This window comes from Ambystoma mexicanum, chromosome 11 (genome assembly GCF_040938575.1).
Source record: "Ambystoma mexicanum isolate Mex_15411 chromosome 11, UKY_AmexF1_1, whole genome shotgun sequence".
In the NCBI taxonomy this organism is placed as follows: domain Eukaryota; kingdom Metazoa; phylum Chordata; class Amphibia; order Caudata; family Ambystomatidae; genus Ambystoma; species Ambystoma mexicanum.
Genome location: NC_090934.1, coordinates 447023942 through 447096030, shown reverse-complemented (window position 1 = coordinate 447096030; position 72089 = coordinate 447023942). Strand labels below are relative to the sequence as shown.

The 72089-nt window shown below is 45.4% G+C and overlaps 1 protein-coding gene across 1 annotated transcript; it reads right to left on the bottom strand.

The window, feature by feature from the left end:
• Positions 1-16851: 16851 nt before the first annotated feature.
• LOC138504723 (embryonic protein UVS.2-like) lies at positions 16852-61346 on the bottom strand. The gene is made up of 13 exons (XM_069625260.1): positions 61191-61346; positions 56627-56651; positions 56474-56536; positions 49480-49620; positions 49235-49352; positions 47576-47751; positions 45552-45633; positions 43748-43875; positions 42207-42322; positions 23845-24070; positions 21722-21840; positions 18506-18731; positions 16852-17126 (listed from the first exon to the last, which is right to left on the bottom strand). Exons 1-13 carry the CDS (start codon positions 61275-61277, stop codon positions 17116-17118), a joined length of 1518 nt encoding a protein of 505 aa, XP_069481361.1. The 5' UTR covers positions 61278-61346; the 3' UTR covers positions 16852-17115.
• Positions 61347-72089: the final 10743 nt, after the last annotated feature.

Here is a 72089-nt window from a genome sequence, read left to right as displayed (position 1 = left end):
CACCTGCTGGTAATCATGTGCTATTAATCCACTGCTCAAGTGCAGTTTCCCATTCATCCATCATATTCAATGTGTAAATGTTCCGATACTTTTGTAATGGCCTAAGCAAGCTTTCACTAATGAAGCTTTTTCTTGAGATTAACAAACATTGGAGAGAACTGATGCATTGTACAAGGATCTTTGGGAGTCCCTTCACTATCATCTTGCTCGTTCTCAGGTAGGATAGTGATGTTTTGACCTAAGTGTTCTTAAAATGAATCTCCATTTGATCAGGATGTTTTTCAATCAAGTGACAGGTTTGATTAAAACTGCCATAGTTGACCCTTCTTTTTAATTAGATTGGCCAAAGGATTTGAGTCTAGAGGACCGGGTTCATGCAATCTATTAAATATGAAAGCCTCTGAAGCATGTATTTCCCCAGTAAAAATTGTGTACACTTTGGAGCCACGGCTATCATCAGATGTGTGTATCTACGTTGACCTATTTAGATTTCCGCTTCAATTACCCCATCCATTGGTATTTCCTATCAATCAAAATGATGTACTTCCCAAAGGACAGTGCAATGTTTCTCCCCTCTTTTTTGGTTCAGGGTTTCACATACTTCTCAAGATATCAAGGTAGCCTTACACAGTGGGCCTCATTACGACCCCGGCGCTAAACCATGATGCTATTAGCACCATGGTCCATGCCGGGTCCGCCATGGTGAATGGCGGAATTACCGCCCCATCCCAAGGTTGGCGGGGCAGTAATTCCCCATTCACCATGGGCCCTTCCCCATTCCCATTTTTTGCCCATAGGGCTCAATGGGAATGGGGAAGGCGGTAAGTACGGTGCCGCAAATTGCGGGCCCGTACTTAGCACCAAGGTCCCTTTGCGGGTTGAATTTTAATGCCTCCAAAAAGCAGGCGTTAAAATTGACAACCCGCAAAGGGACTTCGTAATCAGGCGTGAAGGGGTTAACGGCGCCGCCACCTTTTGCGGCGCCGTTAACCCCTTAACGCCAGGGTCGTAATGAGGCCCAGTGTCTCTATGAGATCCAGTAAGTCTCAGTGTCCTTGATCTTGAATAAGTGTGAAAAAACATCTTTTTTTATTTATTTCAGTTTATAACAAACTTTTTAAAAACAATTCGACATCAGTTCATCTAATTAAACTACCACAGTTGTTACTTAGTTAGCAGCTTTATGTCTCCAAGTTCATTTTTTGTTTCCAATACTTATGATCCATATACATTACTTATTCATATCACTCTCATGTGAATCCACGAGCATCAAATTCATTTCATATAAAAAGTTCACCAGAGCATATGCTACTTGGATTTGCAAACATCATCCGCATTTCTTCTCCACTAAGTGTTTAATTTTGCACTACCACATTACCTAAATGTATTGATCTTATTGATTTTAAACCTGGACAATACAAGGTTAGGTGCTTCAGTGTCTCAAGATGTGATTTACAAAAACAACATGTCAAGTTCACATCTTTGTTTCTAAATCTCCTTTTTAGGCTCACTTTCGTGTCAAACAAGTTCAGGCGCAACTTTAACATGATTTTTTGATGTTTGTTGCTTGGAGATTTCACTATATATGGAGGCAAAATGTTCCTTCCTTTTTCTTCTTTTGCTGCGTCTTCCATCAGTTTGTAGCGGTTTCTATCCGGTATTGTTGCACACCAGTCCAAATCCCATAGTTTTTTTTCACCAGATTAGGATTTGTTTTCAGAGTTTCGCAGTCTGTTAATAAATCTTTTAGATGGTTGACACATGCCTTAGCCCACTTCGCAGGAGTTGAGTCGGGATTCCCATTAGCTAGATCGGCAAGAATATGAAACTGTGGTGGACGATTATAAATGATGGTCTTTCTATATATAGAGAGCATATTCCAGAGAACTCTTGCATTTAGCGATATCAAACCTTGTTCGTACCGCACGCATGCGGCAGGTAGTCCTTTTCGTAGTTAATATGCGGCTCCAATAAATATTTTCTAAACTCTGCCATAGCGTATAAGGTGCACCCAGCGCACATTCTGCTCCATAGATTAAGGTTGGAACCGTTTTCTGGTTGTGGTGGGCAATTATGGGTTGTAAGGAAAATTTGTGGTATTTTCTGTTTAGGATAGCACCTTGGCACGCCAGTTGTTTGCATTTTTGCTTTGTGTTTTCCGCCCAGGGGTTGTTATTCAGGTTACTATTTAGCCACATGCCAAGGTACTTAACCTTGTTTACACGTTTCAACGGTTCTGTTTTCAGCCTTCATATTGGATCTGTGGTTTTTCGGCATCTTTTTGCTTTTGTAAAACCTTGCAACACCAGAATTTCCGATTTTGCTGGATTTATTTTTAGCTGGTTTTCAGAGACATATTTTTCTAGGGCTACTAGTTTTCTTCTGAGCCCAATCGGCATCATGTCCAGCAGGACTATGTCGTCTGCATAAAGTATCCAATCTAGCGTTTCCCCATAGATTTTTGGAGGGAATGAACTAACAGTGTTTAGTGTTTCTCCGATGTCAAGTAAGAATAAACAGAATAGGGTAGCCGCTAACGGGCATCCCTGTTTGACACTGTGATTAGTCGTTATCGGTGCACTCAAGGTTCCCAGATTGCCTAGTCTAATTTTTATTTGTGTGTCTGTATGAAGTGCTTTCATGGGCCCTAGAAGTTTTTTCTGGACATCGCCATTTCGTTAGTTTGGCCAATAGTAATTTGCGATTGACTGTGTCAAATGCAGGTCCACAAAAGCTAGGTAGACTTTCTTATTTTGTCTTATAGCTTCCATTTTCAAGAAGTTTAAGATGATTAAATTTAGACCGCAGCCTACCCCTTTTGCAAACCCTGATTGTCTTGGGTCAAATCTCATATCTTCTTGAGTCCACTTTAGGAGGTGTTTCTGTAGTTGTGTTGCAAATATTTTGCCCAGCACATCAAGGAGGGTGATCGGACGATAGTTCTTGGGTTCCGTCGTATGCCCTTCTTAAAAATAGGCACAACGATAGCGCTTTTCCATGGGATCTTTCTATGACGTAATATTGACTCAACCAAGACATGGCAAAAATCCGTCCAGAAATTCAGATGTTGTTTCAGAAGATGATTTGTAAGCTTGTCTGGTCCGGGTGCTCTATAGGAGCTCAGTCGCATGATATTATGTCGCCCTTCTCAGTATTAATTGCCCACTCATATTCAGGTAAAGTTTGGTCAATGATGTTTGGGCCTTTAGTTGTAAATGTATTTGTACAGTGGGCAACCCAATTATTTTTGGGCACCATGTTAGTTATTAACGCCCCTTGTCGTGTCGTCATTTCATTTAAGTATTTCCTGAAGGCAGTTGTGTTTCTCTTGGCAAGTGTTTCCATCATGAGCTCCGCATCACGTTGCAGCATAATAGATCTATGGCTAATTATCCAGTTATTATAACACTGCTTTTCTTGTTTGGTCAATCTTTTGCATTCTTCTAATGGGCGATTTTTGGCTATTCTGACAACTTTGTTCAGTTCTTTTTTCTTTCTGGCTACTACGGCATCTCAGAAATGAGTTTTTTTAAAGTCAGGTTTACCTCTCCTCATATCAATTTCTCGGTATGCTTCCAAGAGTGTGGTATATTCAATCCAATCTTCCTCTTTCTCTTTTTCTAAAGATTTCAGAAGGGAGAATCATGTTGAATCATTTATCTTAAGACGATTACAACCCGGTTCCACCTCCAAGTGCTCTGACCTCATGATTTTTCCATTTTCTCTCTTTCTCTGGGATCTTTTGATGTCGATTTTAAGCATTCAGTGGTCACTTTGGGGTATCTCTATTATTTGCATCCTGTCAATCTGGACTGAAACTTTTTCCGATGCAAACAGATAGTCAATTGTTGACGATTGATCTTTTCTATGCCACGTCGGTTGCGATGGGATATCACCTGGGATTTTCCCATTTAACATCTTCAAGTTTCAGAATTGCATTTCACACATCCAGGCTTCAACAGCTCGATATCTGAATTTTGATTTTAAATCTTGTTTCATGATCTTATTCTTTTGTTGACAATTGATATTGAGGATTCCGCAAATTATTATATTCACATCCTCATTTTTTTTGTAGTTATCTGATATCACCTTTGAAATTTGACTTGTAAGCTTTCCCCAACTCATTGCCTCATGCTGCCAGTATATATTTATTATTACTAGGATTTTACCTATGTTACACATATAAGATGGTAGGAGAATGGAAACGATTTGCAGATAAGGTGATAAGTTTTCATCATATATTATACAAGCCCCACTCGCTACTTTTACAAGCATGAGAAGTCCTGCCATTGGTCGACCTTTCAACCCCTTTGAGGCTGGATTAAATGCAGTTTTGTATTCAACTGCAATTGGTAGTTTCATGAGCCACGTTTCTTGTAAACACAGGATATTTAAACTTCGTAGGGTTGTTGGTTCAGCATTAAAGAGGTGGGCATGTCCTCTTGTGTTCCAGGATCCGATGTAAACATGTTCCTTATGTTGTGATAGTTGGCATTAGCTCTTATTATAACAGTTTAGGGACTTAGCTACCCAATCCCAGTTTTCTTCATCATCATCATCGACAGTAGCATTCTCATCTGTTCGGTTAGTCTTCGTTATAGTCATTTGAATCTTACTATTACCTTTAGGTTCATTCATTTCGTCCTCATCGCTCTTCTGTTTGTGGATTGAAGAAGAGCTCAGCTTCTCAGAAGAGCTCAGCTGCTCAATTGAGAGTCTCTCCCACTCGTTCTTCTCAGCCGTACTACGACTAGATGATGTGTCACCATGAAGTGATGTTGAGGACTCGTTCCTCTCGGTAATTTTTGTGAGATTGAATCCCAATGAGATGATAAAGGGAGATGTTTCTAATAGCAGATTGCAAATGATTTTGGAGGGAATGTGTAGAACTACATAATCATGTGTGCATTCATCCTCAAATTCAACTGTTTGGATGTCATCAGAGGTCACCATCCTCAGCTGTGGAATATGATGAAGCAATCTCAATATGTTTTTCCTCTTCATTATCAGGCCATCCTTCTCTTTGACCAGCCGTTCCAAAAGAAGCATATGATGTGCTACGCTTTTTGTATTTCATGGTTGACATGCTTCACGTCTTTTGTTAATCGTATTGGAGATCTGCAGTGTCTTTAATTCCCCTTGATTATGTTTGGCTAGCTCAAAGGAGACCTTATTAGATCTCAAGGAACTTTTGACAGTTCTTTGTGAAGCTTGTTCGAATGATCTTTTTGTTGGGTCAATGTCAACATTCAGGTCAGTTTTTTGGGGCTTTAGTGTATTTGCAGCTTTGTTTGCGCTCTTCTCTCATCCAGGGTTTGACATTTTTGGGGAAATGTCTCTATTTGTGCAGGTTCCGTTCCCTCGCTAGTCTGGCGGTCTTCATCTTCTATGAAGACAACTCTTCTGTTGCTTTGTTCAGATTGCGTTGCGCACTTAGGTAGTCCAGGTCTCTTCGTCTGATTGTTTTGAGAAGTTTTTTATCAGTCTGAACTGGTAGGCACTCCATGACATCTGCGTTGTTTTGGTGATCGCTTTCCTCGTATGTTGATAAGTTCATAAGGTCAGCAGAAGTACTTGCTTTGGACGGAGTAGTATCACTATCGTCTGTTTTTTATCCAGATTTATCAGTTTTGTTCTCTTTTTCATCACATATATTACTTAGCATCGCCATTGCTTGAAAGGTTTTGATGTTCCTCAAAAATTATCTGGAGTATTTTTGTGTGGCAGATTTCTTTTTGTCATGTTTTTCGTTTTCTTAACCGTGGAATTTTTCACCACAGATCTTTGTTTGCTTCTTTGCGACTCAGATGAAATATCGAGTAAATTTCACTTTCAGTTGGTGCAATTTCAACTGGTGTTTTAATTAGTGCAGGGGGCATGGCATGAGTCTCAGAGATGTCTTTGTACATTCCCGTATCATCTGGATTTCCAACTAAACCATCTGCGTTTGCTGAGGTGGAGGGCAAACACTCCATTAGATCAGTCTCAACATGTCCGATTCTTTGTTCTTTTTGAGGGGAAGAACACAGCGTAAGGTTTTTGTGACCAACACCCAGTCTGGGTCTACCATCCTTGACTGCAGACAGTAATTTTGAGGCACTCAATTCCTGATCTTTAGGCACGTTTAGGGACTATTTTGTTAAGAAGCTTCATTTCATCTCTTATTTTACATTGACAAGTGTCCAAGGTGATATTAAGGGCATCATCATCAGTTCTTGGATGTTCATTTTCTCTTAAGTCAATAATCACTTGTTTGGGATGTGGCACCACCCCCTTTCCATGGGATTTTGTGGTTTCCACAGGTGCCGTTTGAGAATTGGTCATCTTACCGTCGCCAAGTGCTAAAGCTTCAGCTAGCAGGCGTTTGTCGGCAGCGCTACTTTTGATTAATTCCATCATTACTTTTTGTACCCGCTTCGCTTCTACTGGTTTCGTTTGTCAACACTTGTTTGTTTATGGCAAGTTCTTATTCAACCATTATCATTCTTGTATTAATTAAAGCAATCAGTGTGTTCTGGTCTTTCAGACTCTCATTTATTTGTTCATAGAGTTTGGTGAAAGGTGACAACAAAATTGTTAGTGCTGCCATTATCAGTGGATTTAAGTCCTTGGTCAACTGCACAGTAAGATTTCTAACCAACTCTTCATGTTTGGATACAGGCATGCTCTTCGTAGCTACTGGTGTGTAGCTCGTCTTTTTTTATTATTATTTGTGTATCTCACGTGCGACGAGTCTGAAGTTGAGCCATCCGATGATGAGTCAGAGCCGCTTATTTCATTTACATTGGTCGCTTTCGTTTGTATTTGTGGTTTATGCCTTTTCTGTGAGTGGGTGATATGACGTTCATTTGTGGGTGACATCATAGGTGACTGTCCTTGGCTTGGTCCCAAATTTTCTATAGATGACAGCTGCTGTTCTTCATGGGAATCCACTGGCTGATCCAGTTTGCACTGTGCTTTTGTTTTAGTGATTTTGTCCACTTGACAGATGGACTCATGTACGTTTTGTTTCCCAATTTTAAAGTGAAGTGCAATGAGATCACCCAGAATTTTGTCCGCAATCACAATCGAATTGCTCTTCTTCTTCGAGTTGCTGAGTTTCGCTTACATAGATATTCATGCTTGAGGTTAGTGTGCACACACCTGCTTGCTCTGACGGTATAGCTAGCACATCCATTTTGCTACCACAGTTGAATGAATTTGCAGTGTGAGAGCACTGTATTATAAACTAATCCTCTCGTATGTTTGTTTGAGTATTTTTTTCTCTAAGTGTAGTAGAGAGTCAAATTTATAATCGCATGGAATGGGGCCCTTCGAAGTTGCCTCGCACTTTTTCACTGCAACTGACATGTGTACAGAGCCAGCTGAAATCCGGGCTAATGTTTGTAGTGACTACACTCCCTGAGGTTCCATATTGCCATGCACATTAGAGGTGCTCTCTCTGTCGGTCAAATACGTATTGTTCACTGTAAGCAGCGCTTTGCTATTATGGTTTGCTGTGTTTACCTGCGTTTCACTTGTTACACTGTGCGCAGACTCACATTCATTTTCAGCAGCGGCAAACACCGGACTGTTAGGATGATTTGACAAACAGTCCAGGGAAACGTCATTTAAAGTGGAGGCAGAAGTAAAGGTTAATGTTTTTGAACTTACTGCAGCAGGGATTCGCACGCTCCTTATTTCTTCCGATCTTGCCGTCAGAAATCACTGTTGTCGTCTCATTAAGGGGTGGCACCCAGTCATGTCACCAGCAAGTTCAGTAGGCACACTTTGCACAGATGTTTGATTTATGAAAGCTATTGCCTCGTCCGACATCCTGTCTTTATTGCAGGCGGTGTAAGCAGAGTCACCCTTTTTTGTTGAGTTACGGCCAGCCATCATACCTGCTCCTGCGCTCCCCTGCAACACAATCAACACTCCTACGCACTCCGTGTCGCTCTGCGATGGAGGTAGGGGTTTTAAACTGTTGATTGCTCCTCCTCTTTTCAAAACAACGTGGACAGTCACACAAGGCACTGTAGTGAAAGCAGTTCAAAAGAGTTTCTGGAAATGTAGCGACAGCCTCCAACACAATCAACACTGCTACGCACTCCGCCTTTCATTTTTCATGAAAGAGTTAGTGGAAAATTTGGATTTCATTTTGTTGATGTTTGGGATTTCATGAGCTTAGACAGCTCTCATTCTTCCCAGGATCAAGTTCATGTGGGTTAGTCAAGGACTCTTTAGGGATAAAAATGCACTTGGGGATCTACGGATAATTAGTACTCAAATTTCAACCATGTACTCATTTTAGCGGCACCACTGACTTCTGTATGAGTTTGTGTGTATCACTTTAGAAATTATGCTAATGTCACAGCATGTGTTAGGTTTGTGACTTAGTGATGATGTGAGGCACTGAGGGCAATCTGAAGAGGTGGTGATTTGGAATTTGGCATAGCACAGTATAGTGTGGGTGCTAATAACCATTAAAAAAACTAAACAGTAGTACGACTAATGACTAATCTTAAAACGACTAATATTTGTAATTATTGTGATGAGAGTGGGTTTGCTTAGGCTATAGATCTGCTGCAGGATGGGGTGCATGAAGACATACCAAAATGTTGGCGTACAATATAAATACTGAAATTGAAAGGTGAACTGCAATGTGCTTTGTGGCCTTGAGGTTCAGGGCAATGAAACAGCAGAACATGCTTTGCAAAAGAAAAACCCTTTGTTTAAATGGGAGGATGTCATTGTGATATGTTACATGTAATCCGGGGTGGAGAAGAGTGTTGTATAAAGGTCACTGTAGAGAAACTGAAAGGGTTTGGAAAATTACTGGTGTTGGCTAAAAGAGGAGGCAATGATTGACTGATGACCTCTCAACAGAATGTATGGAAATGGGTGGTGAAACAATATGCTTTCTTTATGAAAATATAGGGAAAGGAGAGATATCAAAGAAAGCTTAAAAGTGCAGGGAAGAGGAAAGAAGAGAAAAGAAAGAGTCTGGCTGTAGACGGAGCAAAGATAGACAGAAGGGGCGGGAGAGGAAAAAGAAAACAACAAAGACATTGGCGTGCTGGCTGTGCTATGCATTGATAAGGAGACTGGCTGGCAGCACTGCAGAAAGAGGTGTGAGAGGGGCCAGGAGACACTGCTGTGCCCTGACGGCATGCCAGAGTGGGAGAAAAGAAGGGGAGACAGTGCCAGTGTTGCAAAGGCACCTCATAGCCTGATCCATGGAATGCCAAATCGGGACAAACAAGCAGAACGGGACACAAACATTTGCTCTGTGTTCACTGTGTGAAAAGAAACATTCCTTGGAAAGGAGGGGTGGTCTGTAAGAGTGTTTTGCAGCACTGCTAAAGTTTATCATTGAAACTTACAAGATTATGTATGAAGTATGCACATATTCTGCCAGGTTCTCTAGGGAGTGGCTAATTGCGCTGAAGGCAATAGAGAAAGTAATTGTCTTGGGTGCCGGATGCCTAGCAGGCTGAACCAATAAGCTCAAATGTAAACGCACTGTCCTTACAGATTGTGATGCTTTTATTCCTGTGTTGTACCAATGAATGCCCATTGTAATATTTCTCTTGTGTGTTTTGCTCTAGTCTGCAGAAAGATTATAAAGTGCCTTGGGGAAGAAACATAGAACCTGTGTGTGTTTTTTATCGTTGTGCGATCTGTTTGTTTGGTTATCAGTATTACCAATGTGAAAAATGAGTGTGCCTGGCAGTACACTAAGTCTGGTACTTCCCTAGTCAAGTGTCCCATGTTAAAAAGGGACAATCATGAACTAGTTCCAAATACTTAAGCAAACGAAAAACAGGGAAGCACATAGTCCTATGATAGTGTTCTAGATACATTTTCCAACAGAGATCCATCTTTGCATTCCATCTTTGGCATGGGTACTTCCCCCCTCCATGAGTTCCAAGTCACTGCTGTTGGTTGTATTGTAATGACTAGAAAAATCTGCAGAGGAAAGAAAAGACTTTTGTTCTAGATGTCCAGATTTACTTACTATTTTCTTTTTGTGTCTCCAGTCTATGGGTTTCATTTGTACTCTTTCTTTTCATTCTGTTTGTCTAACTCAGAGTAGCTGCACTTTTGGAGCATGTGTCACATTTTTCAAAGAGGAAATACTGGATTCTATCTCAAAAGAGTTCCGCTTCTTCCAGGTGTAGTCATCACATTTTTCTTCTCACTAAACTTCACTTTTTTATGTTTTACTGATTTGCTTGCAAGGAATAAAGAGAATAAGGTTAACGATCCTTTCTGTACTACCTGGCATAACTTTACCGTCGCATCCCTCTTGTCCCCTGCTCCTTAAAATTGACACCGTTTCTCTTGCCATCATCCATTCTGTCCTGTCTAGTCATTCTGTCCAAGGTTTCTGATAGTGTTAGAATCAGTATTTCCCAGTTAGGATCTCATGATTTGGCAAATACTTGCTGTCAAATGTTTAACCTGTCGGTCAATTTGAGAAAATCTTTCTTTACCTCCCAGACTGTGGGGTGGTCTTTGGTAAAATTGCTGTTGTTCCCTAGAAGGGTAACTACCTCTCCTAGGAGATTAGTATTGATAGTTCTGATAAATGATATCATGTGGATGTCTTGGCTCTACTCACCCTGGTACTGGAATCAATTATCCTGGACCCTAGGAGGAGATGGAGATAATGTTTCTTAATAATTGGCTCAGGGAGGTGGGGATTGACTTATGTCTATGGAAATATTTTGATTTTGATTTCCCTACCAACCTACTTCTGGGTTCTAACTGTTTCTCTTTCAAAGAATAGAATATGTTTAGCCCAGGATAGGCCTGAACCTAAATATTGAAGACTAATGTAAGTCTGTTTTGTTGGATCAGTATTTGTGGGATCTGTATTTTGCATTCCAGCTGGAGGACTAGTTAGCTGACCTTGAATAGAGGGTCTTCTCTATATGTTTAGATCTTTAACAGCGTAGGAATGTCTTGATCCCACACCTTTAAGTTCAGCTAAGGAGTACTCTTAGCTTAAGGTATTTATTTGGGGTTCTTGTTTTGCATTGGTGGTTGTTGGGTTCAGTGATTTATAGTTCTGTGCAGCTTGTGTGATGATGCACTTTTGACTTCCTCACTAATCATAATCATGTACTAACTGAGTCACTACATATTTTGGAGGAGCATGAAGAATGTATTTTTTAAATATAGGCTTTTGGCATCAACACATTGAGAAATCTTGGCAAATCTGCACCGTTCTTAAGCAAACTCCCCAGGTGACTGATCCTCAGCACACATTCAATTTTAGTCTGTGTCAAGGGTTCCCTGTGGATTTCTGTGAGTTGACAAATATTTTAATATGGCCACCTTTTAAAATATGTATTTGAAATTATTCTGATCTTCCACTGGTGACGATTGTTACCACACAACTACAATTTGTGGAGCAACATATCTTGAAAACATACCAATATGGCTTTCAACCTAGGTACTGAATGGAGTCAGCATTGATCCTAGGATAATATTCTTGCTCATACTGACAAGGATGATCTTTTATTGCTTGCCATTCCAGACCTATCAGCCATGTTTGATACCTAGATTCATTCTATTTCAGTGTCTCGTCTGAAATGCCTTACAGGGACGAATTACTTCACACCTTTATGGTTTTATGTTTTGGGAGTTTCTTATCTGAAAGGGTCCAAATGTTTAACATTGTAAACTTTACCTCAAAGCCCATCAATTTAGGTTTTGGATTACAACAGGTATCTCCCCTCTCACCGCTTCTTATAATTTATATCTACCAGATAAATAAAGTCTCTAGTGCAGCATATTCACATCTTCACATATTGACACAAATTATTAGTTTCATTCTCAAGGTTGAACATGCTGCTCATCTCGAATTGCTTCTATTACAGTGTGCTGTTTCTGTAGCAACCACTGGTGTGGCTTGGGGGTTGAGTGGGCTATAGCCCCAGGAACTTGAGTTGTAGCCCCAAACTGAAGCTCAGGGGCTACAACCAAAATGCTAGCTACCCCCGAGTCCTGACAGTCCAGAAATTAGCATTGTCCTGGATCTTTCCCAGACTTCGCAACACCCCTGGTAGCAACACTTACTTGTCACCCAAAGAATCATTTATTTCATCTCATGCTTGCACTGATAACAACTGGTTGCATGAGTTTACATTCTGTGGAGGTCTTTTGAGCATTTTCTTTACATTTTCAGCCAACCCACCGTCCACCATTTTACATCTTAAGGTGAAAGAAGAGATGGGCAGAATAGTGCACAACAATTTTCTTCTCCTCTCTAGTTGTGAATGTCAGGCATAGTTTTTGTAACAATTCGTCTAGTGGGTCATCTTTGTTCAATAGTTTAAACAATATTCTTTATTTTATCTTTTCATGACTGGAGATCCCTCATTGACCATTGCTGGAAATATCTAGTCATTGCATAATCAAAAGATCAACCATGGCATCCTGTAATGTCATGGCCAGATTGTGTAATTGATCACAAGTATGGCTCGATCTATATGACAGATTCATGCAGGCAGGATATTTTTGCTTTTATAGACAAGTTACTCGTGATTGTGTAGTAGTGTGAGAAGTTGCATTAGTGTGTGGAATAATATGGCGTTGTATAGTCTCATTAGTGTATACAAGTTGTGATTGACATTTGTTGAATTGTAGGTTGAAAAAATAGTTGATTTTGAAGTGAGAATGAATATCGATGATAACAGATTTCAGAAATCCCTATTTCATTAAGATGCAAGGTTGCCACTATTTATTATGAGATGAATGAAATTACAATTACTGGGCATTTAGAAATGTTAAGAGAATGTTGGGCTACCACCTATTTCTTTTCATAATCGCAGAAATATGACCATCCAATGAAGACCGGTTGTGTGCATTCTCTGCACCTCATTATTCCACTGGCTTCTCTCCTTTCTTTTCTTTGTATGGTCAGCATCCCCGCACCCTACCAGTATCGGATCTGCCACAAAAGCAGATACTGTCACATCTTCAGGATGCTCAGGCTACCATGTGTCGCTCGGCAGACAAGCGATGACACCCAGCCCCAATATTTGAGACCAGTGACAGGCTCTAGTTATCTACACGGCATCTTCGTATCCCGGGTTACCGCAAGCTTCTTCCTTGTTTTGTGGGCCTGTATCGAATTACCAGGGTCATCAACCCAGTCTCTTTTCAGCTAGTGGTGCCTGCCGCCTTGGCATATCCATCCAGTCTTTCACACCTCCCTTCTGGAACCATGCCATCCCTCTACTTGCATAGTAGTGCCACCTCCCGTGCCAGCATCATGGGCAGAATCTTGCCTACGGACGTTTCTACACGGCACTCATTGCGGCGTTGTTGGTGATTGCCATGGCGACTCCAGGATGCACAGCAAACGTGATACTCTCCCGCGACCAGCACCAGGTCATGTGACAAAACACGACCAGGAAGCAGCCCATAAAAGCCCCAGCCATTTTTCCTTCAGTGCTTCTCAGCTGTTCATGTGAGTGGTGTTTTTGGGTGTTGTTTCCTGGTTTCCTGTTGTGTGGTTTTTGACCCTGGCTTTTGTCCACTGAATTGCATTTGGATTGTCTGTGGATTTTTGGATGATCTTGTGATTTTTCTACTTTTTTTTATTACTCTGGCATTTTCTATTTGGATTGCTTCGGGATTTTCTTAGTGATCTGGAAACCCAGACTTGCTTCTGGACACTGAGAGTACTTTGGCTTGGGCTTTGTTTTGGATTTTTCCCTGGAACTTTCTACTGGAACACTGACTGGAACAATATCCATTATTGCACACTCATCCCTGAGGGAGGTTTTCCCATGTCTGGGTTTTTCCCTTTCCTCCATTCTGCCTCCTTCTGGTGCCTTGTTAGGTAGGTTACAAAACGTGTTCCCAGACATTGTGGTAGTGCAAATTGTTGTGTTCTAATAGTGTCGCTTTCTTTCAAGCTGCCTGGGGATCCGGTGATGCAGTTCCAGTCCACCTGTTTCCCTAATAACTGGTAAGGGAGTTGTTTTCGCTTCTCTGACAGGTACTTTGGGGTGGAGGTATTTAGTCCACTCAGGAGATCACGTCTTGACAGACCGAGAAGCCCCCTCTCTCTTCCACGTGGACTACGGGTGCCACTGCCGGTGACCCAGTAGCCGCCTTTAGTGCAGACCATTATGGTGCTGTGGGCTGACATGTTTTACTCTGGATTTTTCTATCTGGATAGCTTCTGCAGTTCCCTTGTGCTCTGGTGACCCGGACTTGCTTCTGGACACTGAAAGTACTTTGGACTTGGGCTTTGTTTTGATCACGTCTTGACACTGATGTCCGTTAGAGGTATGGCCTCAATTTGATGCATTCACTGTGTCCTCAGAACACTACTGCAAACAAGGTCCCAATACAAAGAGTTGTTGTTGACTTAATTATCAACACGACTCTCCCACTTATTAAATCCATAATTGCAGGCTTAAAAGGAAAAAAATGCATTGTGTAAGATTGATTGAATAAATTTAAATGTATGTCTTGAACTGTCAGAAAATGAAATAAAAAAGGAAATCCAAAAGCGGGATTACATACATAATATAAAGGAGGTCGAATTCCATCCAAATACCCAAGAAGCACAAAGACCCTCAGGGTGAACCCGGTGAATGTCGTCTTGCGGTGGCTCAAAACAATACATGGGTTTCTTCCTAGCAAGTCGGCAAACAACATATGGCCCCTGACCTCCATATCGCTGTCCTGTGTCCAAGGCCCTTTTGGATACAGTGTATCAGATTCTGCTTAAGTGCTTCTGTTTATTTGTCTATGGCAATGATAACTCCAAAGTCAAAGGAGGATTTAGGTTGATGTGTAGGAAAATTATTAAAATTCGTGCACAGTATCAATATAGCTTGAACGCTCAGGGGCATCGGTCTACTGAGCAGCGTGTTATAATATGAACTAGCAAAGACACGCTGTACCTTGCACCTTCCAATCAAAAAGACGTACCATTTCCCTTGGGAATGCCATTTAAAGCAATAAATAGACCAATAGTGTTGGCAAATCTCATGCAGATATTTTAACATGTTTTCGGTTACAGGATGCGTTTGCAGACTACATGAGAATCGAAGAGATTCAGAGGCCAAACGAGGACTTGGTATGTGTTTGCTCACCTCTTCCACCCTACGAACAGTTTCAATGTCTTAGTTCCTGAGTTGCCTACGTCTCCACCAAAATTTGCATATGCCAAAAAAGGGCAACCTACGGATTCACTCCAACCATGTCACCTTCCTCAGAATCTAGGTACATTTAAAGTGTAATGCATGCTCCTCTTGTGCTAGATTCAGGGTTACAATTCCACTATTCTGCTTTAGGATGTAACTCCCCAGTTGTGAGCTAGAACTGCAGATTCCTTATGAAGCAGCGCAGCACTGCTATTAACAGGCATTACAGAGACTGGCATATGGACGTTTCAGTCTTGGGCCATTCCAGGTTTTGGAATCCCATGTGAATAACTCCCAGCACCTGCACCAGCCATTGGGATGTCTGCCCCTAGCTATTCTTGTGAAAACCAATAGCCCTTAAGCTGATGCTCTTTCTATGTGGTTATGATATTAGAGTGGCCCATTCTAGCTGCCGGCATGGTCAATGCCATACATTGAGGATACAGACCCTGAGCAAGTCTACAGGGGAGTACACCCGGCTAGTTCTGAAAGTAGCGCTACCTGCTGCTGCCATTGAGTGTCTTGGCTCTACCTCCCAGCAACTGACGTCTCCTTGAATGGTTGCAATCTCCTCTGGTGTGACCACCCAGCTAGTTTTTGTTCTCAAACGCTGTTCAGCGATTTCTGTAGTCTTTGGTAGATAGAAAACCCTGTAATTATGGTAGGCCTTGCACCATGTCTTGCACGAGCCCTGAAAGGGATTGCGAGCCTTGCACTACTGCCTTTCCAAAACAAGGATAGCAGGATTTATTGGTCGGCACTCTCTGCTGTAGGTTTGGCCGCTCTGTGGTCTTAATAATTGAGTTCTGAGGGCAGTGTTTCCTTTCCCATGCAAACGCCAAAAGAGCTGCAGGCACAGACAAAATGGTCCATGTGGCACGAACATGTAGCCTCGACGAGAAAGAGATAGAATCTTCTAGAATTGTTTTCATTTGTTAGCAGGCGCTATGGCAAAACTCCAGGTTGCAACCATGTTTAATTTTCACATGATTATATGTAAAATATCTAAACATTTATTATTTTATTGCCATTGTAACTCTGCAAAAGTATTGTACATCATGAATGCTCCACCTATTCTTAGCGGTTAGCTTGAATGTTCGACCTAGCTACCTGTTGGCGATTAATGGTGCTTTTAAGCCACAGGTTTTACATAGATCCAGAGCAGAGCTGTTGAGATATTAGATAATAATGTGCACTCTATATTTCAAGTCCTCCAAAGATCCCTGATTGATGCTGTCCATTTCGAGAGGTGCAAAGGTAAATGGCCACCTCACAGAAATGAGGCGCAAGGAAATCCCCAAAAGGAGGCCACACCTTGTGAAACATAGCAGTGTCCTTATTAATGGGACCTGTTCTAGTCATTACCCTCCCCTGCCATACCATCAAGTATATCTGCCACTGGTCTGACCTTGCAGTAGTTCACCAACCAAAGGCGTGACTGTGTGCTGCATGGGAGCAGCAGTCAGACACACAGTGGGGTCAAACAAGCTGGGGAAGCCTGCAGGCAACTCACAGAGACAAACTGCAGTGTTGGTGGAGGCTGCTGCTTAAAGATCAAGTGATCAGACATAGGCATAAAATGATTTATGGCCAAGCAGGGCCTGTTACTCAAAGACTGCTGGTCATCGAGGGTAGGTTCCTCACTATATGTATTCTAGCAATGTCATTTGTGACGAAATCAAAGAATTCAGGGTCAGGTTTTAGTTTTTATTTCATTTTATCACTTCATCTCATTAGATCACTTTACACTTCTCTCAGACTTTCAAAAAACAGATTATGCTAAGACATCACATAGCAACATGTACCACATATATAACGACGGAACTAACGACTCCTTCGGAGAAAAAGGACTACAGTAGAGAATGAAACAAGAGAGAGAAATAAATGTGAATTCAGGAACATCACACGCTTCGATGCTATAATCCAATTGCATTCTTTCAGGATTCCTTCTCTTGGATCAGGCTTTCACTAGGGTAAAGAAAGGGAGATGAATATAAACCATAGATTTGATAGAAGATCTTTGCATCCCCAAAGGGAGTCATGCATGTTTCTGGTGGGTGGAAGCATGGCACGGTATATGCTGCATTAAGGCCCCTCTGGGCCACTGAAATGAGCTGTTCTTCTCAGACCCAGAGGGGGACTCGCTCCAGACTCAGTGTCACTGATAAAGGCCCAGTCACCTTTCACATTTTTCAATGAAAATCTGTCATTTGTGTTCTTTAATTCCAGTGTCAGTCAATTTTACAAGGTTGTTACATCAACTTTTCCGTCACCGGTCACATGGAAAAGGCTATGACATTGTTCAATCTAAATTGACAATAATGCTCTGGGAGGAGCACAGAGATCTATGGCAGCCTCTGTCATTCCCCAACACTGAGATATGGAGGGTTTACCTATATATAGCACAGGCTGGGTATACCCCTACTCCCACAATGGACTGGGATGCCACAAGGCCGTAGTGCCCTAAGCAAGATGGTGATTGTTTAGGCTAGTAGCAACTAGCTTTGTCAGTAGACTATGGGCCTGATTCACAGAGTGTTTCCAATTGTATTGCGCCATTATAAAATACGTTCATGAATCAGGTCATATTTATTGGTGATTTACAAGGCACCAAATGCTCCAAAAGGAAAAGGAAAATGGAGGGAGGATGACAGGTTCTGATCACTCACTGCTTTGGAACAATCATATCAGTTAAGTGCAAAGTTGGGGGAGAGTGCTAGTGCTAGAGGAGTATAACTGGTGAGTATTTGCAAGATTTAGTAGAAAACAAAGGAGCAGGGCAAATACAATACCAGCTAAGTGTGGGATAATTACAAGAGTTCAACAAGTTACTGCAGCAACAATATAGCCGGGCAACAGACATGAGCAACTTGATATGTTAATAGTCAAATGCTTTTTTAATGAAAATGTAAACATGTCCTTCGACGTTTTCGACAAAACAACTGATTTTCTTCCACTATGAGGGTGAGTGGTAGTTCATTCCTCGTGACTGTGCCTGCTGGTTCCAGTGCCCTGCCAGCAAACTTATTTTTCTGGACAGGCTGAACAACACGGGAAATGAGATCATCATTGATATCAGACAGTGGCAGAGGATTTATGCCAAATCATATCCCTAAACAAGGGAGGGGCTGTGATCTCAAGGATGTGAGTGGTGAGTAGAGAGATGTACACAATGGTTTTACAATTGTGCATTCTCCGCATCTAGCCTACAGTGCATTCAGGCATCTTTGCTTCACAGAGCACCTCCCACGCTATCTGCACAGGTCAATCACCTCTTGCTTTCAAGTAAGAAATAAGGTCTCCCACCAATGCCACAGAGTGAGCGGATGTTGCAACGTTCAACTTACCAAAGGTGTAGGTGGCCTGGAATCCCTTCAAGTTCAAGGATTCATCACTGTGGAACTGGAGCAGCAATGAGTTCCCAGTGGAGGTCACTGGTGGTGGGACGAGGTTGGTTCCGCAGTATTTGCCCACACGTTGAGAGGTAGTCTTGGCTCCGTTGAAAATGGACAGGTTGTCATAAGCGCAGGTTGCATCAGCCTCAATGTTAAAAGTTGTAAAGCTCAACGAGACCTGTAGCACGACGAAAGGAAAGGGGGAATTGTTACATAGTTATCATCCATTGTCCTTCTCTGTCCTTGCAAAGGGATGCCGTCTCTTAAGTATTACATTTAGGATCTGAGTCACACACGTTTCTAGACATAAATGGGACTTCCACCGGGAACACCTCTAATTTGTACGTGTGTAAATGATATACAATATGCTGTGCATCTGAAAAAAGTTTCTATTGTACATACAGTTGCAAACAATTGGCAAGCATACATCTGCAGTAGACGACAGTGCCAGGGGAATGTCAAAGCCAGATTAGAGGAAGGCAGTGCAAATATTGATAAGCTCCCACACATCTGTAACTTGTATTGCCATTCACAGGCATGTTCCAAACCCTTTTAAAAACCTATCTGCATAAATCGCCTACTCTTAATTGATCTATGAGTTAGTGTGGGGAAATGCATCACGTGTAATGTAATGTTGGCAGCAAGTGATAAGAAACTGCAGCTACAATCTAAATATACTTTTATGTTATCGTTTTGTAAACCTGATCTTGCCAACTGTGCACGCGAGGTGGCTGGTGTTTTTTCCAATTGGAGAGGTGTACATGTTTCCCACAAATATGTATGAGTGACCACACATAGCTACGCAGTCAGAACCAACCAATGGGGGATTCGATGGGTTGCCCCTGTGACCAACTAGCCTCAAGACCTGATTTGTTCTGGGCCAACCTCTGTGTCGCTGCAACCTTCCTGTGATGCAATTTCCCAACACCCGGGGTACCTGGACCATCGATGTGTGCAATGTCTTCCGAAGGATAAATCCGGCAGAAACTTTGCAGACATACTTGTGAGTTTACAGAATCCAGGAATCTTTGTCCAGAGTTCAGGACCAAGGGACGAGAATATTCCAACTGGAGATATTCGTTCCTATTGTGTGCTGAGAAAAAGGCGCCAAAACCATGAGGAGCCACTGAAACATGTGCAATCCATTGCTGCAGAGTCCCTGATGTCCTTCCTTTCGTCACCACAACCAAGGTCCAGGAACAAGGGTCTGCATCGCTGCATCAAGAAGGAAGTCAGCTGGAACATCTGCTTCAATTCTAAGGTATTGTAGGTCATGAATCTATGTGATCACTGCACCGCCTGTAACTGCACCGATGAACATGCTGACGCCAATTACGGCATGGCGCAGTGATCAAATAGATCACTTTATGGACATACCGACCCGCATTCCCTTAACTGAGCCCCCCACCTCACTTACCTTTGCGGCGCACATAGAAGTGTGCGCCGCCGACTCCCTGCTATCCCTTGGCACTGACTTACGTGGGTCGGAGCTGATGCCCCACGGTGCTTTTATTTCCTTTTTTACTTTCTTGTACCCCGCTTCCTACAATGGCAAGCGGGGCACACCCCTGCAACACCTGTCTAACGTTACTCAATGCTCTGTTTGGGTGAAGTAATGTGAGTCAGTGTTTTCTGCGCCCATAAAGTCGCAGTGACTGGGGGGGTGCTCAAATGAGGGCAACAGTTTTGTACAAATCCTGGAGCTTTCAGTTTAACCACCTTTAGCCAAATCTAGTGCTTCCTAGCTTCTTTTTGAATTACTGCAATTCACTTGTGCAGGCTTGACATCTTCTACACCTCAGGTAGGCTCACTTGAGCTCCTGGATTTTTCTTCAATGAATGACTGACTGTTCCACTAAGTTTTTCTAACAAGATTGCATCATAACTAGAACTGCCCTATTGAATTTGGCTGTCCTGGATCCCTAAAGGCATACCTTCTGAACCCTTCTGGCTTTGACAGTGCTTGTTCCCTAGAAAGGTTTTGATTGTTTGACACTCTTATTGCTGGGGAAAAGACTTCTATATCCTTCCGGGAGAAAATACGATGGTTACAGTGCTACAGTGTTCTATTCTACTCTAACACTTTTTCCTTCCAAACTCAATATTGTATGCTGAACCATAAGTGGTACTACTGCCCTTAATTGATGTCACTCTGTGCGCTGGGAATGTTTTAGTACAAAAGGTATGTACTTGATTCTGAAATTCTGTTTGATGTTACTATTAGTTGCTGCATAACCTAGTGTGATTCCTTTTCTTTGTGTATATATACATAATTCATGTGATATAACTTTTAAGGGTGTAAGTGCTTACTTGACTACTTGTCTTTACTGATTTCATTGTACTGCTCTACGGCTCACAGTACCCCTTCTAAGATAAGACTGGCTGCTCAGCCACTCTACCGCCTTGTTTAGTACAGGCCTATGTTAACAGTTATGTCATGAATACCAAGCAGGTAAGTCTTGTAAAGTCCCTTACCAGATGGACATCACAAAATCTTACCTAAGAGCAACTATTTTGAACAATTGTACCTTCCTGCTAGTCCTCCTCAATCCTGACGTGTTGCATTGTCTCTTGGGTGACATACTGTTCTACCATTAGGTTAGGTGGTTGCACAGTACTCACAAGAGGGTTGTGCAAATCTCTCCCTAACAAATGTAAAAAACAATTGTTTTTCAGCTGCAGTCCTCCACCTCTCCCTGCACCACAGCCATTTCGTCTCTTCATGCTGTCTGACTTGTATAGTTACATCAATGTCAGTTAAATAGAAAACTCAAGAACCCAAACACCTTAGTTCAGATAGTGGGTGTAGGATCGTTTTGAGGGTTCAAGGCAAAATGAAGCGTCCTATGGTTCTTTTGGTTCTGTTAACAAGATCCAAAGCCTGGCAGTATGCAGGCTTTGAAGATCTGGAACGGATTGTGGGATCTGCTGGCAGGTGTACATGCGAATTAGGAACCGCACAGACTCAAGCATTCCAAAGATCACATGATAGGAGAAATGAGCTGGGGGATAACATACAGAACATATCTTCAATCTCACAACATGATGCAACACTGAGCGCTCTATCAAAGTTTCAAAGACTTGTAAGGCATCATTCTCTCCGGGATCGGTCACCGCTGTGTGCCAAACCTTATTGCCGGGGGCCCATTAATTAGCTTTTCCACTCACCTTATACCCAACTGGAGCTAATATGTAGAAATCACAGTCCATGTTGGAGTGGTAAACATTGGGATAGAATGGAGATGAGATTGTCCCCGGAGAGCTGGTAAATGTGTTGCCACATTGCACTGAGAAATAAATGAAAACATCACCTTAGGGAATGTTGAAACATTATCTAATGCACAATCTCTTGTAATGGCAACAGATGGAACACCAACAACGCTGGAGTTACTTGAGGAAAACTAAAAGACTAACACCTGGGTCCTGAGTAAGGCCTCCGCCTGTTTCCATGTAACATCCGGCATCTGCCACTTCACTGACCAGTAAATTCTAACTTACATCTCTTCGAAAACATTATATATATTTTTTTTTATTATTATTTTTTATTTACTTGTTTTAATCAAATTAATGATTTTTACAAGGAAGACGGATACAACGGATACATAAAGAGAAAATTCAATCACTCAGAATTTTTTTTTCTTTCTAAAAAGTCAATCAGCAAGCAAACAAACGTCCCCGAAACTCAGAATACTCAGGGAGATTGGGGGGCTCGAACCAGAAACAGAATAACGGAACCAAACCAGACCTACTATTAGGAGCTCAATGGTGTTGGAGGGAGGGAACCTAAGATCAGTTTCAATGACTGAGCTGTGGCGATAGTCCAAGCAGTTCTTTCGCCGCTAATTAGTCTTTTCCACCACAAATCTTCCTCTTGAGTATAGGATGCTGACAAGTGCGGTAGCAGGTATTTTTTGCACATTGACTGGGTTCCCTGACAATTCAGAAGCAGGTGCCTAATTGTTTCAGTCTCCTCCTCTTTATTATAAAAGCGACAGTTTTTGGAGCTGGATAGGCCTCTTATCGCCCGAATCTCATTGGTTTCAAGGATGTTTAGTCACGCCTTGAAGAAAAGGTTGCTTATTGGTTTACTGGGGAATTTAGTCAAATAGTTTGGAATGCAGTTCAATTTGCTCGGCTGAGGAGGGAGATGGCTAGTAGTTTTAAACTTGGTGGCATGTTCCAGAGTCTTTATCCAGTCGAGCTCCTCGATTTTCCTCTTTATTTTCATTGGGTTCTGTAAGAGCTCCACTTCAGAAGCCGAGATGTCATTCAACTTTGATCTGCGAGCAGTTTCCCACTTTTTTAGCATGTTGCATCTCATACCTTCTGTTTCTTTCCTAATTATATCTAGGATAGTTTGACAGTTCGGAAACAGAATTTTTCTGTATAGCATCATGCTATTTATTTTGATGGTTGCCGCCAGTGAGAGAAGACCCATTTCTCTTCGGATCACAACCATAGAGGAACACTTTGGTAGACCCAAAACAGATCGCCAAAAGTACCCCTCCAGCCGGGTCCAAAGGGTCGCCGGTGTCTGTGGCATGGCCTCGGCGGCATATGTCAAAGAGGGAACCACCTTACCTCGGTAGAATCTTATTGTCGGAACCAAGGAGAAGCGGCCATATTTCTTGTCAAGCGCACGAGCTTGGGCAGAAAGTTTTCTTACTTTTACCAAGAGAGATTCTTGCAGTGCCGCGTTAGTTCTATAGCAATAGCAAAGTAAGAATGAAACCCAACTGCCACCATGAAATAGGTTATCAGTGGAACAATAAAAATCACTGGGGCTTATTATATGAACTCTCATTAAAAGAACAGCCATAGGAGCGTAGTCTGCCAACCTCCCTGAGCACCATCAAGTTCACACCACACAATGTACTTAGCAAATTGTCTGCAACCCTTCACTTAATTACAAAACATTGAACTTTAGACAATAACCTTTCATTTGACAGGCAATGATTACAAGAAAAAAAGAGATGCAAACACCCCAAACGCCCTACACCAATGTATTCAGGAATCATTAATTTGTCTTTACCTGCCGAAGGCACTATGGTTCATAAGATACATTTGCTTATGCTTTTCAGACTAAAGTCCTGTTTTAGGCTTGGGTGACTTCCTGTGCTGTAAACGTATGAACATGATTGTAACAGTGGCTATCATGGACCTCAACAATATCCAAGAAAACTAAACTTAGATACAACCAATGGCCCTATTAGACAATTTAGACAATATTGTAACAGGCAGGTGTGTCCTTCTTCGTATGGGTTAGAGAATGCAAGCATTGCAAGTCCTACCATTGCTGTAGGATGCCTTGAAACCACTGCCAGTAATGGAGTCGTCTGTGACAAACTCCACCAGCATCTCATTCCCAGAAGACGTGAAAGGTGGAGGTAATCCAGATCCACAAGCCTTGTTCAGTAAGACTGGTGCGGTCTTGCTGTCACCATCATAAATTTTAACATAGTCTGAGACACAGTTTAGAGAGGACTGTAGATCGAAGGCATCAAACTGCAGAAGAACCTGCAAGGAAGAGGGTGAAATGAGAATTGGAATATTCAAACAGTCCTACACATTTTATTCCTCAAGTATGTTTCACAGACTCTACTGCTATATTCCATTAAATGATTTGTGAAATTAATTAATTTGTAACTGAACATTTATTGCACATGTGGACTGCCAGTTAAATCTCATTAGCTTCTTTCTCATTTTGCACAACTGTAGTTAGTATTGAACTCACACAATGTCTTTACAGTGGATTTCCAATAATTTCTACACCTTGTTGTGTCTGCATCTTGTTAATTCATTTCTTGGTTTCATTATAATAGTGTCTGCTGCCCACGCCCAGCCATACAATGCAAAACAACTGAGGACATCCACGGCTTTTTTAAGCAACAGAACCCGAGCGTCGGGGGCATTACCGTCTCAGGTAATGCCCCGGGGCCCATAGGTAAGGACCCGAGCGATAAAACCCGAGGGTTTTATCGCTATTAATTCCCCGGGCCGTCACAAATTGCGTGACCGGGGCACTAAAAGCTTTTTTTTTGTCCTGAAACGCTGCAGCGTTTCGGCGCTGCAGCGTTTCAGGAGAAATATAAACGACCAAGAAAATGGCCGCCGCCATGGAAAGGGAAAACGGAGTCCGTTTTCCCTTTCCATGGCGGGCATCGGGAGCGGACGCGCTGGGAACACAAGTGTTCCCAGCGCGTCCGCTCCCGAAAAAGGATCAAAAATAAGGTAAGTGGGGTTGGGAGGGCGGGAGTGGGAGGGGGGAGAAAAAAAAAAAACGTACCTGCGTCCCCGGCGGGGGACGAGGGAAGCCTCCAGCCGTGTGGAGGCGCGGAGCGGGGATGGCCCCGCTCCGAGTCTCCACACGGCTGTAGGCTTTCCTCGTCCCCCGCCGGGGACGCAGGTACAAGAAGGCAAGTGGGTGGGGGGGGGGGGCGGGGGAAAGGAGGGAATTTAGAAAAAAAGAATTCCTTACCCGAGTCCCCGGCGGGGGGTGAAGGCAGCCTCTCAGCCGCGGGGAGGCTCAGAGCGGGGATGGCCCCGCTTCGAGCCTCCTCATTGGCTGAGGGGCTGACACGACCCCCGCCGGGAACAAAGGCCGTGGAATCCCGATGAAGGGATTCCCGGCCGGGTAGGGACCTGGCGAGAGCCAATCAGAATGGCTCTTGCCTTCTGATTGTCTCTCGCCGGGTTACTAATAATAAATAGAACATCCATGAGTTGTTCAAGAACCTCTCCTCCTACGTCATAATCTCCTGGTCCAGAACCAAACCCAACCTGATTTACATTGACCTCGTCTACTGAAGGTTGCTTCAACTGATAAGCAACAGATCCTAAACACTTATGAATGACAGAGAGACTTTCTATTGCAGCACTGTAGAGGCCACTCCTCAAAGAATGTGTAAATTAAGAAAATTGTCTTCTTTTTCTGCTAGTTATACCTCCACAGCTGTCCAAACGTCCCTCTAACTGTACGTATTGCTCCGAAATACTAACTTTCAAAAGGGTAAGACTTACGCCCCCATCCTTATCTCTTTGTCTTGCTCTTCTTATTTTGGTCAGTTTTTGATCCACTTTGATAGTGCTAAACACTAGATTTGTGGACATCTACAACATTACTCTTCAGGTGTCATCAAGATGACTTCACAGCTCTTGGGCTGAATCTGAATGGCAGATTTTAATACCATTATCTATCTTTTAAAAGACCACCAGGCACTGGTTGTCTTCCTACTCACATAGCTCTGAAAACCCACAGCCATATCCTAAGCAAGAACCAGATCTTAAAGCCACTATAAACACTGAAGACAGTATTGAGGACATTTGGTATCCATAACCGGAAGAAAGTCATTAAACAAGAGCCTTTAAAGAGATGGACGGGGAAGCCTTGCAAACATGAACAGAAAGCTCATAGAAACCATAAACATGTCAAATTGTTACACATGTGTGCTGAATAGCCCTTGTTTATCTCCAGAGTACCAAAGAGGTAGCTCTAAAACGAATATAGAGAACAAGATCACCATATGACCACGCGGGATGTTCTAGTGGTGTATGAGAAAAAAACAGTTAAGTCACAAAATGGTAATGTTAAGTGGCAAAAATGAGAACACACTCTGTAGCTAATTTTCGAGTTCCTGAGAAGTCTGGTAGGGGGGATCTTTACATTTCTACTTCTGTGTAAACAAGCCCCTGCCTCCAAATGTTCCTCATTTGCACACCGATGTGCAAAAGGGGAGGGAAAAAAGGCCTCGTACACACTTGTATGCCGCCCTTTTGCACTCTGCCACGCAATGAAGTAAACGCTGCCTGCTATCTATGCATTGTGAACGCAAACCTGGCAGTGTTTACAATGGAATCCCATGGATTCCGCCAGCTATTTGCTACTGCAAAAAGCCAGAGGACTCCATAGGAATCCCACAGTATTTGCGCTGGCATGAAAATCCATACCGGCACACATCCTTGAGTATATTTATGTCAGAGAGGATGGAGGTCATGAACACATAGTTTGATTTTCGCCTCTCCTCTCTGCCATACAAATTAATGAAAATATGGAGTGCAATGCATTAAGGGGCCGATTCATGGAACAAACGTGCGCTGAAAATCCCAGTGCAAGCAGGCGCAAGGAGGCGCAAGCGGGAGAAAGCAAGCGCATGCGCAAGCGTGCGATTCAAGGAAGGTGCTGCGCTACTTTCCCACTGGTTGTGCGCCAAATCCGTGCATGGCGCACACTGGCGCACACATCTCCAAACAGCGTGCGCTAAGCGCACAGCGAAAGCGCACATAGCGCAGCGCACACAACAAAAGTGGGCGGAGCAGTGGGCGTAACAAGCAGAATGGGGAATAATGCATGAAAAAGAAGGCGTAACTGGGGAAGTACTGCAGGGAACTACACAGAACGCCCACACGCACGCGAACAACCCGTATTCATGGATTCGAATACGGGAAACCCGCGCACGGCAAAAGACGCGCACAAGCGTCAACGCTTCCGCCACACGAAGGCAGGCGGAAGCCTCCCCGCGCACAGCATAAAAGTGCGCGCAAAAAACAAACACGTATATACAGCTACGATGAATGCCCCATTTGTCGCAGCACTGATCGTGGGACACCGCAGGAGGAGGAGAATAGCCAGGGCATGCATTTTTTCACCACGGACAAGCCTTTTTGGGATGTCTGACGACCAGGTCTATGGCAGGTATAGGTTTCCACCCCATATCATCCTAGACCTGGTCGGGGAGTGGGAAGATGACCTAACATCCCCCACCCTCTGCTCCCAAGCATTGAGCCCCTTGGAGAAGGTGCTCAATGTCCTGCATTTTTTGGCCACTGGGTCTTTTCAGCGGACTACTGCCATGGTGGGGGGGGTCTCACAGGCCACGCAGTCACGCTGCCTACACCAGGTATTGGCAATCATGACAGCACGCCCCACAGTCCGCAGGCACATATACATGCCCAGAACACCCGCAGAAAGGCAGGCCGTTGTCCAGGACTTTTACAGGGTGGCACACTTCCCCAAAGTGCTCAGTGCCATAGATTGCACCCATGTGGCCCTACGTCCACCTAGGGCCACTGAGCACATCTACAAAAACCACAAGCACTGGCATTCCATCAATGTACAGGTGGTGTGAGATGCAAAGGGAATCATCACCTCTGTCTATGTAAACTACCCTGGCTCCACCCATGACAGTTTCATATACAGAATGTCCGCCCTGAGCCGGGCCCTGGAAGCTGGGCAGCATGGCGACACATGGCTCCTAGGTGAGTACAAATGCCCGTGCACATGCATGCATGTCACACACAAACACACAAATACACAAACCCCAATAATCACAACCATTATCACCTCTCCAGGGGACAGTGCCTACCCCCTGAGCAACCACATGATGACGCCAATCTGGAACCACACCACACCACCCCAGGTAAGATACAACGCGGCCCATATTGCAACCAGGGCCATAGTGGAGCACACATTCGGAGTGCTCAAGTCACGCTTCCGCTCCCTTGACCGCTCTGGTGGCCAGCTACTCTATGCACCCCCAGTAGTGTGCAGGATCATTGTGCCAGCATGTGTCCTGCACAATGTTGCAACACGGCAGGGCGTACCGGTGAACATGGAGGTGCCCCCACATACCCAACCACAGGCACAGGTGCTGCCCATGGGAGGAGATAGGGCACGTGGCGCGGAAGCCCGGACTCTGCTTGTGGCCAGATTTTTCGCCTAAACTCCCAACCCTGCAGAGTGCACACAGGCCTGGCACATACCAGGTGACAATCGATGATGAGAAAGAGGCAGTCAACTGTCACAACCTTACCACCCTGAGATTGTTGCCATGGAATTGCCACATTGTGTGCATCCCTAGATACTTAAACACAAGCAATCATGTGTGACCAAAAGGCACACATGCAAGGTGTGAATCACACAGACCTGCAAAACAGGACATGACTATCATTGGTATGTCATTGGTATGTCACTCAAACCCTCCCAAACCACAACATGACATGGCAAGCAATAGCCATACACAAAAAGCCATTCACAAAAAGGTGCACATTGCCATGTTAAAAAATGTAAATGGGCATCAGACAATGATGCCTGACATGGAATCAGATGAAATGACTGACCAACAACCTCCCACCCAAAATAAGTCATACCCAAATGCATTCCAAAAGTTGTATTTTAAACATAACAATGAATGCCTGTCCACATGCACAATGTGCATTGCAAAATCAACACTGCAGCTACTGTGTGCCGTGTCCACCTCCTGCAACACACTGCTTAGCGCACAGCACAGTGAACAGCCATTGTGTGTGATGCACACCCTGAGCATCACATCTAAGTGACAAACTACATAAAAAAAAACAAAATAGGCATGTACAGGATCCACAAATGGTCATAGAACATGTGCTGCAGGGACACAGTGGGCACCAGACGGCAAACAGAGTGTACACGTGGACATGGAAGGGTGGTTGTACATGTGGTGGATCATAGTGCGAGTGTGTGGGTCAGTAGGGACATGCACTCAACATATGCATGTGAAATCAAGTGACCATCAGTGTCCTCTACACATCACATGTGAACATTCACCATGTGTATACCAAGCATGTAAAATCACAACAATCCCCTTACACCTGAAAGGTAAACACAACACATGAAAAGGCATTGATCAGCAGAATACATCATGTAAATAGGAAAGCACAATTACAATTTCAGGGTGCCCATCACACTGCAGGGCAAGGCAACTATCAACAACAAAACACCCCCCCCCCTCACAAATCACCAGGACCCACTGAACAACTGCATCTGGGTTATAAATCTGACATCCTTGAATTCCACCTGGCCACAGGATCACCCTTCCCTTTTGTCACCATCTCCCACCTTGTGTGTAAAACGTTGCCAGCACCCTCAGAGTCCACCTAGATTTGCAAAAGCACAAAATCCAACAGAACTCAAAGCAGGACAACACAGAAGCCAAGCAAATAGCCTGCAGGCAGCAAAACAAACCAGAACAGCCTCCAGTAGATGACTTGAAGTAGCAGTATGCCACAAAGGCCAAGTTCTACCACAATGATGTTAACAACCAAGGTAGCACAGTAAAACAATGTCACAACAAAATCTGAACCATGTGTGGCACATAACATAGAATGATGCACCACGAACGGATGTCTACTGTCACAGCTCCTGTGTACAGGCACAGGAGTGGCAGGAAACAGCCTCCCCCACCGTGGTCTGGGTGCCTGCAAGGTCTAACTCACACAGGCCTCTGAGACCCGGGTGGGGAAGGAGGGTCAGGGATATGCAGTCGGGACATGCATTGGCATACTGGATAACCGGAATGAGGGGTAGGAGAGGGGAGTAGGATTGACACGGGAAAGTAAGGAATGCACCAAAATGTAGTACACACATTAACATATACACAAGTAGATCAAACTTGTTCACATGCACATAGCACCAAATTACTCAAACGTAAGTCAAAGAGAAACTTATCTCTGGGGTGAGTGCTGGCCTCCTGCCTGCGCACTGTCAGGTCCGGTAACAGGAGCATTTCAATGCTGCAAAGAGAGCCACAGTTAATAATCTGTGCGTGCCCAAAACACACAAACATGCCACCAAATATGCCCCAAAGTAACAAAATACACTACAAACAGACAAACTTGTGTGGATGCTTCATACCCATACGCAACATTACCCCTCTGATGGTTCATACACAGTCAATGCAGTAAGTCGGGCACCGGTGGGTGCGTGGCAAATGGAACACCAATGTGTCATGATTCACACAACATGCAATGTTCCCTGTGTAAGCAGACAGACGCATATAGCAAGATCTGACTTCAGAACAAGTCCTGTACCACCATGACCAAAATAAAGTAGCCAGTGCATGTATCAATTTCTACTTGGAAATGAAATGCACTGCACCCGAGTCTGTCCCTTGCTGTCTGTCCCTGTGAGCTGCTTCATTCCATGTCTTGGAACGCTACATGGCTAATGCAAGTGCCTCAATGGACCATGGTGGACCGGAGGATATGTGCCACTGCCCCTGCAGGTGCCCCAGACAACTTTCACATCAACTAGCCATCAGTCCACTAACACATCTGAGCTGTATTGTGGGCTTCTACACCAATATTTGTTCAGATTCACAGTCAGTGCTGCTACTAAGCATGCATGTTCAACTGGCCAGGTGGAAGGTTTGCTGTGTTGTGACCCCCCTGTGCTACTCACCTTGCCTGGAGTCCCTTGAAACACGTCATTGATTTTCGGATGCATGATCGCAATCCCTGTGCCTCTGCTTGCGCACACAGGCGCATGTCGGCAGCACCAAACGTGTCATGATTCCAGACGTCCAATGGCCCATGTCTGCTGGCAAAGGTGGTCCTGAGGCTCATCCCCCTTCAGAAAGTGCAGGAAACACATGAATAATGCTTAATATTCATCTGTGTGTGTCTCTTCAGGCATTACATGACTGGACCACGTCAGAGACGTACATCAGAAATCACACCATCAGTCCGTCTTTCACAGCAACAGTGTGGAACACACTATCTACGGCATGATTTGAAACAAGCACATGTTCATTAAAGATAAGAAACATACTACACAATGCATAGCAATGAATGTACACATGAATCATTAAATAACCCATCTAGCAAAAGAAGAACAGTGGACAATTACACCCCAATCATCCCCACTAGGGGTGTTAACACAAGTTCCACAGCAGCAGACATGCCACAGATATGACAGTCCATTGCCCTTGTGTAATAGGCTGTTACACCGAACCATCCTTGCGTGCCCATGGATAAGGGAAGCAGGAGTGGCATATATGAGTCAAGGACCCCAAGCAGCAAACACATACACAAGACAAGCTTGAAGGGCCCAGCTGGAACAGACAGTGGATGCTATCAAAAGCCACAAAGCACCACACCATCACATGAAAGCACAATAGACTAGCAATTTTAAACTATATTAACTAATTACACTAACTATGAAAAACCTACTTTACCTATTTAAACTATCTATCAAACAGAAACTTAACTAACTAAACTAAAAGAAAAATCAAAAATGGCCACATATGACCCAGGGGGGAGGCACCCAGGAGGGGGGAGGTACAGGGTGCTGATCAACACCCACATGCGAGGATGCTGAGGAAAAAAAAAAACCTCCATGGACTCAACGCCTGCACAGCCCGACCTATGTGGGAGATAGATTGTCATCCGTGTCTGGCTCTTCCTGGAAAGGAGGACGTGGCACAGGAGCATGACCACGCCTAGCCGCAGCTTGCCCCTCATCGGCAGCAGGTCTGCCGGACGGGTGAGACTGGTTCTGTGTGGCGATGACATGTAGGTCTGCATGCAGAACCTCCCGTGATACACGTGCTTCCTCTTGCAAGGTAGCATGTGTAACACAGAGTTCCTCCTGCAAGGCATGGCTTGACAACCGCTGCACCTCCTGGCAAGCATGCAGCTCAGCTAAGATGGTACGCTCAAGCTGTGCAAACCTCTCCTCTGCCCGCTCCCTCTGGGACATCAGAAGGATACCCAGAGTGGATCTGAGGGAAGCATGCTCCTCCCTCAGGGCCTTCATGTGGGCCTCTTCGTGAGCAGCAATTGCTTGATGCAGAGATGACATTTCAGCCTGGCGTGCCATGTCTGAAGCCGCCATGCCCAGCCTGAGCAAGCGGGCCGTGGACCGTGCCGCCTGCTGCTGGAGAAGCACCTGCCTAGCAGGGCGGAGCACATATTGGGCCACACGCTCCATGCTGTCAGCGATGTTCTCCATTGCTGCCCCCTGCCGTTCAGAATTGGCAGTCATGTCTTGCTTCCACTAAGTATACGGTGGTTGCGCGCAGCGACCATGTTGCTGGGCTTGACCCCTGCGGGACCAAAGGACCAGGTGTCCTCGTTGTGTTGGCACCAGGCACATCATTGGCTAGTGTGGAGGGTGACCCTGCATCCCGATCCACCACGGGCAGAGGTTCCAAGACTGTCTGACCCCTCAGTGCAGGTGTCGCGGACAGAGGAGTGTCCACATCAGAATCACTCACCCCTGATATATGGACATGATGCTCCTCCAACTCGACATGGTCGTCAGAGTGCTCTTCAGGGCTGAACTCATAGGCAGCCAGAGACAAGATGGACTGTAGCACTTGGGGGTTTTCATGGCCTATCACCCCACTACCCCCACTTGTGCTGGGTTGATGTAGTGATAACAACCCTGTGCCTGGCATGACATTACCATCCTCCGGCTCCATTGCGTCATCATCTGAAAAATAGAGAGAAAAAAGGTCACTACACATGTTAGAAGCACTCAACACACACACACACCGACACCAAACACATCAGGCAGACATGTGACACACAAAATAGAACCTGCCATGCATGCTGGGTCAACTTGAAATTGCTTCTGTGATCAGAGCTGTTGAAAGCTGGCAGTTTGCATTGAAGTGGTTGTATGCAGTGCAGCAAATATGTGTGTCACTCACTACCTACATGTACAAGGACTTCATGGTGTGTGTTAGAAAATGTGAAGACAGTGCAAGGTCAACTTCAGGCATCACGTGCAATGTGGATTCAATGGATAGCATATCTACAAGCAAAGCAGCCCTCCACCCAAGTGCAAAAGCAGGGATGCCTAGCATGGTATCAAAAGGCTGACCATAGACCTGTTTATTGACAGACAGTGTTGACTAGCATCAACAGCTTCATGTGAGTCAAGTGACAACACTGCAAATGATGATGGGACAGTAAGCAGGACACATGATGAAACCTCTGGAGTCCACCCACGTGTGAAGAAGACACTACACCAGTTGGACAGAGTCATTGTCCATTAAACAGGCTGAAGCCTGTGACCCACACAGATTGTCAGACCATAAACATGTGTGCAACGCAGTACTGAGCCACAGTTGACATGGGAAGGCAGAAGAAATGCCATGCAATTTAGGTAATCATGGACTTGTGGACACATATGGGCATGCGTGAAATGCACATGGAGCATGAATCGGCACTCATGTCCCTGCGGGGCATCTGACCTCTGCACAGTCCAAGTGAAACACCCTGCATCAAGTACTGATGATGTACCTCAATGGATATGTCTGGCAGATTGGCCGCTGGATGTTACAATGTACACAGGAGGCATGACCAGGGAAGTAACCAAGGGCAATATTGTAGCAGACCAGTGCTAAGATGGAATTGGGGTGCAGAGCAGGGGGTTGAGGGGCAAGGGAGCATGCCTAGATTGGCTACCCCCTTGCAGGCAGAGGACACATGCACATCAGTCATGCTATGCATAGTTCCTGGGCTGAGAGGAAGGTCACCCCACGCTACATGCAGAAGTGCCAGTGAGCTGGAACATGGACCGGAGGAGCATACTGGTAACCAGCATGTGACTAGGGTGCAAAAGTGGTGATGTGGACAGTCCCCGTCTGCTCCACATGTCCACCATCCAGCAGAGTAGACATGCATCAGGGAAGCATTGCATTACTCGCATATCATAACCATGTGCACGTGATATGCAGTGGCAGTCATGCACAACACATCACACAAGTAAAACACACACGTCCTCGACAAACACGCATCAACACTCACTGGACTGGGCATCAAAGTCCGGCATCTCTCTCACTCCTTCGACCGATTCAGATGGTATGAACTCCGCAACGAGTGATTCATGCGGTGTGAGGTCTTCCTCCTCCGGTGCAGGCCCACCGCCAGTCATCAGAGTCAAGTTGTAATTTGAGCCACGCTGAGCCTTAGCGCTGCGTTTGAGGTCATTCCAACGCTTTTTGCACTCTTGCGCCGTGCGCACCTCATTACAGAATGCACTCACATGTTCCGCAACTTGCTTCCTGTGGGTATCACGGTGGGCAGCCATAGTCTGACAATTAGCACCCACTAGCATGTCACGGCTGTGGTCCCGCACGTAGCCCACGAGGAAGTTCAGTTCCTGGTTGCAGAAAGGTTCTTCCTCAACATGCAGTAGTTCGTGGCTGTGTGTGGGGTCCCAGCCTGTGCTGCAGGTGCAACCTTCCTCCTCTTGGATTGTGGCGCAGACCCTGGCTGGCTGATGCCGCCCTGATCAGTATGGCCAGTGGGACCGGTGGATTGAGCCAAGGGAGTGGCAGGTGGAGGGACGAACAAAGGGCTGACTTGTGTCAGTGGCAGCTGGGTGCCGTCTAATGGACCCTGCGCGTCAACATCCGCTGTGGCAGGGTCATTGACCGCGACTGTCCTGGTTGGCAGACTCACAACCGGGGTGTTGTTGGCTGCATCTGCCCCATGCATTTGCCAACACCCAGCTGTTCGGGGCAGCAGATGACATTACTTCCCCAGGGGCACGTGTCTTGGTCAGGGCAGCCCTGCGTGCCCCTACGGTTTCCCTCCGGTCCTGTTGGAAATCTTCCAAGGGCTCTTCAATTGCCAACGCAGCCTGCGCTGGCAGACCCTGAGCCTGGGTGGTGGTGTCCACAGCTGCACCTGCAGCTACCACTACCCTTGGGCCCGTGGCAGTCGATGAAACAGACTGCTGGGTCGCACGGGCGCTTGTGCCAGATGCAGAAGCTGCATCTCCCGGAACCACAGGGGGTGGTGGCATGATTGCACCGACACATGGCACAACATCATGTTCAAGTGGTGCATCCCTGCCTCTTCCCCCTCTGCAGCCACCCTGGACATCCTGGAGTCCCCTGACTCCCTGGCCCCCGGCCACATCCCTGACCACGCCTGCCACGAGGAGTACGCCCAGCTGAGGCGCCCCTCACCTTTGGTGGCCTCCCAACTATGGCACAGATGTAGTAGTGCCGGCACAGATGGAGTAGTGCCAATGGGAGGTGTACACCACAATTGACCTGGGCAATTGAGTGAAGGGGGTGGGATGCAAGATGTTAACAGCCCCCCTGCACCTGCAAGGCTGTATGTCACCCCGTTGATGTAGTGACGGGTCACGCTACGCCCAGGCACCCCAAAACTGCAGTAAAACCATGCACGCAACCCTGCAGCCTACGTGCGTGGAATCAACCTCCCGCAGTACGCGGTGGCACCCAGTAACACGAAAAATGAATACGCGTGGGACATGCAGGCTACTATGACCTCGAAAACGGGTGTGATACACAGGGGCACCCGCAGTGGGAAAAATAGAATGCGCGACTCACCGCCTGACTAGCGTGATAATGAAAAACACGTGTAGCCAACACCCCCGCCAAAAGAAGAGATACGTCCTCGATCGCTGTGAAGATGTGATGGCACGCAAAATTACACAAAGCAGCTACACACGTCGGTCTCCACGAAAGGCACGCACAGTGAACTGCTGGCCCCACTTACCTTTAACCCGTGCTGTGGGAAACACCCGCATGCGTCACATCACTTACGCGCGTTGGCCCTTTCCTCAGATTACATGCATTCACACGCGGACGTGCAGTTTTTTGACCCGTGCTGAAACAAAATGCCCACGGCACGAGGGAAATGCCTGCGCGCGTAACGTCAGAGAAGCGCTTACACACTAAGGGCCTTTGGTCCAATGAAAACGCATACGTGTGCTGACGTACTTACGCGCTAAGGGCCTTTCCTCCAATACACGCTGACGTGCAATTTTTTCATGTGCCAAATCACTCCGTATCAAGCTGGCCACGCAAAAACACACGGAAGACCACGCTCCTGCCCAGAAGGCTGAATTACTTCCCCCCAGAGGCCCGAGCATGCTCCCACCTGCCATCTGCTGCTGCCTGACTGCCTGCTGCCCACGTGCCCTGTCATTTGCTGCCAGCCAGGGGTGCAGTTGCTGTGACCACCCCTGCTGGAACCGAACACTCCCGACTGGGATTCCGTCGCTCCACAGCCCAGCCCCAGGACCCAGTTGCCCACCCACTCCTGCCTCTGGGGTTGCCATTGTCAGGCACAACACCATCTGAGACCACTGGCAACCCCCAGCCAGAGAGGCAGAGGGCCACCAGCTTCAGTGCCAGGGATGTTGGTGTCCTGGTGGAGCAAGTCCTGGGGCAGTATGATTCCCTCTTTGGAAGTTTGCGCGCCGACTATGAAGGACGGACCAGGATCTGGATGGACATTGTGACTGCCATCAATGCGGAGGGGGTGGCAGTCCGCAACTTACATCATGTCAAGAAGCTCTGGAAGGACTTCAGGTCCAGGACCCTCAACAAGGCCCGGCACCTCTCAAAGGCAGTGGATGCCAAGGGGCACAAGGGCCAGCTGTCGGACCACCAAATGGGGGTCCTGGAATGCATATGCCCAGGGCTCTACGTCCAGATCCTTGAGAGGCAGACCCATCTGAAGTCGAGCGGTAAGTGTACATGCATGGTGATTGGACGCTGTGCGTGTCGTGGTGTGCCAGTAGTGTGCAGGTTGCACATGTGTTTTTGTAGGTCCATGTAGGGATGTGTATGAACATGGGCGTGAGGCTGCCACATGTGAGTCCTCTCAGGTGTGAGACACATTGATGGTGTATGTGTTGGTAAGCATGCTGGGCAAATGCAGGTGTGGGAGCACACATGTTTGAATTTCTGTGAATGTACATTGGCATGGTTGTGGCATGGATGGTGGTTCATAATGCATGTATCTGCACTGTGTACATGTGCATGTATGTGTATTTGACAAGTGTGCAACTGTGATGCAACATGGATGCACGTGACACTGATATTTAGAAGGCTGAATGTCAGATGTGACATGTATGGCGATCTCATCACTGCGCCAGTTGGAGGAGATGTACACATGCATGTAAGTGTGGTGGCGTGTGTGCATGTCTAGTGCACTCCCAGTGTTTCATGTGATGTCAGGCTCACCTTTGGCTGTACATGCTGTTGTATGTGTATGGATGGTGCTGCCTGGTGCAATATTGCTGTGGAAATGCTCATGTGTGTGAGTTAAAATGACATGTGTGTCATGCAGTGTGATGCCATGTCTGAAGTTTGACAATGCCACTCATGTACAACTGTCATGTGTGTATCAGTCCAATGTACTGTGCCCTGATGCCTGTGTTTTATCTCTCCCTGTCTGCAGCGTCGACTGATGAAGAGGGCGGAGAGGGTGCTGTGGAGCACAGCGGCAGGGATCGCACCACCAGCCGGAGACGCAAGGCCCGGTTCCCCTTCCAGATTGTCATCTCGTCGGGAAGTGAGGAGTCTGGTGCCGCGTCCCAGGCCGCAGCTGCCGAGGGTAGGTCCAAGAGGCAGAGGTTGGAGGTGGACTCCTCGGCAGCAGAAGGGGCAGCTGAAACGCCACAGGGTCCGACGGAAGAAGATGGCATATAGTCATCCAGGTTGGTGGGGGTTTGGTGGAGGAGGAGACCGTGGAAGGGACACACACGGGGTCAGGAGGTGGAGATTCCACTGGTGCTAGTGGTGCAGTGCAGGACCAGGGACAGGAGGCAGCACAGGCCACCGGGAGGTGCCTGTGTGCAATCCTGTCCCTAATCCTGTCACTGCATCATCTGGCACCAACAGGGATGCCTACGTCCAGACCCGTTTTCAGGGAGGGGATGAGCGCACAACAACTAGCCTTTCTCTCCCTGCGGACGTGGCTATCCGGGACCGTGTTGAGCCTGTCCTGGCCGGGATAGCGTTGCGTCAACGGGGCATGCGAGTTGACGTGCAGTCTTTTCGTGAAGAGACTGCACATCATCTCGGGTGCCTCTTTGACCGCGTTGACCTGCTGGGACGAGTCACCAGTGCTGGATTCCTCCATGTGCTGGACTTTCTTGCGACCCCCTCCTCACCTGAACCCCCTACGCACCAGTCGTCCTCCATTCCATCTTCCCACCCATGTATCACCTGGGTACCCTTTGGAGCTGCCTCTGACCCTGCGGCCAGGCTGGTGGAGGACACATCCCTGCCACAGTCGGGAGTCGGACATCCAGCAGGGGTGACCACCTCAACAACTGCACCCCAGCCGGAGGCGGATGTGCAGGCAGCAAGAGCCAGGGCACAGGCAGAGGCACAGCAGCAGCAGCAACAAGGTGGGAGCCATGATGGTTCGGGGCCTTCAACATCGGAAGGGCAGGCATCAGCCAGAGGGCAGGAGAACCCAGGACTGGAAGTGTCTTCCGTGTGGCATCGGTTAGGCCATGCTGTAGATGCTGAGCGGCAGCGGGCAGAAGAGGCACGGCTCACGATGGTCAGGGCGGAGAACTCCATGCGTAGGGCTCTGAGGCGGGCCGAGTGCCTCGAGGCAATTCACAGGGACCTGGAGGTCCACATGTCATCGTCCCTGCGAACCCACGGGGCCATGGAAGAGGATCACCTCCGGGACATCGAGCAGGATTTCGATGATGCCCTGGCCCGGGAAATAGGGAAGTGAGTCGTCGGACTAGCCCGCTGCCATTGTAAATAGTTTTTAGAGTTAGGTTTCCTTTTCCTTTTATTTGTGGTCAATGGACAATGCCACACACATTTGTATATAGTTCTATTTTTAGGTAGTTTCTTAGGTAGGTTTCATTTGTTTGGTTGGGCTCATGGACCCTTTACATAGTTGGACAATGGATTGATTTGATATGTTTTTTTTGATTTTGCACATGGAATCATGGAATTTTCTTTTGGACAATGGATTTTGAATAGTTTGATCATGGATTAATTTGATTTTTTTTTTCTTATGGACATGAAGCAATGGATTTTCTTTTTTTACATTTCCTTCGGATTTGCGTTGGTGGAGGGAGAGTTTGGACTGTTTTTCTTTTGATTTTTTTTGGATTGGTTATAATTTTCATTCACTCATCTTTTGCACATGCTTTTCATTTCATGTTTGGTATTTTTGTGTTATTTAATTTCATTTATTTATTTTTGTACATAATACATTTTCATATTTTATTTCCATGTGTGGGATTTGCTCATTGGGTTGATGCATGTGAAAATGTGGGTTTACACAATCCATGCCAACCAGTGTATCTGTGTGACGGACATGTGTTGATGTACATAGTTGACTTTTGGTTTGTGTCTTGAGATAGGCATGTCAGTGTGGGGTGGATTGGGAAATCATTGCGTCTCAAGAATGGGGTGGCATGATGTGGTTTTTTGGTGTAGAAGGGGGCCATGAATGTGCATCTTTATTTTGTGTAGGGGGGACATGAGTGGGGGCCTGCTGGCAGGTGCCCCTGACTGCTGGGGGGTGGGGGCGCAGGGGACATGATTGGGGGCCTGCTGGCAGGTGCCCCTGACTGCTGGGGTATGGGGGTGCAGCGGGACATGAGTGGGACATGAGTGGGGGCCTGCTGGCAGGTGCCCCTGACTGCTGGGGGGTGGGGGTACAGGGGGACATGAGTGGGACATGAGTGGGGGCATTCTCGCAGGTGCCCCTGACTTCTGGGAGGGGGGGTGCAGGGGAACATGAGTGGGACATGAGTGGGGGCCTGCTGGCAGTTGCCCCTGACTGCTGGGGGCGGGGGCGCAGGGGGACATGAGTGGGGGCCTGCTGGAAGGTGCCCCTGACTGCTGGGGGTGGGGGTGCAGGGGGACATGAGTGGGACATGAGTGAGGGCCTTCTGGCAGGTGCCCCTGACTGCTGGGGGGTGGAGGCGCAGGGGGAAATGAGTGGGACATGAGTGGGGGCCTGCTGGCAGGTGCCCCTGACTGCTGGGGGGTGGGGATGCAGGGGGACATGAGTGGGGGCCTGCTGGCAGGTGCCCCTGACTGCCGGGGGGTGAGGGTGCAGGGGGACATGATTGGGACATGAGTGGGGTCCTGCTGGCAGGTGCCCCTGACTGATGGGGGTGGGAGTGCAGGGGGACATGAGTTGGTGATCACTAGTGGAAGGTGACATGTGTGCTGGCTGGGGAGCATGGCCAATTGTGCAGGGTAGTCCCCTGTGTTGTGGGTTGCCTGCAGGGGCCATGGATGGGGTGGAGGGCACACCTGGGAGGACCCACACTGCCAATTCACGTGTGGGACTCCCCGTGCACCCCACTAGATACACATACCCGCTCTGACAGCGGAATCGCGTGTGAAAGCTCACTCGAACCCCAGTAATAGACATAGACATACTTCACTTGCACAGGGCCCTTCGCGTGTGAAACTTCCCGTGAATCTCAGTAATACACATAGCCCACTCGCACAGGGCCAATCGCGTGTAAAACTTCCCGCGAACCCCAGTAATACACGTACCCCACTCCCACAGGGCCAATCGCGTGTAAAACTTCCAGCGAACCCCAGTAATAGACGTACTCCACTCGCACAGGGCCCTTCGCGTGTGAAACTTCCAGCGAACCCCAGTAAAAGACGTATTCCACTCGCACAGGGCCCTTCGCGTGTGAAACTACCCTCGAATCCCAGTAATACACGTACCCCACTCGCACAGGGCCAATCGCATGTAAAACTTCCCGCGAACCCCAGTAATACACGTACCCCACTCGCACAGGGCCCTTTCGCGTGTGAAAATTCCCGTGAACCCCTGTAATACACGTACCCTACTTGCACAGGGCCAATCGCATGTAAAACTTCCCGCGAACCCCAGTAATACACGTACCCCACTCGCACAGGGCCCTTCGCCTGTAAAACTTCCCGCGAATCCCAGTAATACACGTACCCCACTCGCTCAGGGCCCTTCGCGTGTGAAACTTCATGCGCACCCTCGAAATACACGTACCCTGCTCCGATCGCATGTGAAACGTCACGCGCACCCCCGAAATACACATACCCTGCTCCGATCGCATGTGAAACTTCCCGCGAACCCCAGTAATACACGTACCCCACTCGCACAGGGCCTATTGCGTGTGAAACTTCCCACGCACTCCCGAAATACACGTACCCTGCTCCGATCGCGTGTGAAACTTCACGCACACCCCCGAAATACACATACCCTGCTCCGATCGCGTGTGAAACTTCCCGCGAACCCCAGTAATACATGTAGCCCACTGCACAGGGCCTATTGCGTGTGAAACTTCCCGCGAACCCCAGTAATACATGTACCCCACTCGCACAGGGCCTATCGCGTGTGAAAATTCCCGCGAACCCCAGTAATACCCGTTCCCCGTTTGCCGTGTGCTGTGTGGTGGCCCCGTATACTAGTCCAGGGTTAGCGCAGCCCTTTGCGCTGGATTGGGGATTTTGATGGCTTTTCCTTGCGCGAGGGGCGTTCTTGGGGGCGTAACTGGCGCTGCTGCAGGGTCGCTTCGCCACTCTGCGCTACGGCTGGTTTTGGTAGCTGAAATCCATGAATACGCTGGCGCGGAAATGGATTTTAGCGCACGCGGCTGGTGCAGACAATCGCACGCGCACACTGTGCGCCAGATGCATGTGCCACTTGTGCGTTAAATTCTATGAATTACCCCCTATATCTGTAAAAGCCTTACGTAGGGCTCTAACGCATTTCACATACGGTACTCCCTAAGCAAAATGAGCTCCTCTGTGGCAGCTGGTCAACGGGAGTGAGTTAGTGGCTCTTCGGTGAAAACAAACATGCAAACAAATACAAAAGTATGGGGAGAAAAATAATTGGTTTATGCATCTACCTCAACTCCATGATGATAAACTCATTAGACAAAACATGCATAGGGTCAACCATTTCCCCACCACTCTGCCAATAAAAAAGTCAACGCCATTGAGCATTGGCCTTACCTTCTTGGACGGTGCCTAGTTAAGTACGCCACTAAGTCCCACAACCACTATTCCTGGCTGATTTCAGTGCCACAGTGGCATGTAGCTGACGAGCATTATTCAAGTGCCCCTGAAGACTTTACCTTATCAGATGGCACTCGGATCAGATAGATGCAGTTGACGTTGTTTGGGTACGCAGAGGGGTTATTGGAAGACTTGAGCGAGCCTGTGGTATCAGAGAGCAATGTGCTGCACACATCTGAAGGCAATGCATTAAAAATAAAAAAAATAAAAACAATGATGAGTGCAAATTAACATATCTCGAGCCCATCGTGCCAAAACGCACATTTACCTGCAGTGTAACTTAATGGCTCCCGAATGCCAACCTGTGTCTGCACTTGGCAGCAACAATCTAATTTCAACACCGGAGGACCCCACACATCCCCTCAAAAACGAGCACTTCCCCATCTTCCTAAACCACCATGGCCATATCCCCCGTTTTTCCCCTCTTCTTTGTCTCCCTTTGTGTTTTCATTTTCATCGTAATTTATTAAAGGCTGGTTAATCCAGGGGTCTGCAGAATACACTTTCAGGACAAGCTTTGATCATGGGAGACGCCGAGAGTGGCAGCCGGTGCAGTGTAACTGACTATAACTTTTACATTTACATTAGAAATGTTCTGTAGAGGGCTTGAGCTTTTTGTGTGTGCAGAGAGCAAGAAATGACAGATGTCACCTCATGCACAGTGCCACATGACCAAAATTCAGTTCGCTGGTATTTTGAATAATATTGTTATGCCCGCATCAAATGACACCCCATCACTGTTCTCTACTGATTTCCAGTCATGTGCACCAACCCTGACACGCAAGAAAGACTTTGAGGCAACTTGCGTGGGTGCATCCAGATTTAATGTTGGCATAGTGGTGAAGGGAAGAAGAAGGAAGGTGAGATATGATGTAATCAGGATCATGAATCAATGCCTTCTGGGTCTGCCACCGGTATGAGGAATTTTGATCAAAGCTGGGCCACCCAGCAATAAATGTGCTCTGGCAGTGGCAGTGGATGAATGTTGGGATGCCACCAGTGAAGAAAACTACAAAGCCAGCTTTCATGAATGCTGGGACACTTTCAGTGGTTCAATGTTAAGGCCCTGTCTGTGGATGAAGGCTAGGATGCAATCAATTGAAGGAAGTTGGGAAGTCATTTTTGATGAAAGTTTCTTTCATTAAGGAATGCACGAATGTCATCACTGATTAATACTGAAATGTTAGAAAGGAATACGTGCAAGAATGGGCAGTGTGACTAATGCTGACATTCAATCAGTGAGGATTGCTATGATGCCAGCATTGATGGATCCTTTGATGGCATCAGTGAGGAACTGTGCAATTCTGTCACTGAATATATGCCGTGGAGACATCATTGGTGGAAGCTGGAATGGTATCAGTGCTTTAAGATAGGATGACAACAGGGAATCATGTTAGTATGCCTTTGCTGATGAATGCTCATAAACCATCAGTGATAGATGTTAGGAAGCTTTAAGTGTGTGTAACTGTGTAAGAAAAATTTACATTGTAAATTTGTATATTTATTTGGGTAAATCTGATAGCCCAATTGGATTTTACTATTTGGGATATCGAAGAGCTCAGTCCGGGAAGGGATGACCGTAATAACCCAAACTCCTTACTGCACTGGTAGAGGGTGTTGATTTTAGAAACATCCAGGTTGCTCAGTCCATTTCTCTGTCCAATGGGCGTGTCTGAATTTGGCTTCGGGATGATTGTCGGCTGTCCGTACGTACTACTGAAAGCATATCTGGGGAGATGAAAAAATTGTTTAAGAAGCACAACCTGTATTGTCCAATTGTAAACCACTTTAAGGTGAAACTTGAGGCGAATCATCTCCGGCTCCGGAAGCACCTCAAAACCTTTCTCTTTTCTTCTGTTTTTTCTCCTCCTTTTTCCCTTGCTGACTTCCTGGCTGATACTGAAACTGTACTGGTTACGGTGGCCACCCTCTGATCTTGGGCCCAGGTCCCCTCCCCTGCCACTGGCACACCTGCACTGCCTTCCTGGCAACCCTCGCACTTGGGGATCGTTTTCTGTATCCCTACAGTCCCACTACCAGCACTTGACACCTGATGTCTGCACTTACCCTTGCACTTGCCACCTGCTGGCAGTACTTGACCTATTGTTATTTATTCTATTATCCCATGTACCGCTCTGTTCACACCCACCCCGCACTTTCCTCCTTTCCCCTTCCCATGCACTTGCGTGATCTGAATGACACCTGGCCTAGTATGATCGTTGTCTGTCTTCCCTCTGTACCCACTCCCTTGCCTCGTCGGGCCTTGAAACACTTGTGTATAGGCATGTTATAAATGCCAGATCATATCATATCTCTATTGGAGGTCTGAAATTAGGACTACATTTGTTCAGAAAAATGATGCTTTCGTAAGTTAGAATTGTTTACATTAGTTTTCACGCATGCTCCTTCGTTACTCCTCTGCACATGCTACCCAGCTCAGGCTAGAACCCCTACCTCCATTCCTTGGCCAGGGAGGTCACCAGCACATAAGTGAGCAAGCCCTTGCTCCATCTCTTCTGACTGTCTCATTGGGGACGGTTCTTTGCTATCTATGAAGTAGGTCTCTAGGGATCACTGTGAGAACATATTTTGGGCCTCATTACGCGGTAGGCGGCAGCCATGGCGCTATTAGCGCCATGGCTACCCCCTTACCGCATTCTGGGTCCGGGTTCCCGAAATAGGGACTTACCGGGCCATTCCAACCTTGGAGGACCCGGTAAATCCTCATTCCGGGAACCATTCCCCATACCCATTCGAGCCCCCATAGGGCTCAATGGGAATGGGGATGGAGCTAATAACGGTACTGCAATTTGCGGTACCGTTATTAGCTCTGAAGTCCCTTAACGGAAGGGACCCACTTAGGGACCTCGGAATAGGGTGGTAAGGGATTACCGGCACCTGTGCCCTTACCGGTGCCGGTAATCCCTTACCGCCACCGCGTATTGAGGCCCTTTGTGTTCCTTAGTAATGGATTTTCTCTTGAATTACTCATCTACGTTGTAAAGGTACTAATGAACAACTAAAAATGATACATGTTTACAGGTGGGGACTTGAAATGATTTATAGAAAAAAAAACATCAGGAATGAATGTGGTTTGAATAGTTAAGGTAGCCATAGTGAGAAGACAATGTTTTGAAGGAAGAACTACTGACACAATATAATCTTGGAAACTTCATCGAATTCCATTAGGCCTGATGTGCCTGGTGTATGGATTATATCTTAGTCTGATTCACACTTTTCTACCATAGACATGATCTGCAGATTCAGATGGAGCAAGACTTTCAAAAAGGCCAACAAAATTAGAAGACTAGGCCATGTTTACTCAACTCCTTGTGGATTTTATGAGAAGGGTTTTATTCAATAGAATATTGTCTTAATCATTCAGGTGAACATTTCAGACTTACTTTCCATAGTGCATGACGGAAGCAAAGTCATATTCCAGGCCCAGGTTATTGGTGTTTTCTTTGTTAAAATTGCCACCATTTCCTAGCAGAATAAACAAACAGTAAGAAACACATCTCAGAAAACCTGAGAACAAAGAGCAGCACCGGTTTATAAAGAACAACTGCACAGGTTGCTCAGGTCGGTTGCTCTTATTTTTATGTATCAGGGTAAGATCACTTGCGAGATCTGAATTTCACTAGGCCTAGTAAGATCGTTGTTTTTTGTCTTCACCCTGTTTCCCATCTTGCTTTGTCATGCATTGAAAGACTTGTGAAAAGGTGTGTTATAAATGCCATATCATATCATATCATATTTGAATGTATTCAATTTACAATCATGACTAATCTGTCTAATTTGTCTAGAAGCACTGAACTCTATCTGATATGCTACTCGCCCACCCCCATTAATCTCTTATTTCAATATTTGTATCTCATTTCATAAGATACAAATATCCTAAGTATGTCAAATAACTAAAGCTTTGTATTAGTTTATAACAATATCCAGTGACTTGGCTCACTCATCCTGGGGCTATGCACCAGTCATTGTACTACTGTAACCGGCCCAAAAAGGGGCTTGCTCTAATGCACCTCTTCCTAGAAGCCACAATACATTTGGATAGAACCAGACAACATCAGGGCCTTGAAGTTATCTCAGAAGTACAGAGGCTGAGTGCAACTCAAAGGAGTGGTCAAAACCATTGCTTCCTATCTGCCATATACTGTTCCACTGTTTCCAGGGACAATCCATTGCATAGGCAAACAGCTGGACCCTCCTTTTATTTTCTTCTTATCTTGTGAAATTCATTAACATGTAAATGTAATTTAAGAATAACAGCATGCTTCCTGTGATATGATATGCTAGCCATTGTGTGACACCACCTTGATGCTTTGGCACTCAAATGTTGTGTCCAAGCAGGCCTCAGTAGGCTTCCCCTGTATACTGAAACCTTGACTGAATTTAAGATTTGAGATGCCCCTTACCACCGCTATGTTAGAGAGTTAGTGTTTTTATGGATTGTCCCAAATGTATTCTAACCAAACCTATTTAATGTTGTCCTCTCGTAAGTATATATAACAATGAAGGGGAGAGAATGCAATTCGATCAGAGTCAGACCAGAAAAACAGATTTACTGCACTTTGTATTAAGGAGGCCTAAGAGTTGCTTCAGAGACACCCTCTCTGTGTTTGGACCCACTTGCTCCCAGGTGTTGACCTTCCCTTTGCCCCTTTAAGAACTGAGCAGGACGAACTGTGCCTGGTAGACCTTCAGAGCGAGAATGACATATTTCCTGGCATACCACCTGGTGAAGTGGGCCACCCATGAGTAGATTGTGATAAATAAGACAATGACGTGTACACTTGGGGATGTCGGGATAACTCAGTGGAGAACCTCAATCCCAAGCAGGTGACATCACCAAGTCAGGCTCGCCCAAGGAGGACCTGGTTCCCATAATCTGCTCCTTCAAATATCACCAAATGGCAATGAATACTGATCACTGCTGACCTTTGCGGCAGATATCAAAAGAGGGTTCATGGTGCACATCTCCCTAATAAAGTCACTCTTAAAATGTTTGCTTAACAATAATATTCTTGAAAATAGCCCCCTGGAAAATATCACCCATCAATAAATCAATAAATATCAGGTTTAAGGCACAAGGAGAAAGTGGAATTGTTGGAGAGGTCCTGCTCACCAATCAAGTATAGAAGAAAGGTATGGACAAAATACAAAAAAACCTGAAAATATAAACCTTAATAAGTAAAGTGAACCTTAAAACAAATCATTAAAAATAAATCAATGGAATAGCAATGCCTAACACACAAAAGCGAAAATATTTAAAAACTGATACTTATTATCCGAGAAAATTATTTTTAAGAAATATATTATCACATGGACCCCAGTGAGTTATCTAGCTCCAACTGTCCACTGTGATGCCATTCTCCAACTTGGTTGGGGACTGCAGAGAGTGCAAGCTTTGTCACTGTACCTGGTGAGATGTTGGCTGTTACGATAGTCACATAATTATCACGGTCACTTCGGCTCTGCTCGTGGTAAAAGCCCAGGGCATGGTTCAGCTCATGCTGGATGGTTCCCTTTGATAAACAACCCCCTGACAGCGATACTGCCTGGCCGCCTCCAGACTTTCCAACGTATGACCAGCACCTAGGGCAGAAGATTGATTGATTTGATTGATTGTTTATTTGTATAGCGCCGATACACAATGTGCAACAGAACCCCATAAATCACTGCACTGTGACCCTTGTAATATGAGCAATGCCACTCATTCACGCACTGTAGTTCTGCACAGAGAATGCTATTCATTCGACTCTGTCTCCTGTTCTAGTGAACTACACAAATGCATCTATGTTCCGGCATTAACAAAGCGCAGACTGCATATCAAAAGCGAATGCGAGATGTTTAACATCTCCCAATCTCCAGGGCACATTAGTCGCTGTTCCCGAAGCCAGCATAGCCTATCCAAGCTTCCCAGACACCGATGGAAAGCAATCTGTGCATATAACGCAACACTAATCCGAAGATTTAGACCAGTAAGAAGCAAAGTACAGAGCCTTGAAGCGTACCATGAAGAGAGCCTTCAACAGCAAGAGGGTATGTGCGATGGAATAGGTCGGTCTAGCAACTGACAACATTATCTAGAGTGAATTTACTGAGTATCCCACAATGAAAATCTTTATGATCAAGAGTGCATTTATAAATATATGACATGACACCAGCGAGAGCCTCAAACAGGAGCCCAGATTGAATTAAGCCTTGGAGAATCCAGTTCCAGGGCATTGGGCAGAAGGAGGGAATGTATATAGGCATGCAGAGACCATCAATGAAATACTGCAACATGAAGGGGATTGTGTGGATCTATGGAGGTGGCAGCACCAGGAGCCTGTAACAGTAAGGACCACACATGCAAGTACACTCTAGCCATGAGTTCATAGAATTGTATGAGTGAAAGTTGAAGAAAACGCAACATCATCCTATGAGAAGGCTGCATGTTGGGTGTTTTGGAAAGTCCCACCACCTGAGCTTATGACAACAAGATTGAACATTCAGGACCAGGAACATCCAACAACAGGAACCTATCACACACTCTCGTGCCATTGAAAGTCCAGCACAAAATGTTTCCAAAGGCAAGTAGGAACGCACTGAATGGAATATACCAGCATTGAATGGGAATGTTTGAACGAGTAGACGGTCCTTTAAAGGGCGGCTGTGGGAGCGATAGTGCACTATGGATCTGTGGATAGTCCAGCAGTGGGAGCCCCCATCATCTGACAAGTCTCCCATGGACCTGTCTTTAGAGACAATCGTGTATTACTAGCATTACCAAGAACTATCTATGAGACTGTTTTAAAAAAAAAAGGAGAGTCAGTAATCCAATAACCATACGACAATCACATTTTCTTTTCTCCAAAATATCACGAAGTTAGTAAACCACCTTGAAAGGATAACTTAAATCGTAAAACATATTGTAAAGGGAGCTATGTTATCAGGAAATCTTGAAAAAGAACATGTTTTTGCCTAATAATTATATTATCCTTCCAAGAAGTATTCCTGACTGTTTGCCTTTGTTCGTAAAGCACCATCTGTTGTTAACATTAGTGTTAGACCTTGAAACTGGCCGTGTTCTTACCCATCCACAGATTGGATCTGCAGGTAATTTGATTCCGTTGTTCGGTTCACAAAGCGAATGCAGGTCAGTGTTGAAAACTCCTGCATTGCATCAGTGATTGCACTCACATCTGCAGAACCTGAGAGCAAAAGAGAGATCATGCAGATGTTGTATTTATTTTACAGTTTTTGAAGGGACGTCTGAAATCAGAGGTAGGAATTAAAGAGGTATGCGAATTAGCAGCCTACGTGTGGAATGTCACTCACTGTAGGTGGAGCTGAGGGTGTACGCCACTTTAACTGTTCCATCACTGGATTTGGGCCAGAAGCAGTTGTTGTTTGTGCATACCATGGCACTGCGTCCAGGTTTCATGGCAATATCCCCCTCACGCATCTGCTGTGAACTACCTATCGAGAGAGAAGAGAGTGTTGGAATGCAGAGTCTGACACCAGACCCAACAGTAACAAGGTTGTTGAATTGGACTCCGCCAGCAGGGGAAGGAAGCCAATTGGAAGAAGATTGCAATGCCCAAGCCATTCAAATGGAAGTAATTACAGATTTGGTGGCTACAGCATTGTCTGTTCAGAAAACCAAAGTGTAATTAATGATATAAGTGTCCTGGGTGTCTGTCACGATACGTCTTATTATACCTGAAGTTAAATGCACCAAATATGTGACATGTTATTCATACATGCAAAGTTCACATTCATCAATATTTTATAGAATCAAAGTAATAGATTATGTATAATTAATCCAAAATTGGTTTAAATGCAAACATAGAAATATAAGGAGAAAAAAAATCTAAAAGTGTTTCGACCAAAACAAGCCTTTTTCAAGGCTAAAGGTGTGCCTTTACTGAACATATGTGCATCCACGTGACACAGAAAAGTCTGTTTTTCATTGAACGATGTTGTGGTGCCCATACTTTGCTGAATGTTTAATTACACTATAGCTTAGGATGAACTTTTAATATCAACATTGTAGGCATTCCCATAGGTGCTGACAATTCATAGAGTGTGGGTGCTCCCTCGGTCACATTTGTTTTTTTCAGTCCGGAGAAAATGTCTTATATCAGTACTGTTGTCAGGATGTCACCACATACGCAGGTATGGCCCTTTGAAGACAATATTTCCTAACTTGTTGGAACACCAGCATGGATACTATCTGCTTAACTGCAATGAAACTTCGAGGTTAATGTCATATTTCACATGCAACATCATATTAACGTGTACATTGAACAGGAAGCTCAGATAGCCAGAAATCCATTATGAACTTTACACTATCCTTGTATAAATAAAAAAGCTCTGTTTCAATTTACCGTGACTTAAACATAGAATCAAAAAACAAATCTAGCACTGTGTTCCTATATTCATTATAATCACCTTTCTCACGTGACCACAGTGGATAACATATCCCACCTTTGCCTAGGTTTTTAAATACATACATTTAAGAACAGAACTCTTCACTTATTATTGATCCTATTAATTTCTAATGCCACATTCCAAAACATGTTTTATGTAATCTGACAGTCAAATAATAATTTTATTTAGAAATTTGAGATTAATTTTCCGGTGCACCTTCTGTGTTTAAATCTATCGAGTGTGTGTTCGATGTGCAGAGTACAATAATACAAATCAAATCAATGTTCCGAAAGGTTATATTTGTATATGCATGTGGGCCAAGTTAACCTTTTTGGAAACAAGTGAGCATGTACAGATTTTGCAGACTGTAGGGTAATTCATTATCTTCCAATGGCCTAACCTGTATTGGTTCTTCACTTTGAAACTATTTTTCATGATCATTCTCAGGGGCCACTGAAATTCTCGCTCACCTAATTTGTTTGCTCTTAACCTTATTATTTTTGGTTTTCCCTACATGCTTTCTCAAGCCTGCATTCTCTGATTTGTGCTTAACCTTTTTCTCTGTGGATTAGTTTGGCCATTAGTCTTTAGTTTGTTCTTACCTTTCTTCTTATGGGTGGTTTCCGCTGACCCTTACTCTTTGATTTATCTTCACTTTTATTCTCTGTGATTTGTTCTTGCTCGCATTCTTTGTTTTACTGTCATCGTTTTCCAATGTGGTTTCCTTGAACCTTTATTCTATGTGCCATCATCTCACCTTTGTTCTCTTTGGTTTCCACTCTCATACATTTTAGGTTGTTTGCTTTCACTTCTTTCTTTTCTTTGATTCCCACACTGACTCTCTAGTTTTCTTTAAAATGTATTATTGGAGCTTGCTTTCAACGTTATCCTCTTTCATCTTTATTATCTTGTATTTGCCCTTGCCTTTGTTCTCTGTGGCTGATAGAATGAGCCCAAATTGGCTGAACTTAAAGGGGATAAGACGGAAGTCCTGGTGGTGGGTTGTGACTTCTTGCCATCTATGTTGGACCCTCTTTATGTCCCACCACTATTAACATAACAATCAAAACATGGAGTGATGTAGTCATAATGGGAAAGGACCAGATGCCAAAGAAGAAAATGTAGATTGTTGCCGGTGTTGGGCAAATTGGAGACAATCCAGTGCAGGTTGTGACAGTTGCTTGCTTAACGACATAGGTGATTCAGTGCGCGTTGAATTCTCAATGGAGCTTTTACCTAAATCACAGTGCACATCCACTCGGCCGCTGTCAGTGGGAAACACATGCAAAACAAGGCGTTTAGCAGGCGTTTTATGCTATCTAGTTGGAAATGATGCCAAAGGCATCACAAACATGTGTCGTGCAAGGCATGTGAAGCAAAGCGCAGCATCTGCGGAAACACAGCATGCCCAGGGGTAAAGGTGCTTTGCCTTTGTGCACCTATCAAGTGCCCGTAGGATCCAGAGTGTGGGAAGATTGCATCGGCAGTCTCCCTCTCACCAATTACCTATTGAACCAAGTTCAAAATGAAGTGGTCAGGTGACACGCAGTGCCACATGATCCAAAGTCAAATCAGTGATGGTGGCGCATGTGATGCTGGAAATGCATTGGAGGGACAGGGCCTCCGTATCCTTGTCCTTTTCTGCTTTTTATCGTGTGTTCTGTCGTGTTTTCCACGCAGGAGTTCATGTGGGACTCCTGGCGGTGCAGGTCTCTCTCCTTTGGTTTGGTGAACGGACCTGTGGGATACCCTTATGGCACCCATGGGTAGGGGTACAACCCTGTGCCACTAGTGTATGTTTTTGGGCACCTGTGTGTGACCCACAGAGCAGGGTACGGGCTGTTGGCAGCTCCATGCTGAAATGACTGGTGCCCTGAGCGCCCTCCATTTTGGGATGCCCAGGCCCTGTCATTGGAATCGGTAGATTTCTGATGGAGACAAAATGGCCCCCATGGCCTCTTGCCTTCCATCACCTGTTACCTTGATCTTCCTGAAGACCCGGGAAGCCCTGCCTCTGTCCCTTCCCCCTGACTGGCTGTTGGGTGGAAGTTCCATATATGGTAGTGTGGGGAAGTGCCGACCAGACTGGCTGGAGCCTTCTCAACGACCGTATGTTGTGGGTACGCCTGTGGGTGGGACCTGGGTGAATGGAGTTTGTGACAAATATACATTCTATGTAGTGACTGTCTAGTATCTGGTGTTTGACACAATGGTTGAGACAGCCCTGCCCGAAACCGATATGAATGCAGCTTGGAGTGTTGAATGGCTCGGTACTTGTCCCAATACACATAACTTGTTGTGAGTGTCTGGAGAGAAGTGAATGGCCTGAATACCTTGTGTGCCTGATTGGCTGCCTGCCTGCATGAATGCCCGTAGTCGTGATTGGATGCTTGAGTGCGATCCAGCGGAATGAATGGGAGATCAACAGTATATCTAGGGACCTCTCACTGCGAGAAATCGTGTTCTGAAGCTGAAGTCCACTACGACGAGTAACTGGAGTAAAGCTTAACCTTGAGCCCTACTGGATGAGAAGAATTGCTGTTGCTCTCCTTCGTAATCTGAAAGCTGCTGTGCTTCAAGAACTGACCCAGGGAGGACCTGGTAAGGCGCCATCTTCCCGAGCTATGAGGGACCATCGTGCACAGCTGATCTTTGCCTAAGCTCCCTGGTAGACAGACCTTCGACAGGCTGCCAACCCGATACGGGGACTGCTACGGAACTCCAAGGAGAAGCGCCCGGACTGTTGTCCACCACTGTCGCCGACCGCCGTCGCCGACTGGAGCCGCCGTGCTCCCGTTGCCTAAAAAACTGCATTGATCCCATGACGCTCTCGTCCGCATCGGCGCCGCTGTATCCTGCTGGAGAAGGCCTGACCGTCAACGTGCTGAGGAGCATCCACCGGTGGGTTTCCCGCCACCCAAAGACCACAGAGACGCCGATGACTTGACGCCGTTGCTGGGCCACAGTTCTTCAACTCTTTGTGGTCCAGAACTATCGACACCGAGGTGCTCCGCACGCCTCTTCCTTGCAGGATGTTTACTCTTCCCCATCAACGAGCACCGCTAGGAACGACGCGGCCACTTCACCGTGGTGGCTCGACCTGTTCTCCATCGGACTTTCGATGACCCATGACTCCTGCCTGAAAGGGAGGACACTGAAGAAGGGTTGTCGATTTCCCCGACACGGAACGCTACAACACCAAGGTACTTTGGGGTTGCCGAACTATTGGGAAGTCTAAGGGTGAACAATATATGGACTGGGCTTGTATCTTTCTTCTACAGGTTGCCCAGGTGAGGGGATCTCCACACAGAACTGTGTTTAATGGTAGTTACCAGTATTCTGCCTATTGCTCAACCCTCTCGCTTTCTTTCCTCTCTCTACTGCTGGTTTCCTCTTTATTTTGATCTGTTTTAATGAGGCTCTTGATATGTGTAGTGTTTCGTGAGAAGGTTGTAACGCACATTAGGTGCTCATCACTAGGGGATTTGTCGTGATTGGAGAGCAAAGATTTGCGATCTGTGAAAAAAGCCTATTTGGCTGAATATTTCAATAATTTCAAGGGATAGCCTCTACATTCTAGTCTGGATATAAGGTCATTAGTGTGTGTGTGGTGAAATCATCTTTAAACGGGCAGCTCTGCCTTACCCTGATTAGTTGACTGCATGGTAACTTTTCACTGAGTGATTTGGAATGTTGGCTACTAAAAAAAGACACATGTTCCTATCCTTTTCCTTGCAGTACAGAACTGAATATAGCCAGCCACGATAGTGTCTAATTAGTAGGTCCATGAATGGTACCTAGTCGATACTCCACTGGTGAGTGAAATGGAGCTTTGGGTTACAAATTTGAGCCAGTCAATTAAATCTATTAGCGTCCGCATGCCGGGTGAAAAACAATTCATTGATATAACGCTTCCAATCAACAATGTGTGATTCAAATGAGAATGTTAGAAACAATGTAGATGTTTTCGAAGTTTGCGGTCCCTTTGATTTGTAAAAACAAAGATTTACCAAAGGCAAAGAAGTTATCACATAGAGCTATACGAAGCAGCTCCATCAAGAACCTAGTAGGAACCTCATGGTGTCGTGGACGTTGGTCAAGAGGGTGTTTCACTACATCTAAGGCAGCTTCCAGAGACATGTTGGTATGAAGCACTGATATGTTGCAAGTGACAAAACGATCTATGGAAATGTCAAAGGGGTGACGCTCCAGCCACATAATGCCGGCTGTGGTTTTCTTCAAGTGGGATCGCATCCCCATGGCCAAAGGTTGTAAGAAGTAAAACAAATATTTGCCACAAGGTTCAAGGACTGACCCACATAATGAGACAATTGGGCATCCTGGTAGATTCTCCTGGTCCTTGTGAATTTTGGGAAGTGTGTAATAGTACAGAAGTGCGAACATCCCAAGTGGCCAAAAACCCTGATTCCTGACATGATAAGTAACCAATTTCCACTCTTGCTCTACATAGTTCCTGTAGTCTAAGCATGATCGTATTTGTGGGATGCAGTCTAATATGAGCATAGTATAGTGTGAAGTATTAGACAAGAGAGCATTGACCATATTATCATGTTTAGTGGTATCCAGTACCACTATGCCTCTGCTTTCATTGACAGGTGTGATTGATAATTTTCTACAATCTTGGAGCTGTTTAAGAGCAGTATTTCTCCTGGGCCAAGATTTTTGTGGTGCAGAGAATTCCGAGAGCTAGTTCTTTCAAAGATAAGAATTTCAGGAGGAGTGTCCTGATCTGAGGGCCTAAATTCAGAAGGTGAACAAAAAGGAGAAAATGCTGAAGGTGCTGGCTCTGTGTTATTATTAAAGAAGGCTGCAAGTCTGATTTTTCTAAAAGAAACTGCACAGCTCCAAACTCAAACCCTGTGACAACACACTCATCTGTGTAGGGGTGAGCTGTTGAGAGGAAAGATTGAATACAGGCAAACATCCTAATGGGGGTAATTCCGTCGTTGAGTGTCTGAAGTGCTGGTATCTGCCTAGTTCATTGGTTTGATCGGCCCTGATCGGGTTGGTCACGAATGTCTGATCCGTCTGGTATCAATGGTCATCGTCCTAATGTCAGGCCTTTGCGCAAAAAAGTCCTGACATACATGGCCTGCTGTTCAGGACCTTTGGAAGTTGAAACATTCTCGCTGGAGGAGCTTGAGGTGTTCGAGGAGGACACCCATTTTCTTTTCATGCTCCAGTCATCCCTGCCACCATTAATGGCAACCTTGAAAATTGTAATGCCATTTTGCTGGCTCAATATCTCCATTTGCTCAACCAGCTGCAAGTGCTGAAAAATGATGCAGTTTGCTTGGACAAGGGCATACCCTATGCTCAGCTGGTATAACTGGTGTGTGGAAGTCTCCTTTGGCTTGACATCAGAGCAGGTATCCAGTTTAAATCTCTCTGTATGATCAATCATGCATGTTAGGGAGAATTCTCCAAATTGCTAATTTCCCTTACCTTTTAAGTCCCTCAGCAGCTTTGCTGGATTTCTAGGGTTTAATTTTTTCACCTGGTAAGAGTGTGAGCCTTTTTTCCCACTCTTACATGTGTTTTGCTGTGTGTTTACATTTTTATGCTCATGGACTAAGGAGTCTCACCCACCCCATAGTCATCATCTTTTTACTCTGTGTCACCCAGCACTTTTAGTGCAGTGACACAGGGTTGTCTTTTCAGACTTCTCATTTTAAACTCCATTTTCTGGGGCTGACTACGGTCTCCAAGAACATGTAAAGTTACCATTGACTTTACTAGTCTTTTTAAATTTACAGACCCAGTACACCCTATCTTCCAATATCCTCTCGTTGGTTTGTTCATACCCCTTTTTGCTCATTCGCTCTCCTCATAGCTCTCTTTGGTTCGTTCTTACCATTATTCTCCCATTTTCTCTCACCTTCATTCTCTTTGGTGATGATCTCAAAGACATCCAGGTTCTGGTGTTTGACAGACTGTTCATCTGAAAGGAAAGGTACATTATCAGCTCAATATCTGTCAAGAGATTCACAATCACCCACACATCTTTCAGCATTTAAATGAGTGTACTTACATCTTTTCTCCAGTTCGTAGAATATCTGCCAAAAAAGGGAAATTAATGTTCAATGCCTCCATGAAATGATCCACATTGGAAAACAATGATTCTAACGAAACCTAATGGTCTGGTTCAGAGGGGCATATTTGGATAAATGCTCATGTAAAACTGAGAACATATATCTGTGTGTCTGATAGGCTGCACAAGTGGTTACACAAGGGGTTCCTGTTGTACCTTACACATGCCTGTTCACTCACTCATGAAAGACACATAGGGCATATATACATTAATCTACAAATGCAGTCACTTACTCAGAATATGCTCACATAAAATGTACACCTGCATCAAGAAGTGTAGGCACCCCTTCAGGATAGGGCCCTTTGGACAATGTACCTGCATCTACAGGTGCCGTAACTCATTCAACATATGCACATGTGGACAATATATACCAGCATCTACAATTGCATTTTCCGACTCAAGTTATGTCCATATGGTATATAAATATGCAACTGCACATGTATGTGCACACTTATCCCTGTATGGCAGGTATAAGTGCATCTACAAGTGTAGTCAGTCTCTCATATGTCCACACAGAAGATTTGTTGCTAAATGTGCCATCACTCACTCATCTTCTATATGTTAATGCCACTCCATCATACCATGTAAACCTTAAACATGGCACTGCTTCAATGACATGATATGAAATGAAGTGACGCCAGTCACTGCTGATATCTTTGTTTGTTTTGACTACTAGGAGGCGCTAAAACATTAGAGTTCTAGGAGGGAGAAATTGCATATGAGGAGGGACACAAAACTTGTAGTTGTTGTTTGGTTATTTATCCACCCATTGGCTGACCATGGTCATGCTAATTCCTATTGTCATTCCCACCCACTTCCTGCCCCTGCCCGCCCAACACACATCCTCCTGGGGTTGCTTCAAGCTAGCTTTATCAAGCCTTACCAGTAAACTCTCTGCTCGAAATACCTGCCAGTGATTTTTCACTGCAGACTTCTGAGAGTTAGTGTGTTAGTGAATTAATTGGAGCTGTAAACACACTACTGGCATAATAAACATTGTTTAACCAGGTCTGCCTTCAACCGCTCAATTTATAAGCACTATGCATGTCCTTCGTGGATATTGTGTTAAACACAATAATTGGCAAAGCGAACAGTTTTGGCTTCTGTATAAGTATTAGGAATTTGGCAGGAACTGCTCTTATATGTCTAGGTAGTTGCACCATTGTGTAGCTGCTACCATCGATGGCTAGTTTCTAACACTATGCCAGTGCCTGGCAAATGCCTTTCCCATGCCTACACAAATGCCGACATTGTTGGCATTGTCGATGTTCCTTCCAGCTCTGCATTCTAAATGTACTGGGGCTTTTATCAAGCTATAGAAGCGACCAGGGCTCTATAAAGTATTGCTTGAGTTCAGTGTTAATGGCATAGAGGAAGTTGGCGCCTGCCGTTGATACACTCATTGTCTACGCATAGAGTACATGAGTCAATAAAAGCCAATTAACAAAAACACAGTGGTTACATACTATCACCAAGGATCTCACATGTACAAGTACACCCACTGTGTTGGCCAGCTGGGCGGATTCACATACATGCAGCTATACGTTAGACTGCAGCCAGGGTTCCCAATTGGACTGGTACACCCATAGTGGTGCACAGCTGGCAAGCTTCGTACACGTGCAGGTACACATAGAACTGCAGTCACGCCTCTCATTTGCAGGGGCATCTTCCTGGCAAGATTCAGAAATATGCGAGTATACATTGTACTCTAGCTAATGCATCACCTGCACATGTAAGCTTGCTGTGCGGATCTCTTGGAAGACTTTATGTACATGCATGTATATATCACATAGTTATTAAGTCTAGCACCTGTATTGGTCCACTAAAATATAGCACATCTGCGAGGTTTCCTTCACATGCAGCAACATTAACGAGGCTCTCCTCTGCAAATGGTACACCCAGAGAAAAGTACACTTGGGAGTTTGCCATGTGTACAGATAAACGCACAAAACCAATCTGAAACTCTCACAGGCAGAGGCACACTCAAAGTGAAGCAGGTTTGGGAGTCTGCCAGGCATATACAAGCATACAGCATTTATGAAGCTCACGTGTGTACAGATAAACACACAGTTTAATACGCCAAATCGTCTGTTATGTACAAAGATGCGCACGCATACTGTCTTTGAGGACCTCACCTGTACGGGTACACTTACACTGAAATTCTCCCGGGACTGTGCCATGTACTTGAATACACACAGATACTTCTCTAAGGCCCCTGCGTGTACATGTCAACTCACAGTGAAGTACAAACGGGCGTCTGCCAGGTATATTTATAAACAGATGCTACCTCTGATGGTGTCACCTGTCCAGAAATACTCACAGTAATCCCGCATAGGAGTCTAGCATGATTACCGATCAACACACATACTCACGTGGAGGCTCCTCCCTGTACAAATACTCACAGTGAAGTACTCCTGGGTCTCTGATAAACAGGCATACTCTCTGAGGCTCTTATCAGTGCATGAACACTCACAATGTGGCACTTGTGTACAGGCGCGTTATAAACGCCACATCATATCATATCATGTCATACTATTTCTGAAGCCCTCGCCTGTAAATTACACCAACGCGCTAGTACTCCTGGATGTCTGGCATGTGTACAGATAAACACACATACTATCTCCCGAAGCACTCACATATACAGGACTACTCACAGTGAAGGACACCTGGATGTCTGGCATGTGCACAGATAAACACACATACTATCTTCCGAAGCACTCACATATACAGGACTACTCACAGTGAAGGACACCTGAGTGTCTAGCATGTGTACAGATAAACACACATACTATCTTCCGAAGCACTCACATATACAGGACTACTCACAGTGAAGTACACCTGGGGTTCTGGCATGTGTACAGAAACACACGCATACTCTCTCTGAGGCTCTCATCTGACCTGTAATGCTCACAATGAAGTACACATGGGTAACTGCTCTGTATAAGGATACACGCATATACAGTTTCTGAGGCCCACACCTGTATATGTACACGTTAGTGTAATATATATATATATATATATATATATATATATATATATATATATATATATATATATATATATATATATATATATATATATATATATATTTAAATAAATAGAGTGATGCAGTTTATAATTAAACTTTACACACTTTAAAAGCACGCTAGAATCCTGAATAAATACAATCCACGTAACATCTATAAAATGTTTAACAGCACATTATATTTTAAAAGTAATCCATGTACATCTCAGTTTCATTGGAGCATACAATAATGATGCTTGCATTGATTATGATGCGCAACTTGCTGGCATAGTTCATCTTCATTAAATTAACTTAATATAATCAAACAATTAAATGCATTTCATTTCATTTCCTCTCATAGTGCGTAATTAACAAACGTTTCTCTTCAAATTCGTACCACAGATGAATTATAGCAAGTAATACGGGTAAGTGGGTACCTGATAGACATGTGCACCAGAATTGTCTAGTCCTAATGGTATTTAAGTATTGCACAAACGTTCCTAAATATTCCCTGTGCAGGTGCTCACAAATACTCCATTCAGGCAATAAATGTTGTGTAGTTTCCAATAGGGGAGCCTTGCATAACCAGCACGTTGTACAGGTGTCCCCACCACAGGCCCTAGATCGACAATACAGGTAATTGATTGACACCCATCATCTTAAAGGTTCATCGACATCTTACAGAGGAACATGTCAATATATATATTGTTGAGGTTGGTGGTAACTAATTATAGTGGAGGCAAAGTCGACATTTGTGTAGTAAACCTTGGTGTCTACCATGCTTATAGATAAACACCATACACTCTCTGAGGCTCGCGGATATTCAGGAGTACTTGCAATCAGGTACACCTGGCTGACTGTCAAATGAACACATATACTCTTTCTGAGGCTCTCGTCTGTACATGTGCACACATAGTGTAGCACACCTGGGTGTCTACCATGTTTATACCTAAACTCCTTATTCTTTCCATCTCTTCAGCAGGAGTTCTCACAATGAGGTGCACTGGTGTGTCTGCCATGAATACAGGTGAACACATATACTCTTTCTGAGGCTCGTGTCTGTACATGTGCACACATAGTGTAGCACACCTGGGTGTTTACCATGTTTATACCTAAATTCCTTATTCTCTCCATCTCTTCAGCAGGAATTCTCACAATGAGGTGCACTGGTGTGTCTGCCATGAATACAGGTGAACACATATACTCTTTCTGAGGCTCTCGTCTGTACATGTGCACACATAGTGTAGTACACCTGGGGGTCTACCACGTTTATACCTAAACTCCTTATTCACTCCGTGGCTTAAGCAGGAATTCTCAGAATGAGGTGAATACAGATACACATTCATACTATTCATGACGCTCCCACCTGCACATGAACACGAGCAATGAAGTTCACCTGAGTGCCTGTCATCCACACAAACATTAAAAGCCACCTGCACATTCACAGGCACAGTGAGGTTCAGCCTTGAGTCTGCCATGCATATTTAGAAACACACATACCCGCTCTGGGGCACTCATCTGCACAGGTAACGCGAAGCAGGAGCTCAGGAGGCATGCAGCGAAGAAGACCCATATTCTGCCATCCATCCTCGGGTCGTGGGAGAATTGTTTGATTGCCTCTGTCCTGTTCAACTGCCAATGATTCTTCCTTCTGACCTCTGCAGTATGGATACAAGGACCCGCAGATTATATACTCGGAAGAAGTAAAGAATTAACCAATCAGAACCCAGGATGAAAGGTGGTATGCCTTCTGCAAAGAAAGCAAGGTGTGTCTGTCCTGGAAAGAGGCCCCAGGAAGAAATCACGCTGATATTACAAACTCATGTATTAATAATTAGGTTTCTACTGTGGCCAATTGGTTTGCTACCGATCCTGCATGTTTATGAAGTTTGTGATTAGACACGTTGCCGTTCCTTGGGTTTGGCCCAAGCGGAACCAATGCAAATTCCTGAAAACACCCAAGGTTCTGAGCCAGCCAGGCAGGAACCGCAAGACTTCTAGAAAATGTGGTAGAAAATGTCTATGATCGCTGTTCACAGATGCTTGCTGCTGCTGAAGGCTGAGTAGCCTAGTAGACTTACATTCATGTTTAATATGTAGGTAGATAGATTAGAAAAATAAAGGTGTTAGCATGATAGCCTTTGTTTTTGCTGATGTATCACTTCTGAAAAAAAAACACCAATATAACGTGATAGCAAGAGCATCAACATCTCTATAAATCTCAACACAAAGGGCCGCCATGAGTAGTCTGCTTCATTACAAGTATGGCGGATCCTGAAAAAACTTGGCGGTAACAGAATTAGCACCAATATTCCCGCTCCATGAGTATGGCCCTGGAGTGCAGGAATGACCTCCAGCATCATGTTGGAGGTAAATTCTCCAAAACTCCAGTGAAAAATCAGCATAATTGGTGGAATTACTGCAGCAGAATTATTGCCATGGTAATTCCACCAAAAAAAAAACATACAATCCTATGGACTCATAAGAAATGGGGATTTATACCACCACTGCCACTTGTAATCCGGCGGTAATTCTGACGAACCATGTTGCAGTAACAGTAATTCAGATGGCCAGTATTCCAGCAGATTTACCACTGGAATAACACCCAACTCGTAATGAGGCCCATTATTGTCCCTTCTTGGCAAAAAGCATTGGATCCGATGAAGCAAAGATTTTCTGTGCGAACATGCTTTGCCTTTAACATTGTTCTTTCGCCAGGCTTTGAAGGAGAGTATGTACATCTTGTGAAATCTCAATAAGACTTTAATATCAGGTTGTATATTGCACTTAAAGTTGGATTCCACTGGCTACTAAGCAGAGCAATAATACCTGTTAGGAAAAAAAATTTATGAAGAAAGACCGGTCCATGACCGGACAGAGCGGTCTTTATAAATCAAACTGTCATGCCCATGTCGCACACAAGTGCCTGCAGGGGCTGACAGTGCCGGGTAAGTGTCTCTGTGTCCGTGTCTGTGTGTCTGTATATATAACTGTGTGCGAAAATTTGTGTATATGCGGGGTATGGGGTAGCAAGGGTGGTGATGAGCAGAGAGAGGCTCGGGTGTTTGAAATCCCCTAAATGTACCCCAAAAAAGCCCTCGGTCAAGTCCTTTTCACGCTTTCTGACGGCCACACATCATCAACCAAATAAATCGTTATTTTTTATGTGTGACCTTCAGAAAGTGAAAAAATGACATTGAACCATTATTGTTACCCAACTGATGGCAGTGAATGTGTTGACATCTGAAGAATAAAGGACTGAGTCAGCCCTGCTGTTTTTTAAACTTGATCAGTTCTGGCTCACAACATAGCAGCCATGAGCTATCCATCTTAATGAAACATTAGCGTTGAACTATCTCAAGAGCAGCAGATCATTGTGCTGAGTGCGGGTATCCAGCATTTACGCTGGCATCGCTTAACAGAGCACAATGCTTTGAGTTGCAGTCTGTGCATCAGTCTGTGCATCCAATGGGATATTGTTTAATTTGAGACATTAGCAAAGCTGGAGAAATGTGGGAGATGATACTAGGATCGAGTTCCTAGTTGGGTGCTTAAGTGAGAAGAGAAGGAATGTTTGTGGGTCTTCGCTTTGTGGAAGAGTTGTGATTCAAGCCAGTTAGCCAATTTGCTGCACAAGGAGCATGTGCCACCAGAGATGTGAAGCTTAGATGCCAGGTACACCGGTGAGTTACTCAAACGTGCTTTGTCTATGATAAATGCTGTCTTGAACAGTATCCTGGCCTGTAGTGGAAACCAATGTAGTTCATCTAAGATGGGGGTGATTCATTCAAATTTCTGCACACTGCTAACAAGACATGCTTTGGCATGGTGGGCTGCTTTTAGTGGAGCCAAGTGAGTAGTTGTGACTCCAATCAAGTGGGCATTCCCCCTTCTATGTGCAAGAACACAAAGGACTGCACTAGAGTCCAGAAGTCCTGCTGTAGGATGAATGCTTTGATGTTGTGAAGGGTGGAGATTTTGAGGTAGGCCATTTGGGCATTCTTGGCTATATGTTGCTGGTAGGATGGGCTTCTATCAATAGTGAAGCCTAAGGATTTTGCTAAATCTGAAATTTGCGGGTCCAATACTTCTAAGTCATTGTTGGGCAAGTTGTTGTTTTGCGGGAGGACCAGTGAGGATTTATTCTGTCTTGGTGGGGTTAAGTTTAAGGTAGGCAGTCAACACCCATGAATGGATGATGGGCTGATAATCGTGAAGACTACTGATGTCCTTTTGGTGTTTTACTGTCATGTACAACAGAGTATCATGTGTGTATTTGTGGATGACTATATTAGGATCTTTGAGGAGCATCCCCAGAGGCACCATGTAAATGTAAAAAAGGATGCACGCTTGGGGGACCACGCAGGAGACTGGGAGTCGCTTGGAGCACAATATGATGTCTGCTTGAGAGTTAGGAGGAAAGCCGATTCAGGACAGTGCCAGAGAATCCCATCCTGTCCAAGACGAGGGAAAGGGCAATTTGGTGGTCGACTGTGTCGAATGTAGCCAAGAGGTCAAGGAGAATGAGGAGGAATGAGTTGCCTTATCTATGATATGGAGGGTATCATCCACCACCCCGTTGGTGGCTATCTCAAAGCTGCAATTGGGATGGAACCCTCACTGATAGTCATTTAGAAGGCTTAGTTGTTCAATTCTGACAAGTAGTTGTGTAGTGACTACTTTTTCCAATAATTTGCTAATAAACCGCGGGTTCATAATAGGCTGGTTGTTAGCCAGGACCTTTGAGTGACCATTTTTTCAAAAATGGTTGCATGAGATCAGCCTTGAAGCCATCTGGGAATGACCCTTAAATGAGGCAGGCATTAATGATGTGAAGGTGAGCATTGAGTGCCGGGCTCATCAATTATTTAATGATGGAGGCCAGCATGATATAGTAAGAATTGGAGGTAGGTTTAGATCTAGGGGAGAGATAGAGGAGATAATGTGGTTCAGAGGGGCATTGTGCATGATGGGGTTTAGAGTAGGCCAATGATGTTGAAGGCTTATTTGATGATCTGCTGCATTTTGTCAATTATTTCAAGTAAAACGTTGCTTCTGCAAATTGTTCCTGAGTTGCCGGTACCTCGGACTAGGGTGAGCGAATGTTACAATGCTTTACTACTTCAAAGAGAACGTTGTCCCCATTAGAGGCTGCTACAATGATGGTGGAGTGTTAGGGAGAATTCTCCATCTAGGGCTAATTTCCCTCACCTAGTGAGTCCCCCAGCAGCTTTGCAGGATTTCTGGAGTTTATTTTTCCACATGGTAAGAGTGTGCATCCTTTTTTCACTCTTACATGTGTTTTGGCCTATGTGTTGTTTGTTACTCATTGTGTGATCTTGGGCACTGGAGCACACCACTCCAAGTGCCCCTGTTCTTGTATGGGTTACACAGCACCTTTAGTGTAGTAACCCTGGGTTGTCTTTTAGACTTCCCTCTGACTCCATTTCGCTTGGGTTGACTCCTGTCCCCCAGAGAAAGGTAAAGTTGCCATTTACTTTACATAGTCACTTTTACCACAGACCCAGTACACCCCATCTTACATGGAGTACTGGAAAGGGCTAATCTGTACCCCTTTTCTGTCTGTGCCTCCCTGAGCATCGTTTTGCTCTTTTAACATTTAGACTTGGCTGGTGGCAGTGGTATCTACCCTAACTTTTCTACCGCAATTATATTAGATAAACGTGGTACTGTTCTTGGCTATTATATTAGCCTCGAACATAAACCCGCTTGACCAAATCGTCTTTCTTTTGTTTCCGGTTGGGTTTATTCGCCATTTCTTTTTTGTTAAAGTCCTTCTTGTGTTTTACTTTGCGCAGCAAACTAGGTTCACCTTCTTTGTTCACCGTCTTTTGGCGGGCTTCTGCAGAGAAGCCCTCTTCTTGACGCCTGGGTGTCTAGGTAGACTGAATGTGGGGAAGGGGTGTAGTCACCCCTGCACAGGGTATCCTAAGAAACCCAAGTCGCACTTTGCCATGATTGGCAGAGGTGGTTGTCCCGGCCGGACAACCCCCCTGCTGCGTGATTGAGAGCCAGGCTGTGTGAATGGGGGTTTGCGCATAAAAGGCAGGTCTCTTGGGCTAGAAGTCAGAGTCGCCTCTGGAACTACAAGGAACCAAAGAGAAGCGGAGAGAACAACGGCTGCCTCAACTACCCCGTCCCAGTGAAGACATGCTGCAGTCCTGAGCTATCTACCCTTCGACGACTAAGAGAAGATCCAGTCCGGAGTCTTCTTCCCTTGAGCCTGGTGGGGATAACCAGCTCATCTTCTTCAGCCAGAGATCTCCGCCGTGGTCGAAATCGCTGCACGCTGCTGTAGTGGTTCGGATAGCCACCTGCTAAGCCTCTCCTGTTTTTAATGAGCACATCTTTGTCGTTGTCGCTGCTGCCAGCTTCATCCCTGTGTGGTGCAGACCCCCTTCAGACGTCCTCCTTCAAAACGAATCCCCAGGAATCGTGGGTCTGCGGGAAACCAACAGGAACAACTGCCAGGGCACTAGCTGCATCGTGGAAATAAGGTACTGTGTTCTACTAAAGGAAACTGGGTGAATCCCTTTTTCTTCATCTTCAAGGTTCGTCCTTGTCTTCCCTCCTTCTTATAACTTTTGCTTCCGAACATTGACAATATTCAAGTACTCTTTGGCTCTACGGAATTGTGAACTGTCTAACGGTGTGATCTTCGGCACAGGCCTTCGGTGTCACCTAAATCTGGCTCCGACCCTCTGACTTTTGAACTCCTGTTTCTGAGTGTTTCTCGATACTGTTTGCCTAACCTAAATATTGACTGTGATTTTTGCCTCCAACTCCCTCTGGGTATCTCAGGTGCTAAGTGTGTTTTTGCCCCGGTAGCATTTAATGTCACAGATATGCGTTTATTTAGAAGACAGAACTGTCAAAAAGTGATCGCAACCGTATCCGTAGTATTGTGTTTTGTTCATAACACCGGTTCATTCAAACACAGGGCACTTACCTTGAGACTTACTGTACAAAGTGAATTGGTTAGTTTTGGTATATTTAACATGTGGTTTTGTTTAAAGTTTAATAGAGGTGTTGTGTTTATAACTGATGGTCTAAAAAATAAATGTACTTATATTTTTTACCTGAAACCTTGAGTCAGTGTGTGCTTGAGTCAAAGTAATTGTGGTCCCTTTGTGTAATCTCTGCTACTGCTCATATACTCTTGAGATAAGCCTGGCTGCTCTACTACTGCTACCACTATAACTAAGTAGTACGGGCTTGTACCAAAGGTAAAACTTGTATTGCCACCTGTAGTCTTAATCAGCTGAAGTGGTCCCTAAGGGCACTGCACAGGATTCTGCCTAACATGGAGCAGTAAGTAGATATGGCCTCTGTAATCAGACCCCTAAGGTTGGTGCAGACAGATTTGAGGTTGATGAGATCTCCAGGGTCATGTTATTTGTTGAACCATTTCTATAGGGCTCTAATTGAGCTTTTATTGGTGGCAAGCTCGGGGCTGTACCAAGGGGAAGATGATTTGGTCTAAGCACAACAGTTTTGTAGGGGAGAATGAGTTACATAGCAGAGATTTATAATATTTTTAGGAGCGCAGAAGAATTCTCTGTGGTGATAAAGTCTGAACAATTTGCTTCTAGCTCATTGACCAGGAAGGTTTTGAATGATAGGTGTTGAGTGAGGGGGTGTTTAGTATGACCTTTGTGGGCCATGGTAGAATGGGTGATCGACAGTGTGATGACGGTGTGGTGAAACCATTCAAGTGGGATAGGGTCTGCAGAGGTGATGAGGGTGGAAGATGTAATGACTAAGTATAGGTTGTCACCTTGTTGTGACTGGGGGAAAGCACACATTGCTTAAGTGTGGTTGCTGGCATGAGTCTCTGGGATGTTAAATTCTCTGGCAAAGACATTAGTAGAGTGTGTTAATTTGGCAGATGAGGATAGATTAGAGATATCAGCAATGAAAATATTCTACTTGTGAGGTTGTCTGTCGGTGATGTGGAACATGATGGATTCCTTGTTTGATAAAGGAAACTGGCAGGCCCCTGTGGATGACAGGCACTCCACCAATTGCCCTTCTTGGCTGGTCAGCATGTTGAATGCAGTAGCCTGGTGGGGAAGGAGGCTGCCAAACATACATTACAATTTTGGGCTGATGAGAATGATTTTGGTGGGAAGAATTATGGGACCTAGCAAGACTTCATTCCCTTCCATGGCACTGTACAAAAACAATGTACAGTAGCAATTAGCAATGCCATTGTATAATGACACTGTAGAATGCCTGTTTATAAAAGTAGCATGTCATGTTATTGTAGATTATCAACCTTGGTCATAGTGTATAATGATGACATTGCATAATTACCTCATAAACTATGTGCATAGACTGTATAATGACACTGTAGAATGGCTGTGTATTAAAGCACTGTAGAATGGGATACTTTAATGGTAGGATAGAATGGTAGTGTTGTATATCAGTGGAGAATGTATAATAGAATGGAACTGCAGAAGGTGATGAAGGCAAATGTACACATGTGTGGTCTGTGATGTTGGTTATGCAAATTACACTGCATGACTATCACAGTTCTCGACTAGAATAATCTCTGCATCACTCTGATGAGTCAGGATCAGGCTAAGCATTGGATGAAATTGTTGGCAGATACGTGAATCACACTATTCTTTTTTAAATCTCATCTTTATTGATGCAGATATTTCTTATGCCTACATCATGTCTATCTATTGTTTTGTTAATCAAAACGTGAATTGAGATAACAATGTCTATTGTCCTCTCTTTATTATTTTGCAGATGTTCCATTAGCTTTCCTATTTTCTCATCAACTCACTGTTCTCCTTCCACTCCCCAGGCTCCTTGTGTTGAAAGTTCACTCACATACTTGCCTGTTTCTATTTTGTTGAGTGTGTGAGAAGGATATGTTCGATCTTGTCTTTTTGTATGTTCTGCGTGTGTTCTTAGGCCTAAGACGGAATGTGCAAGGTGGGGGATATGTTAAATCCCACATTCTACGCCCATGAGATACCTGTTCCTGGGAGGTATTAGTGATTCCAGTGGAAAGTTATGAGAGTGCGTTTTCTGTCTGAATGTTCCATGTTTGTCACTTAACAGCTTCAGTGGTTCTTCTTCTCAAAACGCACCTGTGAGAAATGTAGGACGTCTCTAGGAAGCCAATTTAGGAATGCAAGTCCAGAAACAAAGATGCAAGTAACTCTTATTTTAAATTGAGGGAGTGGTACCATATCTTTACTTTTATACGCAATGAAGACCCAAAGGCCATTGTGTCTGCCTTTATCAATCCAAAACTTCAGTACTCTCATTTTCTTTATGTTGCCCTCTATCAACTCCAATTAAATGACAGTTCAAAATGTGATAGTATGCTTGGTGAATGACCTTAATATAATGGATCATGTATCACTTCATCACAGCTTACCTGTTCAGAGTTGTATGTTTGACTCTAAATTGTCGTTATGTGAAGATCCTTTTTTTTCAACAAGGCCTCTTAGTTCCCTTAGATGCATTTTTATTCATTTTAAGCATGGGACTGACTAGGAGAAATTAAGTTTGCAGTGAGCGCAATATAAATGAATCAAATCAATGTTTACAATGACTGTAACACTTAGTTGGTTAATGCCATCTCACTCTAACTAGATCTAACAAAATGACTCAGCTATAGCCACTGAGCTGCAGAGAACACTAATCCCTTTTCACCCCTCGCTCTAAAGACACTTCACTGACACTTCATGACCACCACAGTGACTTTCAAGCATAGACACATTGTCCACGGCAGTAACAGGCAAGCAGTTGAGTAGAACATTTAACTGCACAGGAAGTAATTACCGGGTGAAAAGATTGGCCAGCATGGCATTGTCCTTTATAATAATTTAGGGCAAGTCAAGCATTGTATGGAAATCCTGAAACAAAATGACAGTATTTCTTTAAGACCAACCAGTATGATATGCTTAAAGGAAACACAGTCTGTGCATTTACGTATCACCCAGCACAGTAGGTGTCTCAGCTGCCAAACTGAGGAAGTCTTCTTCTTCACCTCTGGTCCTCTTGAACAAGGAAATGGCTGTCGCTTTGAAAAGGGCACTCTATTTCAAAGGCAAACATCCGTTTTGTTACTGTTTTGCAGGTATGATGTGCATCAGTGGGATGCATACACACATGTATACATCTCTTGTCTGCATAGTACAGTGAGCAATACTTCTTCTCCATTGGAGAGTGTGGATAAGAGGCAGTAGAACAGCTGCCAATGCAATGCTATCTGATAGATATATTATCCAAAAGCACGCTCTCAATATCGTCCTAGAAGAATTCCTCAGCAGTGATGTATTTCTTGATTCCCTCATACCAATAGACCAGGCAGAGAGCTGGCAGTGATTCAGGTCGCTCAGATCATGGACATTACTTACTGGAAAGTCTGCATTCAGAGCAGCCTGGTTAGCAGCTCCAGCTATCACCCATCCCCTTGTCACCTGCATTCACACCCACATTGTGGCACATCCCTCCACACTCTCCGTTTCTGTCGGCATGTTATTTACCCCAATGTCTACACCCACATAATTGACACTTAGGGGGTAATTCATAGAATTCATCGCACAAGTGGCGCACGCGGCTGGCGCACAGTGTGCGCGTTCGAATCCATGCGCCAGCCGCGTGCGCCAAAATACATTTCCGCGCACAGCGTATTCATGGATTCCAGCCTCCAAAACCAGCCGTGGCGTAGAGTGGCGCAACGACCCTGCAGCAGCGCCAGTTACGCCCCGAAGAAGGCCCCTTGCACAGGGAAAAGCCATCAAAATCCATAATCCAGCGCAAAGGGCTGCGCTAACCCTGTACCAGCACGGCAAGCGGGGTACGTGTATCACTGGGGTGCGCGGGAAGTTCCTCACGTTATTTCAGCTGGGTACGTGTACATTAGGGGTGCGCGGGAAGTTCCACACGCGATTCCATCAGGGTACGTGTATATTAGGGGTGCGCGGGAAGTTTCACACGTGAATTCAGCAGGGTACGTGTATATCAGGGGTGCGCTGGAAGTTCCACACGCGAATGTCCTGAGGACATGTATATCAGGGGTGCACTGGAATTTCCAGACGCGAATGTCCTGGGTATGTGTATTTCGAGCTGCGCAGGAAGTTACACACGTAAATTCAGCAGGGTACGTGTATTTCAGGGGTGCGCGGAAAGTTCTACACGTGATTCCATCAGGGTACGTGTATATCAGGGGTGCGCTGGAAGTTCCACACGCGAATGTCCTGGGTACGTGTATTTCGGGGTGCGCAGAAAGTTACACACGTGAATTCAGCAGGGTATGTGTATTTCAGGGGTGCGCGGGAAGTTCCACACGCGATTGGCCCTGTGCGAGCGTGGTACGTGTATTACTGGGGTGCGCGGGAAGTTTCACAAGCGATTTCAGCTGGGTACATGTATTTCAGGGGTTCCGTGGAGTACTACACGTGAATTGGCCGTGTGGGTCCTCCCAGGTGTTCGCTCCACAACCTCCACGACCCCTGCAGGCAGCCCACACCACGGGGGACTACCCTGCACCCCCACTCATGTCCCCCAGCACCCCCACTCCCCAGCACCGTGGGGCACCCTCCACCAGGCCCCAACTCATGTCCCCCTGCACCCCCACCCTCCAGCACTGTGGGGCACCTGCCAGCAGGCCCCCACTCATGTCCAACTCATGTCCCCCTGCACCCCCACCCCCCAGCACTGTGGGGCACCCTCCACCAGGCCCCCAACTCATGTCCCCCTGCACCCCCACCCCCCAGCACTGTGGGGCACCTGCCAGCAGGCACCCACTCATGTCCAACTCATGTCCCCCTGCACCCCCACCCCCCAGTACTGTGGGGCACCTGCCAGCAGGCCCCCACTCATGTCCAACTCATGTCCCTCTGCACCCCCACCCCCCAGCAGTGCAGGGCACCCTCCACCAGGCCCCCAACTCATGTCCCCCTGCACCCCCACCCCCCAGCACTGTGGGGCACCCTCCACCAGGCCCCCAACTCATGTCCCCCCGCACCCCCACCCCGCAGCACTGTGGGGCACCCTCCACCAGGCCCCACACATGTCCCCCTGCACCCCCACCCCCCAGCACTGTGGGGCACCCTCCACCAGGCCCCCACTCATGTCCCCCTGCACCCCCACCCCCCAGCACTGTGGGGCACCTGCCAGCAGGCCCCCACTCATGTCCAACTCATGTCCCCCTGCACCCCCACCCCCCAGCACAGTGGGGCACCCTCCACCAGGCCCCCAACTCATGTCCCCCTGCACCCCCACCCCCAGCACTGTGGGGCACCCTCCACCAGGCCCCCACACATGTCCCCCTACACCCCCACCCCCCAGCACTGTGGGGCACCCTCCACCAGGCCCCCACACATGTCCCCCTGCACCCCCACCCCCCAG

What these genes read in the sequence shown, in the direction of transcription:
- LOC138504723 (XM_069625260.1), bottom strand. Translation starts at nt 61,277, where the DNA reads ATGGATGGCAGAATATGGGTCTTCTTCGCTGCATGCCTCCTGAGCTCC. An exon ending in AGATGAGTGCCCCAGAGCGG is followed by an intron (nt 56,652 to 61,190) that starts GTATGTGTGTTT and finishes CTTTTTTGGCAG; the next exon opens with ATATTCTACGAACTGGAGAA. An exon ending in AACAGCCAACATCTCACCAG is followed by an intron (nt 45,634 to 47,575) that starts GTACAGTGACAA and finishes TTATTCTGCTAG; the next exon opens with GAAATGGTGGCAATTTTAAC.